General features: G+C 34.4%; 6 protein-coding genes across 6 annotated transcripts; 2 read left to right on the forward strand and 4 right to left on the reverse strand.

Annotated features, from left to right (window-relative positions):
• Positions 1–3811: 3811 nt before the first annotated feature.
• Positions 3812–8892, reverse strand: LOC108777294 (nardilysin). Its single transcript, XM_018544132.1, has 12 exons — positions 8795–8892; positions 8477–8576; positions 7710–7905; positions 7447–7655; positions 6648–6821; positions 6214–6347; positions 6034–6104; positions 5613–5910; positions 5314–5458; positions 5059–5192; positions 4475–4853; positions 3812–4387 (listed from the first exon to the last, which is right to left on the reverse strand). Exons 1-12 carry the CDS (start codon positions 8890–8892, stop codon positions 3812–3814), a joined length of 2514 nt encoding a protein of 837 aa, XP_018399634.1.
• A 5703-nt stretch (positions 8893–14595) lies between these two features.
• LOC108777295 (nardilysin) lies at positions 14596–18838 on the reverse strand. Its single transcript, XM_018544133.1, has 9 exons — positions 18759–18838; positions 18467–18530; positions 17723–17915; positions 16883–17112; positions 16597–16770; positions 16182–16308; positions 15207–15504; positions 14805–14955; positions 14596–14736 (listed from the first exon to the last, which is right to left on the reverse strand). Exons 1-9 carry the CDS (start codon positions 18836–18838, stop codon positions 14596–14598), a joined length of 1458 nt encoding a protein of 485 aa, XP_018399635.1.
• Positions 18839–21258: 2420 nt separating this feature from the next.
• Positions 21259–25548, forward strand: LOC108777453 (uncharacterized). The gene is made up of 2 exons (XM_018544363.1): positions 21259–21381; positions 24011–25548. The coding sequence occupies exons 1-2, from the start codon at positions 21259–21261 to the stop codon at positions 25523–25525; spliced, it is 1638 nt and encodes a 545-aa protein (XP_018399865.1). The 3' UTR covers positions 25526–25548.
• Positions 25549–27451: 1903 nt separating this feature from the next.
• LOC108777454 (centrosomal protein of 162 kDa) lies at positions 27452–33210 on the forward strand. Its single transcript, XM_018544364.1, has 6 exons — positions 27452–27565; positions 27707–27988; positions 28123–28222; positions 28513–32084; positions 32286–32447; positions 32519–33210. Exons 1-6 carry the CDS (start codon positions 27527–27529, stop codon positions 32741–32743), a joined length of 4380 nt encoding a protein of 1459 aa, XP_018399866.1. The 5' UTR covers positions 27452–27526; the 3' UTR covers positions 32744–33210.
• Positions 33211–34206: 996 nt separating this feature from the next.
• LOC108777449 (zinc finger CCCH domain-containing protein 13) lies at positions 34207–38367 on the reverse strand. The gene is made up of 4 exons (XM_018544358.1): positions 38287–38367; positions 37816–37983; positions 34651–37626; positions 34207–34455 (listed from the first exon to the last, which is right to left on the reverse strand). The coding sequence occupies exons 2-4, from the start codon at positions 37977–37979 to the stop codon at positions 34413–34415; spliced, it is 3183 nt and encodes a 1060-aa protein (XP_018399860.1). The 5' UTR covers positions 37980–37983; positions 38287–38367; the 3' UTR covers positions 34207–34412.
• A 2082-nt stretch (positions 38368–40449) lies between these two features.
• Positions 40450–59393, reverse strand: LOC108777450 (MOXD1 homolog 1). Its single transcript, XM_018544359.1, has 10 exons — positions 58404–59393; positions 45333–45482; positions 44011–44184; positions 43661–43744; positions 43024–43207; positions 42478–42743; positions 41982–42400; positions 41521–41705; positions 41286–41416; positions 40450–40890 (listed from the first exon to the last, which is right to left on the reverse strand). The coding sequence occupies exons 1-10, from the start codon at positions 59391–59393 to the stop codon at positions 40747–40749; spliced, it is 2727 nt and encodes a 908-aa protein (XP_018399861.1). The 3' UTR covers positions 40450–40746.
• Between the last annotated feature and the right edge of the window lie 4237 nt (positions 59394–63630).

Genomic DNA, 63630 nt, shown 5'->3' on the forward strand with positions numbered 1-63630 from the left:
AGAGAGAGAGAGAGAGAGAGAGAGAGTCGTAGACGACTTAAAATTTAATAATATTTTTAGAATTAATTAGTGAAGTTTTTTGCATTAGTGAAAGAAATTAAATTTTTTAAATTAAAAATTTAATGATACTATTAAATCTTGAAAAGATAAGAGTGTATACATTTGTTATGATTTCATAGACCTGTTTTTACTAATATTACAATTTTAATAATAAAGTAAATTCAACAAAATTGGCGTAAATTATATCCTAAAATGCATATTCTGTTTCATACCATTATTTCGTTGTTCTTATCTCGATCATGAGAATGTTTATCGGATATTAGCAAAACTTCTAAACCGTTTGATAATCGGATGGCTCTATAAATTTCAAAGACAAAACAAACAGTATTAATAAAATAAGAAAGTACACAGAGAGAAAGATTTCTATGGATTTAATAAAATGTATTGTATCCAAATAAATTTATTATTTGGAACAGTCCAAACAAATCAATATTTAAATCAATAAATAAGATTGTTTTAATTTGAAGCAATGTTATATTTTCGTCTTAAATATATTTTTATACTTAGCAATTTTTATTTTTAAAATTATTAATATGAATATATATTTATTTTATTGTATTAATTAAATATTTATTTTTAAATTAATAATTGTTTTATTTCAATAATCTATTTCTTTTTTTGAGCAATTGTATTTATTACCAAATAATAAATTATTAATATTTTCCAATTTTCCAATATATTTTGCTGTTTCCATATAAATAAATAATTTTTTCATTGTTTGTATTCATTGTAAGCAAATAATATATGATCGAAAGATATTATTTCAAATAATAATGTTATTTCTGTCAAACAATAGAGCTTTCTCTCACGAATAAAACAATCAAATTTTTATTTAAACAGGTAATGTTTCGTACAAACATATGTTGCTTTAATGAAACAATTTTCAGTCATAAATAAAGAGAAATACTAAATCTAAAGAAACCTTTTCCTCTATGTAATGAGAAATGTGTGCATATATGATTGTTTCAAAAAAATTAATCACGATTATTAATAAAAAAATTCATTGTAGCGTTTCTTCTAAAATTATATTTTCACACTATTTCTCTCACGTTTATTTTAATCGAAACAAGCACATGTATAATATTTTATAAGCACTGAGAATAATATTTTCTTTAACTTACCTATATTCTTTTTTGTCATTTTCCGATTTGATGGGTGTTTCCAGGTATTCGACTTGATATTTCCAATTCATATTGCCTCCAGTCGTATGCTTTATCTTTTGCATTATATCAAGACACGAGAAAATCAGAATGAAAATTATAAGGCGAACTTGTACATAGCAAATTTGTGAGATGTTTTACAAGCGACAGACGGTGTAAAACTGTGACTAACAGAAAATTCGACTGGCTTTTAAGCTGAAATCTCAAATCCTTTAATTTAGGGTCGTGTAGGTTGACAGTTTTTTCAAATAGTTCTGAGCATTTGTACGATTTTTCAGAGTCATGTAGATGGGACAGTCATTAAGTTTAAATTTTCTAGTCGTTGTAAGTTTGGATATTCTTTCTTTTTTGTCCTGAAACTACGTTTTACACAAAATCATAATAAATTTTGTAACTGCGTGTGTTAGCTGTTTTATTATTAAAATAATATAAACTGGATAAAAAATATGTTTTGGTTGTTGTGAAAAAAAGATAATAAAAAGTTAAATTAAGAAAAACGATATACTTGTTGTATTATTTACTAAAATTTATAAATATATATATAAATAAATTGTTAACAATCTTGCGACTTATTTTTAACATTGGAAATGACCTAATAGAGGTCGAAACGTATGTTTTTAATTTTTATTAAATTTTATATATATTTTTAACTAATGACTTTCTTTATTTACTAACATTTTTATATATTAACGAATTTTTGGCTCGTAGCCCTGTTTTGTAATTATTTCTAAAATTTATAGTTAAAAGATGATATTTACATATGTACAGTATGGAATGTTTATTTAAAGTGAAAACGACGTTTTTTCAACAATTTTTTTTGCACATTAAAATACAATTTGATAATTTTTTATTACTATAGGTGTATACATACATTATTAAAGAACACAAAAATATTTTTTTTTTTTTTTTTTGGTGTTTTGGTCGTTTGAAGTTTGGCGAGATTGTTGGTGGCGTGCATAATATCTCGACAACGCAGCATCTGAAAGCAAAAAATCTAATATTCTCTTAAAGAGGAGATCTGTGGCTATCGCGTGAACCTCCAACTTTTCATTCCGATTTAAAAAAACAAAATGGCGGACTTTTGAAAATTTTTCGCAATTTTTTTCTTACTAAATTGTTTAAAAATAGGGTTAAATATTAACGAAAAAATTCATCCGTGGTTCATGCGAAAGCTACATATGTGGGCAATAATCCCTGCAAATTTCAGCCCGATCGGTCGAATAGTTTTTTCAAAATCGTGCACGCCAAGTCAAAAAACGTGGTTTCGAGAAAATCGACTTTGAAGTTTTTTTCCGCCAAAAGCACATTAAACGTTGATAAAAATCTTCTTACCCTTACTCAGCGATGCCTGGCCCATACACAATGCGAAAACTGAAATGTGGTATAACCGAAAGTAAACAAAAGAAAAGACCCCGGCGCGGCGCCGCTGCGAGCGGTACGTTTCACTGCCAGGTATACGCAGTGCGCGCCGACACAGTTCTATTGTTATGCTATTTCCACCATGTTTTCGACCGTTCCGGCCTAAATACCGATATGTACCGTGTTTCTAAGAGTATATAGAGTACGAAAATAATATTTTCAGAAAAACGATTTTTTTTTTTTAAATTGACTAGAACTACCCCCTTATTCGAAACTTACTTATAATATGAATGATGTTTTCTTACGTTTGGTATGTTGAATTACGAAATTTTTTTGAAACAATTGAAAGCTGAGCTGTGAATAAAAAGCAGGAATATCTAAAAACTTTCTCCTTTTTTTTCAAGAGTACAATATGTGTCTTTTATCTAGTTATTTATCTAATTTTCAAATATTAAATTCTTACACAGTACGCATACGTCAAATATTTGTATCGTCCGTTTTCGAGTCTAGTTCAAATGCTATACAACCTTTGTATGACAATACGAGTTTTGAAATAAGTCAGGTAATAAAACCTTTGGTAAGATCATAGAACTTATAAGTTCTATGGGTAAGACAGAGGATAAGACGGAAAAAAAAGGAAAGAGAAAGATTGAGAGATATGATTTATTAGAAACATTTTGTCGTTTAGAATTCAAATAAGGAACAAAAATTTCATCCTGAGCAAGTACTTTAATTTTTAATCAGCATTTTCCTTTATTATATTACAGTACGTTTTCTATCTAATTATGACGCATTTTCTTATGATATTTTGTTATTTTTCCTGTTTGTATCTTTCTTGTAAAAAAAGTGTTAATATGAAACATTAGCAATTCTCATTTTAATAAGAAAATTTCATTTTATTAACTTCAAATGTTCTAGCTACGTTGTGCAAATATATAATGGCTATAGTATAGCTATTATAGCAGTAATTGTTACATTAATAGCTGTTATTATAAAAGCTTATTGGAAAGAACATTGAAGTATAATAAACGTTTAAATTTAATTTATATTAAAAGTTATCCTAATTTGTTTATTGTATAGTTACTATGCAAGAGGAGTACGAGATTAAATTTAATCATTCAATTAATTCAATACATAAATAAGAACTTCATTATCATATCGTAAAACAATTTTTATGATTCTATTTTTTTTATTGTTATGTAAAGTATCACTTATTCTGCACTCTGAGTCAATTAATTCTTAGTTTGTGTTGGATAGATGTAAAATTTTTCCTTGCAATCTTCTACATTTGAAATATGAGTACTTTGAATATACATATATTGATTACCGTCAATTATAGGTTCTAAAATAGAAGACTGCACTTTGGTGTCAGTTCCTATAACATGTACATTCAATTTTCTGACATAAATTTCGTTCAATATGTACTTTGCAAACCATTCTCTTAGTTTGTCAGTTTTTATTCTGAATAGTGCAAATAGTTCCCTCTCGAGTCTGTCAAACATGTATTGATTTGTTATAATCTCTTTCCAGTTTCTATCAACTTCTTCTGCCAGATTCATATCAGCATGTTGATTGGATATTCTCATTCTTTCTTTAATAACATCTAACTCATCTTCTGAGTATCGATCCAAATGTTCTCCAAACCATTCCAGAAATTCCTCGATCGATTGGTCAATATCCTTGGATGTGTATTTATTTGCGTGTACGTGAACGGTAATCGAAAATTCTATAATTTCATTGTATTCCGTATATTTGCTTGAAACGTCGTCATATTGCAGATTCAGTAATAATTGTTTTTTTATTATTTTCTGGAAACACGTGTAAATGAATAAGTAGAACTTGCGAATAAAATTATTCGCAATAATCGAAAAAACCATGTTCTATAAAATATTTACCATAATTAGATTCATTATCACTAATGACTCAATTGACGTGTCATCGATTTGGTAAGTATTTATTACAATGGAAGTTGAATCAATTTTATTGACATTTTTCACCTTGCAATAATTAGTACCCAAGGGCATCTGAGTGACTTTAATCAGATTTCTCAAATTAGAGTGTAAAGGTTTACATTTAATTATTTCAACACACCGTTGTATAGTTCTTATCGCATCATCTGGCGTGATATTGCCTTGCACGTACCACTGAATGTACAGATAATTGATAAAACGTTTTGTAAAATCTTGGAATTCTTCAATACTAATATTTTGTAGAGCATTGTGCTTATCAATGTGTGTGTGATGAAATGATCTTAATATCCGTAATGACACATCTCTATAAAAAAAATTAAAATTATATTATTGTTATCTAATTTAGATAACAATAATATAATTTAAAAAAAAAATAATATTTATTTTATAGTATATTTTACAAAACTAATTCTTTATATATATATTTATAATAATATTTTATTATTAGTTTCTCTTATGTAAGAATTTCATAATATTATTGCAATTATTTAACAATAAATAGCCAGTACTCAGCGAGACTTCCAGGTTTAGAAATTATGTTTTTATAGATATCAAGTTGATCATATCTAACTAATTCGTATAATTTCTTCGTAATCAAGTTTGGATAGTCCTTTATGCAATTCACTATAATTGACAACAATAACTGCAATATAAATAAACTTGCAATAGATATATAATAAATATAATGTGTATTTCATAATTATATTTATGTCTTTGACACATGTTTTTTTTAAGCATCAAATATAATTTGAACGTATATTTACCTGCGGTATAGGTCCGAATATTTTAATGATAATTCCTCTGTCACTAAGACTGATATTATAATAGTATCCAGCATTTGAAGTTGAACATAGATCTTTCACCACTAGTAGTTTTAATATTTCACAGTACAATGACATGAGAGCCGCACTGAAATATTAAAAAGGGAAGTTTCTTAAAAATAAGGTACATAAAAAGATTATGGAAATCGTACTAATCATTCCAATTTAATAATTACTTTTATTTGGTCAGTAACACAACAATGTAGTATATATTATTACATTAATCATGCTACGTTACTTACTTCTCCGATGACTTATGTCCTAGAGAGGAAACAAGATGGAAATACATGTAGCATTTTGGCAAACAAAATTTGAGATCAGGACAATACCAAATATCCGATATACTATCACTGTACAATTTTATAGGATATTTTGAAAATTTTGCTGGCATTGATATTAAAGTACATTCAATAGGAAGCCATTCATTTTTCAATGGTAAGTGAAAATCTGACAATGGTTCAATGGATTTCCAGCATTTGTACCATTTCTGTGGTATCTCGATGTCTATATACGATGTATTCCTTCCTGACTCGATTTTATCTAGTACCAAATAATCATAATCGAAAATCATAATATTTGCGGTTTCTGGCACCAAATAATTTAAAAATTTATTTATTTCTTTCGAATCATATTCAAAAAAAACATTTCCAGTTATATAATCACGCGGTGGATACAAGTGCATGTTGCCACATAAAATTGTTGCATTATTCAATGGACAATGGTCGTCGTTATATCTAAAAAAAATCTCAAAATATAAGTAGTGTTTCTCACAAATATTTTGTACGATTTCAATTATTATCCTTTATATTTATGTTTATGTGTGTGTGCTAAAAATTAGTTTACCTAAAAGAATATTCTACAGCCATATTAATCTCGTCGTAAATTCTTTTCTGCGGACCTTCTTTTTTTAGCAAATTGATATAGGAGTATATCGCATCTAGAATCTCTTTGGTGTAACATTTTCCTTCTCTAGAGAGCTGTACAGAAATTATGAATAAGCTGTACATGGAAGTATTTTTACATTTACAAAAAAATGCATTTTTCGAACACGTAACGTTCCACATTTTCTTGCGTAGGTAACTGATTAGGGAACCTTGACCTTCATGCGAAATAATTGTACTGATATATTCACAAGCTTTACTTTTATATAAATCATTTTGTGAAGGCAAGACCCACATTATCACCATCTGCAAAAGTCAAATTTTATTGTATATATTTATATTTTTACGTAATATAAATGTAAATTGTTTCGATCTGGTCAAATTTTAATTACATACTCGTCTAAAAAACAGATAATCATTCACTTTATACATTTTTCGGAAAGCAGCAGTATCAAAAGGATCATATTTACGTTTTATAGAATCATCGAGAGGCAATATGCCACTTGGTATATTAACAAAACGTGCAGAATGTGTGACGTATTTTTCTAATGTATTCAGCGATAAACTTGCCTATAAAAAGATGTATTTTATAAATTTTAATTTTATTTTTTAAATAAATAAACTATATATAGTTAAAATAATTAATTGTTAGTAATAATTTTAATATAATATTATGTACTTATCAAATATAAACTTGGAGAGAAAAGGACACTAGGAGTCGGGCGCAGATATAACTTTACGCAAATACTAATATATTATATAACGATACGTTCTTTATTTATTTTTGAGCCTTCTTTAGAGACAATAATGCAATAACATGAATAAAAATAAAAATTGGATCAAGGGATATTTAATCACAGCGAGCTCCTCCATAAACAAGAAATCAAATCTGATGTTAATTCCATCTGCAATATTAACATTAGATTTGATTTCTTGGTTGTGGGGGAGCTCGCTATGATTAAATATCTCTTGATACTATTTTTACTTTTATTCATATTATTGCATTGTCACTAAAGAAGGCTAAAAAATGAGCCGAAACATGTAAGCACATTTATTATAATGAAGAACATTTTATTTGTTATATACTAGCATTTTCGTAAAGTTATCTGCGCCTAACTCCTAGTACCCTTTTCTCTTCAAGTTTGTATTTGATTTATACAGGAGTTTTGTTAAAATTATTATATATTAGAATTACTTGTATAACCAGTTTTATTCTGTGAGCACTGTAATAGCATTTCATGAACTTTTGAAGCTCTTCATATAGTTTTGTGTAATCCAAATTTTCCTGCATTTTTATGAAATAATCCTCAGTATTTTTATTGATTGGATGGTCAGTACGCGCGATGGAAGAAACAAATGGTGCAATACTTCTGTTCTTGGCAAAATTTAAGGCTTCCTGAAATTCTATACAAACATGATATTTAAAATTGCGACAACAGTACTATGAATATAATATACCTTCTTTTATGGTTTTTCGATTGCTCATAAATGCAACTTTCTCCGATAAAGGGTTAGCGAAAAATTTAGCAAAGTGAATAAGAACTGATAAGAAATGCTTCCCTTGGATATTAAAAGAGAATGATAGATTTTCGTATCCAATTGACCATTTTAAATCACCTCCATGTTTGTTAATATATTCTTCTAAATTATATTTCTGCAATTAAGATGATCATATTTAAACAATTTAATATACAATAAATCATTTTTATCAAATTTATGTATTATATTTTATTACTTTGCAATATTTTTTGTGTTCGCTAAAAATCATATAATCGAAGAAAAATGATATGCCTGGAAAATCCGGTGGATCGTTGAAACTTGCTGTTTTCATATTTAAGCAACACGCTGTCTATATTTAAAAAATATATTTACATACACATCACAAATTATATGCTGAATGTTAAATGGAGAAGTAAATACATTTAATGTAATGAGTCATAAACGATTTAAAATTATGAATAACACATTTCAAAATTAATTAGTAAACTTTTTTTGCAATTAGTAAAAGTATCAAATTTTTTAAATTAAAACTTTAATGATGCTATTAAATCTTGAAAAGATAGAAATGTATTTTGTGATTTTCAAAGCCTGTTTTTAATATATCACAATTTTAATGAATGGAAAAGTAATTATAAAAAAGTAAATTATAAAAATTTACGTATATCCTAAAATGTGTGTGTGGGTGTGTGTGTGTGTACCTATATTAAATTATTCTACTTTCATACCTCTTCTTCATCTCTTAAACCTTGATGTTGAAAAGAGCATCTATTTGAATATTCATCGGATATTAATAAAACTTCTAAACCGTTTGGTAATCTGATAACTCTAAATTTAAAAGACAAAGCGAACAGCGTCAATAAAGTGAGAAGATAATGAGAATGTTATACTCATTGATTATTTTCAAATAATTTAATCTATCTGTATTTATCAATAAAAGATGCATTGTAACGGTTTTTTAAAATGATTATTATCACAGTATTTCTTGCACCCCCATCTCAATCAAAATCGAACAAACTGTTGAATGGTATTTTCTTTCGTCTTACTTGTATTCCTTCTTGTCGGTCTCCGATTTGATGGGCGTTTCCAGATATTCAACTTGACAGCTCTTATTGTCTTCTTTTATATGCTCTACCTTTTGCATTATATCAAGTCAGGAGAAAATTGGAATAGAAATTATATGACGTTTGATATAATACGATCAAAAAAGTTCCAATATAATTTGTGTTTCAAACTTTGTTTCTAGTAGACGTAGCACGATTTTAATCCACACTCTAACCGATCCGCTTTCTTTTTCCGTTATGGCACTTGCCTTCGAACAAAGGTCAATACACGATTAACTTAATTATTGTAAGTAAAGGTCATAGATATTTACTTATTTGTATTATTCTCAGTTTTCCAAATAGCCAATTTGTGTCGCCTGTTTTTACATTCAATATTGTTTAAATCAATCTTAATATATCATAAATATCAATTACTAATTATAATTCTTACTGTAGCGTTTTGTCGTATTTTTAAAAAATGGATTATTGTTTATACTGTAAATTCATTTAACTAAGAAGGCTCCTTAATAAATGGGGATAAACATTTATAAAATAAGAACATGAAAATATTTGAAAAAATTTTTCAGATGGATGTGCTAAATATACGTGTATTTTCGTTTAAACGATAAAAGCGATCTCTACTTTTAAAACACGTATATTCGGAAAAACGTTTTTATATAATAAATAGACAGGGTTGGCAACGTTACCTCATAAAAATAACTCGTTATCATTACCGTTCTTTCTTTTTTTCTAAAAAATAACTCGTTTCTGTTACTCGTTATTGATTTGCAAAAGTAACTCTTTATTATTACAGTTACTCAAAATATAACATTACTTTTTTTCTTGACATTAACAGAATATATATATTATGTGAAAATTTTTTTGATAAATGTAAATAAAGATATTAAAATTCTATTTTTTTGTAGAGGAGAATAGAGCTAAAAAATGTATATATATATATATATATGTATATATATATATATATATATAATGTGTGTATATACACATTTTTAGCTCAATTTTTTTAAATTATATACACACAAATATACATTATTATTAATTATATACATAAGGGAGAATGTCCTAAATCAAACCGTGTTCCAAATCGGACCTTTTAATTTAAATAAATACGGTTAAGCAGATTTGCGTGCTATTTATAATGTAAAGCCCTTATGAAACACCGAACATGTGATAACAATTTGGCAGTATTCTATCATAATGTTCATAGAATAGACACAAATATGTATTTTCGGTTATCATGCGAAAATTTTTTTAAAAAAGATAATCCTTGTAAATCATTATTTAAAAGATGTTAAAAATTTGAACGGTAATTGATTTAAGATAATTAAAGAGTGTAGAATTAAAAAATAAGAGTTTTATGATTACTTTTGCGGTTTATTGTAAAATTTGTTTCAATAGTTTAAAAGAATCCGTGTCCAAATCGGACCTGTACAAAAACACTAAAAAGACGATCAAGCTAATTCATCGAAGAAAGAAGGTTCGCTACAACCTGGTTGTAGTACTGGTGATCGACCGATCAGATCTGGTCTAAGGAACACTAAATCAGTAAAATATCATGTGTCATTAAACTCAGATTGATGGAATTCTTTATTGATTTTAATTCTAATAATGTATTTTTATCTTTGAGTCTTAAATTGCTCGTTTTTACTCAATACTACCAAAAATTAATTAAAATATTTTAAAATTCTATCTAAAAGTCCATAAAAATAGGAGAGGTCCGATTTATAACTCATGGTTCCAAATTGGATCGGAAAATGCATTTTTACATTTTCCATTATAGTTCGATACATGTAAGAGATACATCAAAATGGTCTAAAGCAAAAATGAAGGAAATTAAATGATCTTTCCAATGGCACCATTTTTTTTTATGATCGGACTTTATTTACGTCTTATAGAGAACAAAAACTGCAAATATAGGTCCGATTTAAACCACTCTCTCCTGCAATATATAATATTATATATATGTATATATATGTATATATATGTATACATATACATACATATAAACATAAATCTTTACGGTATATTTAATAAAAAATTACAAAAAATAGAGTATATGTATATATATATGTATATATAATGATATGTGATATGACAGCATCTATTAAATTCTTGTTTTAGTGTACGCAATTAAAATGAAAATTATAATTTTTGCTCGTCTATCTGATTTTACGACATTGAACAGAAACGTCCTCTTCTCTTTAAAGGATTAATAATTCAGCATATTTAATTAAATCTTTCACTGTAATATAACTTAATCAATCTGTTAAAAATAAATTTTAATAGTTAAATATCTTAAAACTTTTTATTTTTGTTGTCCAAAATATTAAAAAAAGATAAAATGATACATCATGCGCATAATGTATGAAACGGAACGCAGCCTATACGTGTGAACTGTGAACACAATGTGAAAAACGACGTCGTGATTACGTGATTAAGAAAGCTAATCAGATCTATCCTTTTAACGTCGCATCTCTGTTTTCCATAACTCTAGTTACGACTGAAACTTTTACGTAGAAATAAAGTAACGACAAAAAGTAACTAGTGAAATCATTACCATTACCCCAAAAATGTAACGTTACCATGAACTCCAAAGAAAATGTAACGTCGTTACCTATTCGTTACGGAAAATAGTAACTTCTAACGATAACGACATTATAAATAATGCGTTACTTGCCAATCCTATAAATAGATATGCTAATTGTACGTATAAACGTGTTTTCTTTTAAACGTATAATAGCTAATATTATTTAGCATATAGATCAGTTCAAAAATTAAGAACCCCCGAAAAATCTCCTTTTCGTCTTGGCGAAAAAATTTTTTTTGCAGTCACTCTTTATGATTAATATAAATGTTTAATAATATAATTACAAATTGGTACATCATTGAGAAAAGGAAAAAACAGAAAAATGTCATGTATAATATTTATTTATAAATAAAAAAATATAAACCAAAACTCTTAATAAATATTATATTGATTTAAAATATTTACATTAATATTTACGTATTACTTTTTAATAATCATTAAACTTTTTTAGGAGTAAGTTCTTTTTCTTTTTTCTTATATAAACTCGCCAGCTGTCGCTAGAGAGATCATAACAGAAAGCCAAGAAATTGACTTAAAAATAGCCGAATTTATAAATTTCCTTCTTTTTCGAGAGTATGATTTTTAATCTTTTATTTTTTTTAATGGAATTTCTATATAACACGCACATGCACAAACAAAAGTAAAATTTTTGTATAAGGAGAAATTCTCCCTTCAATTTATAAGAAAATCTTGTCAACTATTGTGCACTCTTCGTAAAAGTATATTAATTTTAAATCGAATCAATTATTAGAAAACTTTTGATACGAAAGGGAAGAGAAGGGAGAGAGAAAAAGAGAGAAAATGATAGAAAGACATGTGCTTTATTGAAAACATTTTGTCATACATTTAAAATAAAAAACATGTAAGAAATGATCGAAGAAATCACATTTTGAGCAAGCATTTTATTTCCTAATCAGTATCCTTCTTTATTATTACAGTAGATGTTTTTGTCTAATTATTACGCAATTACTTATGTTTTTCTATTATATCTCTTTATAATTTTCTTTAAAAAAAAAACTGTTATTATGTAAAATTAACAATTGTCATTTTAGTGAGAAAAAATTACATTTTATTATAACTTCGAATATTCTAGTTTTTATTGCAAAGTGCAAAATAGTTTTATATAGCTTTATAATAATACATAGTTATTATAATACAAGTTATTATTATATCAGCTTATCAGAAAGAATATACAAGTATAATAAATGTAATAATTTATTAAATTACATTAAAAGCTGCTCTCATTGGTTTATTGTATTGTTGCTATGAGAGAATAAAAAAAATTAATAAATAAATTATTTAACATATGAAAAGAAACTATTATTATAAAGCAATATAAATTATAATGTAATTTTTGTTGTTTTATTAAATTATTAATGTGTCTCTTATTTTGCGCCTTGAGATGATTACATGTTAATTATTGAGCCTAGGGAGAATTTTTTTCTGTAATTTTCTACTGTAGTAATATAATGATATTTTATTGGCTCATACTGCTCAACGTCCTTTATATATTCCAAATCAACGTATTGCGCTTTTTTAGGATCAGTTCCTATAACATGTACGCTCAATTTTCTAAAATTACTTCCGTTCATTGTCTGTTTTGCAAACCATTCCTTCAGCTTATTAACATTTATTTCCATTAGTGCAAGTATTTTCTTGTCGCGTCTGTCAAACATATATTTACGTTGCGTGATCTGTCTCCAGTTTTTGTCAACTTCTTCTTCAAGACTAATAGCATCGCGTAGTTCAGATCTTATAATCTTTTGCTTGTAGTCATCCAAATCGTTTTCTGTGAGACTTTCCAAACAATTGCATTTAAACTGTTCTAAAAAATCCTCGATTATCAAATCTGCATATTCGGTTTTGTATTCGTTTGCTAGAGTGCAAACCATAATGTTATATCCTAAAATTCCATTAACATCTATATAGGTGTTTGTGACACATTTAAATTTATCAACGAATAGCTTCTTGTTGCAAAACTCGTTGTAAATTATAAACTGAAAACAAATGAACATAATATAGAAGGTGTAAATAAAATAAATCGTAATAATTAAACACCTTATTCATATTTTATTTAGTTTTAAAAATAAATGAATGTATATTAAAGATTCCATATATGTATTCAAATATACAAAATAACATATGTTATTTAAGGAAAAAATCCTTGGCTGTATTACCGACTAAATGTAATATTTTTTGTATAACACTTTTTTCCTCTTTTACAGTTTAAAAAATTCTTTTTCAAAATTTATATATACGTATTAATTACGTATTTGTGAAATAGAGTTTATATATACCGAGAACAAAAAAGAAAATGGTTTAAACTAAAATCTTTTTTATTATTTCTTACTCCAATATGGTATTTAGAGCCATCAATAACAACATTTGCTTGATATAGAAGCTTTGCAATCTGTATTTTTATATGAAATTGTAGTTCACAGACTGGTAGTTTACATAACAAACAATCTGAAGTTCTTAGAATTAGATTTAGACGTCTAATTAAAACATCATTGTTTTACAAAAATTTATGTATATGTATATGCGTAAGATATTAGTGTATATAAAGTAGTACGTAAAGATGTACCAAATGTGTCACATTTTTTCGGTAAATAATGATGTCGGATTTTAAGCTTTACTTTAGGGTAATACTTACCATTAGCAATTTGATTAACATAAATGATTCAATAGACTTGATGCCGACTTGATAATGATTTAATACTAAGGAAGTTGCATCTAATTTGTTGACATTTTTAATCTTGTAATAGCTTGTACCTAAAGGTATCTGAATGCTTCTAAGATATTGTGTCGCACTAGAGTGTAAAGGCATAGGATTAATTGTTTTAATAAATTGTTGTACGAGGTTAAACGCATCAATTTGTATCACGTTTCCTTGCACGAGACATTGAATGTATAAATAATCGGTAAAAGATATCACAAATTCTTCAAAGTCTTTCAAAGTGATATTATGTAGAGCAGTAAGCATATCAACTTGTGAATAATGGACTAGCTTCAGTATCGATAATAACATGTCTCTGTAAGCAAGATTAAAGATATCATTGATTAATCAGCAGAAATGTAACATAATATAATATATTTTATAATTATATTAATTGTTATAATTAATATGTATTATTAATCATTTCTTTTAGTTATATGAGAATTTTATAATTGTTGTAATGCTTGACATAATAAACAGTCAATACTTGATGAGAATCTCAGGTTTCTTAATTCCGATGTTATATAGTTCAATTTGTTGAGTTTTAATACTCTGAAATAAGTCTTCCGTAATATATTCTGGAAGTTTCACCATATTCGATGCAAGAAGATTCAATAAGAGCTGCAATATAATAATACATCTTGAAATTGTATTTGCAACTCCAAAGCACACTTTGAACGTATACTTACTGGCATAGTTGGTCTAAAACCGCTTATTTGCAACGTAAAACCAATCTCACCGACATCGATATTATATTTAAACCCAGCCTGTTCAGCTGGATATAATTCTTCGGTTATTAGTTCTTTCAAAACGTCGCAGTACATACCCATGAGAACTCCACTGAAATGTTATTAATGTTCACGTCTTTTTTAATAAAATATAAATAATTATATAAAAATTATAATATTGGTTACTATAAGTTAAAAATTATATAGTGTATACATATAATGTCAAATACAGTAGTAACTGTAATATAGTATTGTTATATTTTCTGTGCTACTTACTTTTTTACTGACTGAAGTTTTAGAGGGGTAATAAAATGGAAGCATACATAACATTTCGGCGTTCGAAATTTAGAATCCGGACAATACCAAATCTCCGATACAGGATCACTGTATAATTTTATAGGATATTTCGGAACTTTCTTTGGTAGCGGTATTACAGAAAATTCTCTGGTAAGGAATATATTCGGTAACGGTAAAAATATTTCTGGTAGTGGCTCGATGACTTTCCAATGTTTGATCCATTTTTTTGGTATCTCAATATCTTTATATTCCGTCATCCAACAAGGATCAAATTGATCTAATTCAAGAAGATCAATATTTTTCGAAAAAATCATAATATTCGTCATTTCAGGCACCAAGTTATTCAAAGATTCTTGTATAAGTTCTGAATTAAAATCGAAGTGGAGCTCTCCAGTTAAATAAGACTCCGACGGATAGATATGCATATTCTTACACAATTTTTTTACATGAGAGATTGGTTCTTTTTTGTAATCTTTAAATCTAAAAAGATCTTCAAACATAAGGAATGTTCCACAAATAGTTTGCTGACTTTTCTCTTTCAAACCGAATGAGACAATGCCACAGCGGTTTAAGCTAGATCACGGGTGTTTCTAAATAATTGTGTGCGAATTTATATACTACGAATGTAATTCTTTGACTCCCGGCCGAGGTAATTAATATTTTTCGCAGTGAAAAATTAATTATTTACAGTTTTTAATAGGTTATTCAACATTAATAAGATCGATATAAGGTACATCAGTAATTGTTAAATTGTTAGTCAATTTAATTCATGATATTACTGCGGTAGTTAGTGTTGCGTTTCAAGTCTGAAAAAAATTTTCGGCGCTCTATCGAAGAATTACATTCGTAGTATATCAATTCATACACAATTATTTAGAAGCACCCGTGATCTAGCTTAGACCGCTGTGGCATTGTCTCATTCGATTTGAAATTTAGCAGTCTAATAAGAATTGATATTGTTTATTTATGTTTTCTATTTCAATCATCTTAAATACATCAATTTATTTCTAAAATTATTTTACCTAAAATAATTATGTTTACTTTGAAGAATGTCATTGTAAATTTCTTTCTGTGGGCCTTCTTTCTTTAATAAATTGATAAAAGAAAATATCGCATTTAGAACATCTTCTAGATGTTTTCGTCCTTCATGAGTGAGTTTCATGGTAAGCTGTATGGAGCTGTACAAAGAGTTACGTTCATAGTTACAATGAAACATATTATACGTAGGACACCACTTTTTTTTGCGTAGGTAATTAATTAAAGAACCTTTTCCTTTGTATTCAATAATCCACGAGATATATTGATCTGGTTTATATTTATAATAATTAAAATCATGTAACAAAGGCAAGGCCCATGTTATTTTTAACTGCAAAGGGAAGTTTTATTTTGTATATTTATTTGTATTTTTATGTTGTATAAAGATTCTTTTCGATCTGCTCAAATTTTAATTACATACTTGTGTCAAAGATTCCATAGAGTCATGAACTTTATACATTTTTCGGAAAGCGGGAGTATCAAACGGGAGAACGTCTTTAAATCTCATAAAATTTTCTGGATGTAACTTGTTAGTTGGTATATTAGCAAAGAACTTTATGACAAATTCTTCCAGTGCATCCAGTGATAGTCTCGACTATATAAAAACGTATCATGCTATGATTTTATTTTATAAACAAAAGCTGTAAACTCTATAAACCCTGTAAGTAATAAATAATATTCTCGCATCGTAATTTTAACGAAGTTACCTGTATTACTAGCTTCATTCTGTGAGCACTGTAATGGCGTTCTTTAAATTTAAGCAACACATTGTGCAAATTTTCGCTATCTAATTCATTGCGCATTTTTATTATATTATCTGAAGAAATTTTATGAACTGGATGACCAATTTGTGCGAAAGAGGAAAACAGCTGTTCGTATCTCAAATTACCATTAAATAAGGCCATCTGAAACTCTGTATAAGCATAGCAAGTCAAGGCTGCAAGTTGTGACAACATATATGTTAAGTACAATTTATATACCAAACAATTACAAAAATTAAGTAAAAACATAAAGGCTATTAAGAGTCAACGCGGTTAGCAGTGCGCAAAAAATATATAATCTTAAAATCTAAAACATATTAGATATTATGTCGAACGTTTCGATCCTTAGTTTCGGATCATCATCAGCGACAAATACAATATAAAATTAAAAATTACTCAGAGTTGCAAACAATGATGTTGTCCCGTGGTATGTAATACAACCAATCTGAGGTAAGACTATCACTTCTTCAGGTGAAAGTATGTACCTATGTGTACATTAGTTTGAATAATTGAGTATGTCTCAGTTGGTCGACAAAAGACATAAAATCAATTATATCACAGAAATCGCATTGATCAAATTTCATCGTCAATATGTCTGTATATGACGATGTACAACGATATAAGATATAGATTTTAAGATTATATATTTTTTGCGCACTGCTAACAGCGTTGACTCTTAATATAGCCTTTATGTTTTTACTTAATTTTTGTAATTGTTTGAAACATATAAGAGTCTATAATTCAATTATATTATTAATTTATTAAAATTTTTTATGATTTATATACCATTTCTGATCGTTTCTTGTTGCATCTCAAGTGAACTTTTCGTTATCATAGGTTTAATAAAAAATTGAGCAAAACAATCGAGAGCCCTAACCAAGGCTTTGTTATCAATTTCAAAGTAAAATGTTGTATGCTCGGAGTCTATTGAGACATCTTTAGTACCATTATTGCTACTGATAAAATCTTCCAAATTTATCTGAAAATAAAATAATACTTAAATATTATACATACCACACACACATACATAAACAAATAATTAAATTTTATATTAGATTTATTCATCACGTTTTTTTTAGTACATTATTTAGTATATGTTCATCGAGTTGACGAAAAAGCGAAGCCTCTAAAAAACGTGTTATGCCTGGACATATTTTTGGATCGCTTAATCTTCCTACGTTTATGCATAAGCCACATGCTGCCTGTTTAAAAAATGTAAGTGTATACATATTACACGAGCCTTACACGCAGTTAAATTGAATACAATCAACAGAATGACTAAACAGTTTGAAATATTGTATCATATGACATATATTTCAAAATCAACTTATGAAAATTTTTCTACAGTGCTGGAGATCAAATTTTTCAAATCTTAAAATTTCTGATAATACACTTAAATCTTATGAAGACAAATATTTCTTATGATTTTAAAGTCTATCGTTAATATTAATTTTACATATAAATTTTTAATAAGTTAAATAAAAAAAATGAATATGTTCTCAAATGTAAATTAAATTGTATTGTTTATACCTTTTGTTCGTCGCTCTTCAAAGTGCATGTTAAATTTTCATCGAATATTAGCAAAGCTTCTAAACTGTTTGATAATTTAATGAGTCTAAATTTAAAAGATAAAGCAGACAATAATCAAATGAGAAGTCAGTGTAAAAATATTGTATATTTTGTTAATTATTTTAAAAATCTAATCCTTCTTTGTAAAAAATATATTGCAACATTTTTTTCAAAAAATTACTTTAATATTATTTATCGCGTTTATTTTAATCGAAATTGTGCTTTTACTGCTAAATAATTGCTCTCGTTTTACCTATATTCCTTTTTGTCATTCTCCAATTTAGTGGGCGGATCCAAATATTTAGGTCGACATTTATCCCAATTCTTTGGCATTATATCAACGTTCAGAAAATTAAAATTAAAATTGTATCGATTTGTGAAATACGATTCGACGATCGAAAAGCCTAATGGTTTAAGTTCTTTTTAACTTCCTTTCCACACACACAGAGTAGACTTGGCACAATTATAATAAACAACACTTTAATCAAAAAGTCTTCTTTCTTTATGGCATTTATCCTCGAGCAAAGGTCAATATATATGGCTAATATCTAATGTATATATTATACGTAGAGAATTTAGAAGTTTATTTATTTGTATTATTCATACAGGAACCTATAGGTGACTGGTATTCTTAGTCCGTTTGTGTGTGTATATTTAAAATCATTTAAATATTAAATTGTCATAAAACGTTTATGCAACCTTAGCATTTTAGAATATTATTGATTAAAATAAAAATTATTAATTGAAATAAGAAACCGGCTATGAATATCGATCTAGTTTAACTTATTATTATTTACTTATTATTCGTGTAAAAGAGATTCCATGTGTGCGATTTGCTTTAATAATTTGAGTCAATTCGTCTAAACTGCATTCCGAGATAGAAAAGTGTGAGGTTTAGGATTAACCGATACTGTCTAACAATGGTCTTTTATAAATCCCCTGCTAGAATTTCCGACCTATTATAATGGATCACAATAGCATGCGATCTGACAATGGTCAGTCGTTATTGAAAGAAATAAGAGGCATAAAATTTTAAATATGATAAAATAGAGAGCATACAATGTTTAAAAATTCTCGCATGTTTTCTTATTGGTTCAAAAACAGTTAATATATTAACGGTGTATAAATTTAAATCAGATTCATGCGTTTTTTTATGCGTAAAAAAAATATAATAATCTATATCTACGTGTGTATTGGTGTGTACAATGTAGACTTTTATGTTTTAATTATTATCTATTTTTTATGTAAACAGAGTAATTTATGGATCATCAAATTAATTGTCGTTGCAGAGTAGACTAAAAAAATAGTACTAAAAAAAAGCTTTTTTCACATATTGTGTTCATATATCTTTATTTATCAATTTTAAAGACAGATGTCCACGTTATCGACTATTAGTATAAATTTACCGATCGTTAATACATAAATTACGTTATATATATTTTGTTAAATTAATAATTTTTTATTATACAAATGTTTTATAAATAAATAATATGCATACTCTTATAAAGTCTATAAATATTTTATGCAGTATTACTGTTAATTCTGTATCTATTGCAGTTATTACAGTCACTTCATGGACAAAGAAATACAAATATAGTACTATATAATATAATAATTATAAAAATGCAGTTGAAAAATAAAATTAAATATTAGTAAGTTATAAATATGTTTATATGTTATATAATTATATCTCAAAAATATTGATTAACAAATAAATTACAAAATTAATGTTATATTATAAATTACACATTGTTTAAATTTTAACAGCCATACGATTCTCATAAAATTATTGGTCAATTATCATAGATATATACATAATATTAGCAGTCTAGATCTCATATGCAGATCACAGAGGAAGAGAGAACTAGAGGAAGTGGTCATATTATCGGAAAAGGTCATATTAGAATATATAAATTAGAAAGAATAAGCTGTATTACCAAATCCAGGTAACGTCTACAATTTTGTGGTCCGTGCTGTGTTAAGTGTGAGTTCGACAAAGACGCGAACAATCAGACTTCGATTGTTCGTCTTTATCTAATCCATTTAATAAGCGTGGAACAGAACCACAAATAATCGTTAATATTACCTTACAAAAAATTTTGGTAAAATCTATATAAATCGCGGTGACACGGCCAAAGAGAAACCTGAAAGGTAGCTCGGATTATAATTATTGAGTATAGCGACGCCGATCGATCTCGCGCTCGCGTGCACGGATCAGATATTACCAGCGCTTAGTTCGCCTAGTTCCGTCCAGTCCGTGGGTCGATTACCGGCCGATCGACCCGCGTCTCGCAGCGTCATGTTATCAAGCTTTGTGCGATTTATCACGCACACCTCCACCGTCCTCCCTCTCTCGTCCTCTATACTCCCGTAGTCTCTCCCCCCCCCCTCCCCCACGTTTCCTTCTCTCTCGCTCCGATTCGCCCTGGATCCGCTCCTCTTCGCTTTTCGTGGACGCTTTTCTGGATTCTCGCGGGTAGGGCGCGGACGCGGATGGGTGCGTTTGCAGTGTTTACTGCGAACTGCAAAGCAAGGGCAGGGCGCGCACCGAGGACAACGGGAGTGAGGGCAGCGAGGCAACCAGCCGGATAAAACGAGAGCTGCGAAGCTGAGTGGAGGCGCGCGCGCGTGCGACGGTCGTCGTGGCGCGCGAGAGGGCTGTGTGCTGAGGCGACGCGCGCGCGAGAGAGTAACCGAAGCCGACGCACGGAGGAGTAGCGTGACTCTCGAGACATCGTGCGGCTAGTTGCGGCATGGAGACCCTCGAATCGAGCCGCGTATGCCGCCTTTGCGGCCAGCACTCCGGCATCTCGATCAACATCTTCGACACGAGCGAGAATCACGTTCGGAAAATCAACGCTGTGCTGCCGATCATGGTACGTCATTACGCTTTCTCCCTTCCCCCCTCCCACTCTCTCTCGCTCTTTCCCGTTTAAGCGCGAGCCTCATATACATCCTACTGAGAGATACATACATTTGCTCCTTCCTTCGCGCCCTCTCTCCGCCTCCTCTTCTCTGTTTCTTTCTCCCCTTTTACGATTCCCTTCTCCAATCGGAGGGTACGCGCCCGCGTGTGCCCTTCTCTCATGCACTCTCATCGTCCTTGCATAGCGTAATGCTCACCCTCTCTCTCCCTCGTATCTGCCACCTCGTTACGAAACGCGTGGTCCATTCTCTTTATCAGCCACACTCTAACGTGACTTTACGCGCGCTTTCTTTCGATCCTCCACCTTCGCCTTTTTCCTATTCGACGCTCCAATTCCTGGCCGGTACATCTGTTTCTGCGACGAAAAAAAAAAAAAGAACTTCCGCGTTTGCATGTCGAGTTGGCAAAGGAGGATATAATACCGCTATTTTTGTGGAGGGGCGAGAAGGGTCGACGGGGGGTACTCTTTGTATGCGAGCGGAGCACACATCATCGACCACGTGCGAAAGATATCGCGGTTCAGCGTGATTCGTTATGGGAACGAATTCTCAATTTTTTTTTTTTTTTTTTTATTTGCGAAAAGTGAGGTTATCATCGTTTTTACGCGCGAAATGAATGTAACTCTGAATGTCGAGAGCGCGGATTACGTTGCATAATTCGAAGCGCGGGAAAAGGACAGACTTGAAATGGATTTCATGAGTTCCTCGTGGTGATTTTTTGCCGCACAAATTTTTGCATCGATGATCTTTTGGATCATTTACGTTTAGCCGCATTTTGGAACATTCTTTTTACTGCGGTTTTCTATTATACTATTTTCTAAACGTGAATGCAATTCTTTTCTTTTTTTGATGTGTTAGGGGTGGTGACACACAAACCTTACAAAAATCATAGAATATTTGGAATATATATAATTAGTACATTTATCGTCTTATTTATCTCATGTAGAAATTTAATTCTGAAAGGTGATTATAATTATTAAACTCCAAATAATAGTTTAGTACTTAAAATGAGTAATTAAGTATTGTTTTTTAATATTAAATTAACCAATATTAAATTGGATTTTTGTAAGAGAAATGTAGATATAAATATAAAAAATATTAGCAAATTTTTGCAAAAATGCCTTATTATTTAACACTTTTAAAAATTAATCTTAAAGAATATTTTTTAAAAACTAATAATTTTAGAATGAATCATACATTAATTGTAATAAATATATGCACATGCAATAAGAAGAATAATAAGAATAGTAATTTTGATAATTGTCTGAAAATAATAAATATAGTAGTATGCTAAATGTGTGATGAAATACATAAAAGAATATTTATCTCAGGGATAAAATAACAAATCATTAATATATCATTTTTGAGACTTGTCTTTATTTAAACTCAGATTCAGCAAATCAATTTATTTTTAGTTTAAATAACATTAAATTTAGGTAATATTATTTTCTAAATTAATCGAAGAACGATCTTAAGATACGATATCTTCAAACAACCAATCTATTATAGTGTAAATGTTATCATATGTTTTATCATACGTATATGATAAAAAGGAATGATTAATTCGAAATTTCGATAAGAAGATGCAACTTAATATTATCATGTAATTAAAATTTGCCCTATTTTTTGCTTTATATTTATAGTATATTGTGTTTTTGTATATTTAAAGGGTGAAAAAAAATCATAACACTGAAAAAAAATCTCAATTAGAAATATTTCTCTGCTCGTATTCAAAAAAATTATTTTTTTGGTTCAATGAAAATTTCTTTTGAAATTAAGGTTGTTTTTCTTGTAGAATCTAGAAATCTATTTTCCAATTAATCGTAAACTACGAATTTTCTAATTAAATTTGTGACTCGTTCGTAATTATACGAAACTATTCTGAAGCAATTAGCAAGGGTAACCGGTGGTTGCGATAATGTTAATGAACGGAAGTTTCCTTGTATGGCATGTCACTCGTCATACCCACATCTACCTCGGGCAATAACGCACACTCATTTATTTCTCTTTCTCTCCGTACGACAATTCAATGTCACAGGTATTCGGTATTTTGCCTTTTATCAATAATTACGTAATAATCGAAGTGTTCAGTTCCGATAACATATATAACCACGAAAAATCATTTTGTACTATCAGATAAAATCGTTTATTTTACCAAATGACAAAAATGATTTGTAATCAGATGAAATTGTATGAAATCAAATGAAATTATATAATTTGTGGAGCACAATATTTTAATTAGCGTTACCTCTTTGGTGATTTTTTTCATTTCTTTATTTGTTAACAACTTCGAAAAACATAAGTCTCCAACATTTTTTTTAATCGACTCAAATTTAGATTATTGTTCTCTGATTAATTTCTTGACAAAAGATCGTAAAAAATTGAGTTAAATGAACCTTAAGATACAATATTCCTAGAATGTTATGTGAATATTAAAAAAGGTGAATAATATTATTCATATAACATTATAGGAATATTGTATGCTTATAAGAATCGAATAATTTAATCAGACGGTTGATCCTTCGAGAATTCGTAGCTTGCAGGTTTTTTTGATTCTGTATTTTGTTATGCGTTTCTCAGGTGCACGAGATGGATTTATTGCCGAAGCAAATGTGCCACCGGTGCAGCTACAAGTTGGAGGAATTCCACAAATTCTACATGAACTGCCTGAAGACGGATGCGGCGCTCAAAAGTCAACTATCGTGGATGCGGAAGGGTGGCGTTAGGGAGAAAGTTGGAGTACCGATGGTGCATATCGAGAACATGAAGGAGATCAAAGCAGAGCCGCTCGACTATGACGTGTACGAGTTGGAGCCGTTGGTGGAGAACATCGACTATATTAACTCGATGAACTCGGTGACGTTCCCGGCCGACAGCATTCACAACGGATTGACATACACGACGTTCTCTCGATGTTGCTGTGATAAGAAAGATCAGAGCAGATCGAGAAGAACATCGGAGCTCTGTCAGAATTATCAAGGACAAATGCCTAGATGTGGCAGAATCGCAAATGTCTCGCAGAAGAAGACTTTCGAAGACGCTGCACAATTAAAATCGATTAAGAGAAATCTTTTTACACAGTCGGTATTCCCAGATTGCCCTCAGAATCGTCTGCAGCATGTCGAGAACGTTGTCGAGAACACCGTTGAAAATGTACGAGATTGTCTTGTTACAGTAACGAGTACCAAAGATGCCACTCCGGAAACGCGAAACCATTGTCATGGTAAACTCGGAACGCTTCTTAAGAATCAGCCGGTAACCAGGAACACAATAGTGCGGAACCTGAGACCCAGAAAAAATCTGAATTATGCGCAGGTCAAGCACAAAAAAACCAGATCGAGTATTAATCCGAGGCCATCTACATTGACCAAGTCAAATGTTTCTGAGGCGATATCCTATCCAAACGTTGAGCTGATGCGGCATATCAAGGTTGAGTTAATAGAAGAGTCTAAAGGACGCAACTTAAGGCCAAGAAGGAATGTTGTGGATTATCAGGAATCAAAGATAAAGAAGGTTTCAGATTATCGCTCAAAGAAACGCAAATTGGACGAGGAAAGCTCGAAATTATGCTCGAAAAACGACAGTACATCGAATGCTTTGGATTTTAAGATAAAGCAAGAGACTCTATATAGAGATTTGGAGAATACAATGCTTAGTGAAACAACCAACACGACGCCACAATTACCGAGCAAGTTCTTACCCGCAAAGATTGAAGCAATGACGAGCCACAATAGTATCAGTCTGCAAGATGACTATCTCAAGTCGCAATTTCGGGTTCAATTGACCGAACAAAAATCATTTTCCAACATCGTGAGGAATAGGTTAGCTAAGGCAAAGAAGGTTCTCAGAGTAAATTATTCGCCAAAGTACTTGAGAAGTCAGGACATTTATCTGAGGAATGGTAAGATAAGAAATAACACGGAGTGGTCAGTGAAGAAACTGCAGACGAGAAAATTGACGAACACGGTCAACAAAAACACGAAAAAATCACCGATGCTGAAGTTATCCGAAAATATTAAACATTATTGCGAATCGTGCAACGTCAGATTTATAAATAAAGAATTATTCAGACTACATGCATGTTACTACGATTGATCTTTCGCCACAAGCACAAAATCTACGAGCTGTCTGAGAATCGTTCGAAGGATTATAATGCCTTCTAGATATTTCTGTTAATGTTTGAAAAAGATTAAGACATTTCGCGATAAAGTGTAAAGGTATATAAATGGTTAGAAGAAATATTTGCAAGATTGTATGATAATCTGTATTTATATATGATGTATATGTGTGTGTGTACATATATGTACGTATACTTCAATTCGCTTCTAATCTTTTTCTTTCGTATATTTCGCTCATAAAATGGAAGATGCTTTTGTTTTAGACATCCTATAAGGATGACGAGTCGATAAAACGTGCCTATCCTTAACAATTTCATCAAATTTTTTGTAATATTGATGTTATCTATCTAATTATATTAACTTTCTTTTTCTTAATGGAATAGATTATGTTAAGATTATCAAGTGCAAGAGTAAATATAGATAATTCTGTATGTACATAATGCACTTCATTTAAATTTAATATTACGCGTTATTGTATTTTTGTTGTATCATTTTGCGTAAGCGATATATATCTATATATAATATATATTATATAATATTATGTATTATATATATAATATAACAAGATCTAAATATACATATGGATATACATACATATATCCATGTATATTCTTAGATCTTGTTTACTGGCTTAAGTCAGTTGAATTATGACAATTGTTACAATATACGCTTAAAACTTTAAGTAAAAATTCACAAGTCGCCTTCAAAGATTAAGAAACAATTGGACGAATATAGAGATAGAGTAGATATATATTTTATGAGAGACACACACACACAAAAGATATATATATATTATACTATATGTCGATATTCTCGATGAAATCATGTGATATATGTATGAAAATAATGACCGATCTTTTAAAGAACTCCATATTATGTAAGATATAATAATCGAAAATTGATCTTTCTACTGTTACATCAGAATTTTATATATTAATATTTACAATCTCCTATACTTACATGTTTTGATGATTGTTCCAAATTACATTACGCTGCGTAAAAAAGACTTATAGATATATATATATGTATATTTACTAGCGGTACACATTCAAATTATTTGTATCCGAGTATAATAATCTGTATTAGGCATACGCAGTGAATATAACGGATTTATTAAATAATTAATTACAACTCTATTTTTCTAGCGTTGTTATCATTGTCATTATTGACAATTAAATTGAATAATATGTTATGTTAAGTCTTATTCATCATAGTTATCGATATTAACTGCATAGGTTTATGCAATCGTTTATTGTTGCAAAGTGTTTCTCTGAATTATCGATACATAAATAAAAAAATAGTTACTGTTAATGGGTAGATACATCTTTATCATATCATTTAACAGATTAATAAATGTTATATAATTATATATATATACACATGTAAATGATTAAGTTATGCAATAATTATAAAATCACCGTCCTACTGATCCCGTCGTTTTTCTCTTCTTAAAACTCTATATGTAATATTTAATATTAAACAATACTGACAGTGTTATATAAAATGGACACGGTAACTGAAACAGTAATAAAATGTTTTAAAAAATTAATCATTTCTAATTTTCTAATTATGTTTCGTAACAATTGTAATTTTATAATTTTTACTAGAGAGATAAAATATTTTATCTATATAATCCTTTTTTTTTTTTAAATAATTTCTAGTTTCGTAACAATTGCGACTTTATAATTTTTACTAAAGAAATAAAATATTTTGTAGAGTATAACATCCTTTTTCTTAAATAGTAGTAGAGAGAAACCTCTCTCTCTCTGTTAGTAGACATGTAAAATCTCTCAAAGGGAATTATTCCCCCCTTCCATCTCGTCGTTGTGCGATCGCAGCGGACGCAGCATTGTGGCAACCGAACGAATTACTGCTAACAAACAAACAAAAAGTATGGCAGGTGTCAAGCGGTTCGTAAGGAATGACCGGTTGTACACGGCGGATTGACTTTGTTTAATTACGGCCGAGAGAAGGCGAGATGTCTTCAGACGCCCGAAAATCGCCGCGAATCGAAGACGTAAGTTTCACGCGCTGTTATACACCCGCAAGTCGCGCGCTTAACCTAAACTCATCTCTTAATTGTTGATCGTTCTATGAGATTTCAAACGTATAACTTATCTTTTCGCGAAATGAAGAGTTTTGTATCTGCTTCTTTCAGTTAATTTCCACGGAGGATGACACTTTGGGATCTTCCATAAGTCTAAGCATTGGAGAGAACTCAGTTCGTATTAAAGAGAAACCTAAAATTATCAAGGAAGCCGAACAATTGTCGACTGATAAAAAAAATACACCGGATAAGTGGTGGTTGAAGAGACCTGAGACACGTCTGGGTGTCCTGAATACCAAGAATGTAGATGCGAAATCAAAGCAGTCTCCTATTCCTTTGTCGGACGTCAGCTCCTCTATGAAAGAGTTTCTCGAGAAAGAGAGGATGTGCAAGGTAATTATTCAAAACAAGTAGTATTGATGCCACAACAAAGCATTTTTTGTTAAATGTGATATTTTTAATTGATTTTATTTTCTATCATTATATGTTGGTTTAAATAATTTTATTAACGTTTTTAAATCTCTTAGACAACATCCAAAAGCGAAGGAGAAGCAAAAGACAAGGATGATACATTATGCGATATACTCGCATCTGCAGCTTTTGATAAATATCCATCAGATTTTGAAAGTAAGTTTTTATAATATAAAGAGTATGGTTCAATAAAATAAAAATAAAGAATATAATAGGGCTACGATCCAAATTATATATTTTATAATAAAAAATAAAACAATTATAAACAATAGAACAGACGTTTTGACCTCGCTTGTGTCATTTTCAATGTTACAACATATAAAATTCATAAATTAATGATATAACAAAAGTAGACACTATATGAGAAAAGTACAGTAAGTTTTTATGTGAAGCCAGAGCTTTATAAATTATGATGTTTGCATTTGATTAATTATTGTTTTATGCAGATGCCACTGATGAAGATATCGGCAGTTTTTTGGAAGAAATGAGCAAGATTGCTGGAGCATTAAGTCCTAATTCTTGTCCTGAACGTACAAAGTCTGGTGGTTCTAATAAGAATCCTACAGAAGAAGAGAAGTCTGTGGAAGAATTATTAGAAGAAGCTGAGAAGTTGGTCAGAAAAAATTGTAACACTCTGTCAAAAAGTATATCGAAATCCGATACTCTAGTGCCAGAAAATGAAGACGAAAGTTTGAGCAGAGTGAGGCAATTAGAAGCTGACATTTTTCAATTAATAGAGGAAGAAGTGCATAAAGAAACAGAAAAAATAAAAAGGAGTCCAAGAAACGAGAGAAAACGGGAGAACAGTCCCGGATTCGAGATTGTTTATGAAAATCTGAATAATTTGAAACCACCGAAAACGCTGGAACTTCAAAGAAAAAAGTTCGAGGAACAAAAAGTAGAAATATCAAGTAGTTCCGATTTGGACGATCCGATTGAGAGACATTCCAAGTCCGAAGAACTAAAGAGCGCAAAAAAAATTGAAATGGAGAAAGAGAATCTACAAAAAGAGATCACAGATGTGGATAAGGACTTTTTCGAGGATTTACTGAGAAGATCTAAAGAGAAGGCGGAGGGCGGAATGTCCGCAAGTTCCAGTTTCGGACAAGAAGATTTCTCGCATTTCTTGAAGCTGCTTCAAGGACAAAATACAGACAAAACAGAGCTGGAATCAAAAGAACCTAATGCGATGTACGATCTCTTTTTAAAATCTACTAATGGCGAAGTGATATTGACTAAGGAAAGTCAATTAGCAAGTGGCAAGACACCAGAATTCCCAGAAAGAGAATTTTCCGAAATATTAGAAAAAGAATTACCGGCCATTAACAGTGCACACATGGATCATGAAATTAATGAGAGCGATTCCAGTATGAGCGAAGGACAACATAAAGGATCACAAAATTCTCAGTCAAGTGGGAAAACATTAAAGCAATCTAAGAATGAGTCTAAAAAGACTGCATCGAAAGTCATGGAGAGAGAGAGCAATAAAAATATAACAGAAACCAATAAAAAGGCAGTTAATTCTGAAAGTGAATTATATACAGTAGGATTGACGCCGCGATTGGAATTATTTGCGGATGCAATACCCAAACTTATGGCTGAAAAGTTGAGTGAAAGTATTGTGAAGGAGAACACAGAGAAAGCTGATTCGGCGTACAAGGAATCTACTTGTTCAGAAACGAAGGTTGATACGAAAGCGGAAAATTCATATACCGTTAATGTATCAAAGACTTCGAAGATGCATTATCAAGAAGTACCTGATCATGGCGTTTCGAGTAAAGCAATAGATATACCTAAAACTGACCGCATTGTTAGTGCACCAAGCAATAAGCAATCGAAAAAAGAAATAAGATTTTGCAAGTCTAAAAGCTATGATCTCTTATGCCAACCTCCTTTAAGATCATCTCTCGAAAATGTCAGGGTGAACAAAGCATTGGATGTGTCTAAGAAACCTATAAACGCAGTTTCCAAAAAGTTATCGGCAAAGCCGAAAGTGCAATCCCGATCAATTCCTAAAGTCGCGCTGAAACCTAACTCATCCTCAAGATCAAAACTGGATTCCGTTAAAGTTGGATCCACATCTAGCTTACCAACTGCATGTAAAGGATCTCAAATAAAATCGCCTGATAATTATAGAAAAAATTTTATGGCCGCCGGAGATTCAAAACAGATTCCAATAAAACGTGATTGGGAGATGTTATGTCGCGAGGAGAGACACAAGAACGCACTATTGAAACAACAGTTGGAGACAGAGGCAAAAATGTACAAGAGTCAAATTGAGAATATGCGTACGTCTTTTGAGGGAGAACTGTTTGCCTTAAAGAAACAAAATATAATCTTAAAGGCAAGAGTTGATGAGCTCTCTCTAAGTGAAAGGCGTGTCGAAATTCCTGTCAAGAACGACATGAAGATTACTCTTCTAGAACAGGAATTGGAAAAGCAGGAAAGCCTGATCCACGCTTACGAGACCGAGAACAAGAAACTGATGCAAGATACGAAACGAATGCAAGAGGAATTGAAAAATTTACAGTCTAAGCAGAAGAGCACGATATCGAAAACAAACGACATGCAACAGCTTACTGATCGGGTGAAGGATCTCCAGGAGGAGACATTGAAGTTGAATCTCGAGGTATCGGAGCTGAAGGAGAAGAATGCCGATTTCTTGCTGAAGAATGATGATTTAATTCAACAGAACAGTTTACTCACGGATGAATTGGATATGTTTAAAGAACAGCTGAAAGCGAAAAGCAACTTTATTACGGATCGGTTGCAAGTGATGACCACCACAGAGTTAGAATTTAAAAAACAGATAGAGGATTTAAGCATCAAATTGAGTTCTAAATCAGAGCAGTTGCGCGTGACTAAACGGGAGCTAGAGAAGTTTCAGCAAGATATATCACCGTTGGAGAAGGAACTGTTGGAGTTCAGAGTCAGAGAAGGAAATATGCAAGAGAAATTACGGATAAGCAAAAGTCATGTCGAGCGTGAGAAGCAGCTGACTCAGAGACTCAAGGATCAGGTTATTCTAGACAACAAGAAAGTTATGGATCTGAACAGACAAGTACGTGAGTTAGAGCGTATACTCAAGAGGAAGAATCCCGACTCAGTTTCGGCTCTTATACTGACCGCCAACTCGGAACAGGATAAGATCGGTTCCGAAAAGGTAAAGCTTCTGGAGGAGAGAATAGCAAGTCTCGAAAACGAGATTAAAAATAAAGAGGATATCGCGCAGCAAAATTTGGTTGACTTGCAGAAAAAGTTTTCCGATATGAAGGAGAAATATGCAACCCAGGTGATGGAGTTAGAAGCAAAACTGCTAGAAGCAACTGTGAAAGAACACAAATTATACAATGACATGTTTACGCAAACGACAGTGAAATACGTCGAGAACAAGAACGTAGAGAATAACAAGAAAGACGACAAAGCTTCCACCATGGAAGATAAAAAGGATCAGAAAACGATAAAGGCTGGGCCGAAATCTCAAAATCCGAAGGAAGACGCGTATCTCATTGCTACTATAAGAGGCCTGAAGGTGGAAATTGCGAACAAGGACAAAACGGTTTCGAAGATAACCAAGGAATATCAGGAGCTTCAGAAGACGAATCGTCGATTGCAAAAAGAGCGGGAGAAATTGTTGAACGATCGTAGGAGCTTCAGGAGTATGGATTTCGATAAGGTGTTCCGAGGAATGAAGAATGGTGAAGGAAATGATCAGAATTCGAATGTTTATCAGAACGGGCATGTTTCCGACACGCAGAGGTTGTCGTCGTCAACGCCAAAGTTATACGATCCGGTGCAGTACACGGAGAATGGCAAGAACGGAGTTATCAAGAAATTGACAAATGAAAATGATATTTTGAAGGAGGAGCTGAGCAAAATAAACAAGGATTTCATGGCGCTGAAGAGCAAGCGGCTGCACGATTTGAATCTCTTGCAAGAGGAACATGAGCGAGAAATGGCCACTCTTGTGAAAGAATACAGTGTTAAAATTGGAGATTCTAAAGCGGTAAAGTTGCAGGTTTGTAACGCTTAGCGAGCACTTGGCCTGTTCCTTATTTTATTTATTATCTAGTCGCACAAGAAAAACCTTATAGTTTTTAAGTAGAATAAATCTTTACTTCGTTTATTTGAATACAAGTCTGCTTTGCTTATGTCTTAATATATTTAGATTTGCCATGGCTAGGAATTTTTACTATTTTATAACTTTTATTATTAATAGGGTCAAATTAATACTCAGGGAGCAATTATATCGCACTTAAAAGAACAGGTCGAAAAATTTAGAGATTACAAGGAGCAGGTGATCATATTGAAAACCGAAAGAGAGCATTTGGAGAATAAAGTGAAGTCACTGACCGAGAAAGTCAAATACTTATCAACGCCGGTATGTGAAAAATAGTCGATTAAGGTAGTTTCTTTAAAACAGCTATGACATTGATGATATTTCTGTTTCAGGGAACAGAACAGTTGCAATTGTTACAAGACAAGATAACAATCCTCCAGCAACGGCATGAAAGCAGAGAGATGACTTTGCAGACGTTAATTCGCGATTTACTAAGGAATCGAACGCAGTGCAAAGACTGCAAAAACGAAAAGGGTAAAAATCGGCAGCTCTGCTATTTCCGGCAAGAGCTCGATCATATATTAGGAATGCTACAAGAGATCACTAACGTTCATTGATCTCACTGAATCGAAAAGTCGTCTCGCAGCGAAAAAAATAGTCATGCAGCGCATTTGATGGTTATCGATTTATCATCGAATATTGTGATAATTTTTACAAGAATAAGATTCGCGATATAGTTTAAATAATTCGAAAGAGGCATTAAATACTTTAGGTATCGAAGTATAGGTTACATAAACGCGTTCGTTCGCGACACTCAGCCAAAATCTTTGGTCGATACTTTTATCGACCAAATTCTCTTCCATAATTAATGAGAACTATACACAATCTTCTTTTTTGCGTCCGTGATACCGTTAATATCTTTTCTGCGAAAAGTTGTCCATCAGTACATACAGAGCTCGCAAAGGATTCGGTAGGCTCGGATCACTGCCAAAGAGAAAAACTCTACTGTATAACATTATCGTTAATATCTATAATAACGAACGAACGTACGATTAAATTACAAACTTTTTCGATCTCTTTCCGTCGCCAATTTTCTTGCCACTCGCGTGCAATGTCTGGGAACACTGCCCGCTATTAGCATAATCTATTTTATTGAATCAAAATAATTTTTAGACTAAGTCATATATTTTTAGGAGTAGATATTTTTTTATTAATTTATTTTTATTTATTGATTCCGAATAAAATGGCATGGCTGTTTGCAACATTTCTCCAAATTGATGTTGCTACAGCTTGTTTTCTTATAATAAAATGTATAGCATGACAATTGGACAGAAGAAAAAGAAAAAAATAGAGATATATAGAAACATCTTCGTAAGGATTTCTTCCAAAGTTGAATAATATCTAGTTTTTTACGGATAATTTTTTCGAAACTTTGCTGTACATATAGGCGTTATAAGAGATAAATCGCTATATTTATTCCGGATAATACTCTACGTCGGTTTATTCGCGATCAACGAAGTCGAATTGTCCGACTATATCATGTATATCGTATCGTAAGTACTCTAGTTTATTACTGTTGCCAAGCCTAGCTGATAATTTCGTGAAATGTAGCCTTGTTTGTATGCGTTTAGACGCAAGCACACCGCACAATTGATGCAACCGAGACTTAAGGATGAGTAATCAGCAACATAGAACATGCCTATCTTTCGTATTTTCAACACAAAATCAGCAAAATCTTGAAGACAATTATCTTCCTAAGACCCGGTTACATTGAAGTACACAATCACATTCTTTTTCTAAATAGATTTAAACTTATCACACGCAATGTACAAAATTTAAAATTATAACTTTAATAAATTTAATCTTTTCGCCGAATCTTTTCGTCGTTCAATATTTTCGTCGTTTCAATACCTGGTAACATAACGCAGTTAATATTTTCCGTTGAGTAAATTAAAATCTAAAATATAAGGTATACGTGTATGTATGTTATTTTTTTTAATAGTAAAAAATATTGAAAGGTTTTTTGAAAAATGTTTTCAAAGTTTAACTACTACTGCAACTATTTTATTTTCGCACAAAATATATCTTTTTAGATATACACGTTTCTACAGGACATATATGAGCTGTACATTAATCTACATTAATCTACATTCTGATTATTCTTAGGAACATTACACACATATTGCAACGTAATATCTTAATTCATAAAATAATGATCGACACAAGCAGAGATCCAGAGAATAGCGATTTTCAATGCCGTTGTTCAGTAGCCGATTATATCTTATTTTACCAAATCATGAAACGCTGGATATGCTGGATTATGTTGTTGCTGCAAGAACAATACAACATATGTTAAGAATTCTATTTTATTCATGTCATTTTTAAAATTACTTTTTTATTATTGATAATTTATTTTGAGAATTATAGTTTTTTTATTTAGCATAAGCTAAATCATAATAAAATCATAACATTTTATTATTTATAGTTTGCGTTCTAAGGAATTCCAGTAATTTTAATAGCTTACCCAAGAGAAGACTTTTTTCCATTATAGAGGGAAAATCCATAAACAGTACATAATGCCACGATGAAAGCTTGCCTCATAATATCGTAAGCCATAGGATATTTGAAAAATTCATAGTCCTTCATCAAGTTCGGAACGATTTTTGCTCCGATTTCCATATTTCTTTCAATGCGTACGTTCTGCAAGTTTTGTTCCCGTTTTGCGGATAATCGTTCATTGTCTACGGTTCTAGTAAATGTCCTCTCAGCAGACAATCTTCGTTGTTCGCGATTTTGTTCAGGTACACGGGTGACTCGGCGAAGAGAAGAAAGTCGCGATGAGTCCTCGATGTTCCTCGCCGATCTCTGACGCAAGTGTCTGATGGACTCTCTTTCACGAAACTCGACGGGTCGATTCTCGACTGATTGAGCCATTCGGAGCTTTGAGAGACGTCTGATCTCGCGTCGCGTTTCTGATGAACGTAGAGCCTGGTTCTCGAGAGATGCTGTTTTAGAATTTGCTTTGCGCTGCATTGAAAGCATCAAATTTCGCGATTCGGAGTTTCGTTCCACGCGTCGTTCCTGTATCTTTGATTTTTCACGCAATCTTGAGCTGTCACCATTCCTTCGTTCTGAAGACCTTTGAGCATCGAGAATAGATCGCTTTTCCAGGATTCTTCCGTGAGAAACTCGCGATTCTAAACTTTGTTCCGAACGTTGGTCTGCTAGCCTGGATTCTTCACGTAATTTCAAATTATCGTCGATCCTTCGTTCTAAAGATCTTTGAGAGTCGACAGTAGATTGTCTTTCTAAGATTCTTCCGCGAGAAATTCGCGATTCCAGATTTCGTTCCGAACGTCGGTCCGCTAGTCTGAATTCTTCGCGCGATTTAGAATTGTCATTGACCCTTCGTTCTAAAGATCTTCGAGAGTCGACAGTAGATCGTTCTTCTAGGATTCTTCCGCGAGAAATTCCTATTTTCGGGCTTCGTTCTAAACGTCGATCTGCTAGTCTGAATCCTTCGCGTGATCTCAAATTGTTGATCCTTCGTTCTGAAGATCTTCGAGAATCAAGAGTAGATCGCCTTTCTAGGATTTTTCCGCGAGAAACTCGTGTTTCTGGAATTGGTTCTGAACTTCTTTCTGCTAATCTGAATTCTTCGCGCGATTTAGAATTGTCATTGATCCTTCGTTCCGAAGATCTTCGAGAATTAGGAATAGATCGTTTTTCTAGGATTCTTCCGCGAGAAATTCGTGTTTCCGGACTTCGTTCCAAACGGTCTACCAATCTGGATCCTTCACGCGATATCAAGCTATCATCGATCCTTCGTTCCGACGATCTTCGCGAATCGAGACGTGCTGAATTCAAAGTGATTCGTCGCTCCAAAACTCGCCTTTCCGGAACTCTTCGTTCGGATGTACGTCGGTCGGTTTCACGTGATTTCTGAGAGACAATCCTTTGTTCTTCGCGTAATTGATTCATCCTTTCTCGTCCTTCCTGAGTCGAACCTCGTCGTTCTGCTGCAGAATCGCGCGATTTATGATTGTAATCTCTGGAGTCTCTGATTTTCGCGATTTCTCGACGATCTACCGAACTACGATCAACTGAACGAGAGGATCGTGCGAATCTCTCTCTAATTCGTTCTCGATTTACGGTTTCTTCGACATTATAACGTGATCGTGCTATTTTATAATTCTCCCTAACAGCTGTATTTTCACGTGTGTCACGACGGCTTGTGGTCCTTCGTGAGCGATTGATCCTTTCTCGACGCAAATCCTCGGATGAAGCTCGGATAGACCGCGACATTCGATCAACGGATTTTCGATCGCCAAAACGATTCTCAGCTTTCCGGTGTTCCACGTGATCTATTTCGTGACGTTCCACGGATTGGTCCAATGATCTACGTTCGAAGGACGATCTGCGTTCCCCGGTTCTCCCGGTGTTGAATTCAACTGATCGAACACGTCTGCTAAGAGTTTCGCGATTGATATTGTCGACACCTGAGCGTTCCATCGATCGAGACAACGTTTGACGATCGTCAGATTTAACAAGATCTCCACGAGAATTTCTAGTAGCGACCGATAATCGCGATCTATGTTCTTTATTAGCAACGCGATCGAGAAGAGTTCGGCGATTTTCCAGAGACCGTTCGCGGTTTCGGCGATCCATATTATTGTTGCGATCAATATCTCCTCGTGCGAATCTTGCTGATTTCGGAAGATTTTTGTGATCCTCCCGACGATCCGATCGTTCCACATCTCGATGTTCGATTGACATGCGACGCTCGACAGATCTACGTTCGCGTATCTCAGATCGATAATTCGGAATACGATTTCGCGTCAGATCTCGATGTTCACCAACTAAGATTTTGCGAAATTCTTGCCGATTGATTCGTCGCTCTGGGAGTGATTGATGGTCGTGATAATCGCTTGTACGACGTTGAAGGTTTAAAGAATCTCGCCGATCCATTGATCGATCAACGCGGTTTTGTCGTCGCGCGATTTCGTTAAACTCCCGCCGTTCCGTGGATCGCGATCGACGATTTTCAAGTCGGGAATTTGTAGGACCGTTTAGACGTCGCTCGAAATTTTGCTCGGTAAAACGATGATCGGTTGCTCGGTTAGACAAATCCCGCGATCGAGAGAGTCGAGTGACGAGATCGACCGAGTTCCTGGCGTCGCGGGATTGTGCGATTGTCCTGAATCGGGATTCTCGAACACGGTTGACAGATTCGTCGTTAGATACGCGACTCGTCGATCTTGAAAGTCTCTCGACTGTCCTCAGATCTCGGTTTCTAGAAAGTCGCTCTCTGGTTTCCTGTAAATCACTCCTAGACAAGCGATTCAGACTCAATGATCGAGGAAGTACGGATTTTCGAGACATAGATGCTCTGAATTCAGGTACTTTCATTTCATGATTATTATTCGTCGGTTTTGTAACTTTTTCCGGTTCGGCAATCGGGCTTTTGAAGAAGGGATTCAAGTTCGGACAGGCGTCCACTCTAAAAATAATGTTCTTCTATAATCTTTGAAACAATAAGTAATTTCTAAAAAGATTTATAAGTGCACAAAGTTCTTAGGACATTTAAGAATATCATAATAAAAAAGCATTTAGAAATTTAAGACACAATGTGTAATTCAAGAAACATTTATGATTTTAAACAAAAAAATAATAATAATTAATTTCATACTCGTGAGGAGCTCGATGCGTGAGTTCAGGACCTGCGAGACTGCCAGAATGTCCTTCTCTATCTCTGGATACCAACCCTAACGTTAGACACGCCAGCGATACTATCAGAAGTCCAATGTACTGCCAGGATCGTACAGGTAGCATTACGTGGCGCGTACGCCGCATCTTGCTGCAAAATATCGTAATTCATTTTTAATTAATTAGGATAGAAAGTAATACTACTCCATTCATATCAAGTTAAGTGAATCGAATATTAAATAATTAAAAACAAAAAAATGAATAATACAGTATTAGTTTTCGGAAAGTAAATTAAAACTATTTTTTATATATATAATATACTTAACATTATCTTTTCCGTAGTTTTTTGTTGAACAATATCTCTAATTGAAATTTAGAGTGAAACTTTTTGCGACGGATTTTATCAATAACTCAAGGACATCGCGGTATCTCGCAACAATAAGAAGTATCATACCTGAGGAACTAAGAGCTGTCGCGACCAAGCTTTGTGAGGTATCTCGAAAGGCTCTTCAAGTCTTCCCGTGAGAAGTGCTTCTCGTTGGTGCTCCAGAAAGCTGCTGACGCCGGACGTCCCGAGGGAGTGGCTTTTATACTCGCAGGAGTCGCCTCGTAATTTGATAAAAGCGCAATTCGCCGCTTATCAGCGACGACCACATGGTGCCCCCATACGCCAACGTGACAAGATCAGCGTGAACAAAGCACAGACGGGCAATGTTGCGAACGAAAAGATTGGAAAACCGCAATGCATTCGGTTTAACCAGGTGGAAAATTACGAATCGGGTTGTCTATGGGGTGGAGGTCGTGCGTGGGTGTCCTTTAACACGTTGAAGCTTAATTCCAAAGGATCGAAATCACACTCGGATAAAATCATTAAGCAAAATCTATTTCAGTCCAATAAATCCAATATTTGAGAGTTGTTAAATTCGTACAAACGGTACGAAAATTTATGATAGTTAAATAATTAGTTATACCGGTTTTAAAGTTTCGTATTAAATCTGCTACAGTTTGTAAAATTTCTATAATTAAATTTTTCTGTAAATCTTGTAATTCGTTGTTTGTATAGCAATTAATGTGTATAATGTGTATAATTAATGTCATAAATTTGAATAATTTTATCAATATTTAATTCATTATATTAAAGATTTTGATCTGTCTAAAAATAATAAAAAAAATAGTAAATTAATGTTTAGAAAGTATAATATAGAAGAAAATGAAATTCTAAAAAGTAAATTTTAAATCAAAATCTAAATTTAAAAAATTACCTAATCTTAATAAAAATTTATTTGTTTGTGATAAATGCATTTTGACAATATACTACAATTATGTTCTATTTTCTATATAAAAGTTAATTTAGGAATCTAATATTTCTGAAAGGAACTTTTAAAAATTTTTCTGGACCAAAAATGAAACAGAAAAAAAATGTTTTTTTTCTCAATTCGAGGATTTGAAGAGTTTTTTCTAAATTTTCTCTGATATCTGGAAATATATAGGGTAAAGTGGTTTAAATCGGACCTATTTACAGTTTTTATTTTCTATAAGGTGTAAATAAAGTTTGATTATAAAACCAATGGTGCCGTTCAAAATATCATTTAATTTCCTTCATTTTTGCTTCAGACCATTTTATCTCTTACATGTGTCGTACTACAATGGAAAATGTAAAAATGCATTTTCCGATCCAATTTGAAATGAATTCTAAATCGGACCTCTCCTATTTTTAGATAGAATTTTAAAATATTTTAACTAATTTTTGTTAGTATGGAGTAAAAACGAGCAATTTTTAAGACTCAAAGATAAAAATACATTATTAGAATTAAAATCAATAAAAAATTCCATCAATCTGAGTCTGATGACACATGGACATTTTACTGATTTAGTGTTTCTTAGACCAGATCTGATTGGTCGATCACCAGTACTACAACCAGGTTGTGACGAACCTTCTTTCTTCGATGAATTAGCTGGCTTACTCGTCTTTTTAGTGTTTTTGTACAGGTTCGATTTGGACACGGATTCTTTTAAACTATTGAAACAAATTTTACAATAAACCGCAAAAGTAATCATAAATCTCTTATTTTTTAATTCTACACTCTTTAATCATCTTAAATCAATTACCGTTAAAATTTTTAACATCTTTTAAATAATGATTTACAAAGATTATCTGTTTTAAAAAAATTTTCGCATGATAACCGAAAATACATATTTGCGTCTATTCTATGAAAGTTATGATAGAGTATTGCCAAACTGTTGTCACATGTTCGGTGTCTCATAAGGACTTTACATTATAAATAGCACGCAAATCTGCTTAACCGTATTTATTTAAATTAAAAGGTCCGATTTGGAACACGGTCAATTTAGGACATTCTCGTCTATATTGTATATATTTACTCTATCTGAAATATTAGATGGAAGGAAAATCAGATAAAAATGTATCAGCAAGAATATGTTTGGAGACAATATTTACAAACGTTTATTTTTACACAACACACGTATTACAAAATAGTAAAACGCCTTATAAATATGCATAATTAATAATTACGTATTTACACATTATATTATTATATTATATACCTTTATATTTATATCTATTTATACATACATATATGTATACTTAGTGCGTCGACAAAAACTATTTGAAAATTTTGTCGTCTCCTTTCCAGGAGAAATTGACCAGTCACCTAATACTTTAGGAATATTTCGACTTGTTTTAAGCGGTCGATGCTCGTTCGAGAAAATCGCTCGCCTTACACAAGATAAAATTACTTAAATTAATAAGTTAATCAGGCTTGTCTTGCAAATTTGAAAATATACAAGAGACATTCGTGACAGAAACCCTGTATTATACTCGCGTAATTAACAGTGCGAAATATTTATCGCGCCGCCTTTGACTGTCATACGTTGACTATTCACTTGAGGCTTCTTATAATATAGCGATCAATGCTACCATTGTAATGACCAGGTTTATCCAATGGATGTAGGAAATTTTGGAAGAGCCAGACTTAATCTTGCAAGTGTTTATTTCCTGTAACGCCGTGTAATTTGGGAAGTTCAGAATATCTGGCCGCTTAAAGAGATAATAAAAAGAATTAATATAAATTTATGATAAATAATATAATAATACTGACAAAATTAATAAATTTAATCTATATATCATCAAAATCATCCGGTAACTAAAAAAATAGTTTTGTAGTTTCAAGGATAAATCAAATAAAAGTAAAATGCTTACATGAGTCTTCACAATTGTTTGTGCGTAAATAATATATTCATAAGTTCATTCCAATTATTCGCGAATTATATTTTATCGCCCCTTATAAGTACATAATTTACGTACTAACTCGAAGGCTGAATGAATATTTTATTTACTCATTATTTGATTTATCCGATAACGTTTTCTAGCATCTATTACTCTTTTTGAAAAGTTTAATTAAGAATATATCATTATACATTGAGAGATTTTACCAGTACTAATTGGTCGTCTCTCTTTCTGCAGAATATCATATGTTCACCGTGATATAAATTATATTCTACAGGTTTTGCTAACAAATCATCCTTCCACTGCATTAGCATCATATGTTCAGCAAAAGTACGACCTGAAAATTTAAGAAAATATTAGGGGGAAATGTGTTTGAAATATTCTCTTTAATGAAGTAAAAGATTTTATATTTATCAACGCGCGCGTTTCAGTTATATATACCTCGAAATTCTATAGGATCCTCAATGATGAGTCGCGTGAAAATGTTATCATCTTCACTCTCTTCTATGTGATCTTTCATCGCTATTAATGCAGACTTAGCTTCTTTAATGATAGTCTCATCGATCTCGTCGGTTGATTTCGAATGACTAGGAAGTTGTTTGGTTGAAGGCGAAATCAATTCAGATCTAGAATTTTTTATGAACAAAATATTTAAACCAGACAAGATCATTCTACATTTTTAATTTGAAATTTTTTAAATTCACCTTTCTTTTCCCTTTTCTCAGTTAAAGAAGATAAAAATTAATATTTCATAAACTGGAAAGATATTTCATGAAGGAATTGAAACAGACAACGCATGAATTAAATTAAAGGATTTTCGTGACAATTGATTATCATATAGGTATAACCATTTTATAAGAATCGTGAATATCCTATAAATTATTTCGCGTGAAAAAACTCACCCATTCGTTAGGAACAGTTTTTCCAAGTAATCCATTGTCATTCCCCGGAAGTTTGTTACAGCCATAATCTTGAAAAGATGTTTAACGGGCGTCATACTATAACAGCCGGCAAGAGGTGTTCTGGGGTAATACACAACAAATGCTAGACACATTTCCTGGGTAACTGCGTAGCCTCCAAAAGTCGGTTTCTTTCTGTCCAGAGTACCGTAAACGCATTCCGCGGCTAACTCATCACCAGGTAACACCTTCACTTCTTTTTCCAGCGTATAGGATTGCTGATAGTCGAAGTCGTAATGATTGTCCTGGGCTATCCTCGGCAGCTCTTTACCTTCTCGAATGTGCTTCAGGCTTAGACGTCGACCAGCCAAGTGCGAATGCAAGACAACCGATACAATGTTGATACCGTCTTCAGGAAACATCTGAAACAACATTTGAGATCAGTTTTATTTCGTCTATACTCTCCTTTATATTTGTGCTACATGCGAATAATTCTTACTGTCTGAGTGCACTGTGAAGTACAATATCCAACGGTGGCGTACTCTTTTCGCTGTGGAGGTATTAGATGAAGAGGGCTCACTGCCACGCCGGTCACGAGAATGCCCGCTTCCTGAGGACGAAGGTTCTCAGTCAAATAAAGTCTTACGCCGCTGCTATCGTTCACATTCTTCAACATCGGATTATTGTAGTGGACTTCCAGCATATAATACGAATTCTCGCTTTGTTCCGCTATAGGTACACCGACGTGTTCTGGCATCCATTCCCCTATACAACAGTAGACGATTCTATTACACTGCTTGTATTGTAAAAAATTAAAGGAAATCTTTAAGTATATGATATCGCTCTTTGTATGTACATTATTCAGAAATTTTCTTTAATATGAATTTAAATCGATTTCGTCGACCTTATTTTATAAGCTTTGTATTTTTTAGAATTAGAAACTTTGTACAAATTTTACTTTGCCGAAGAGATTTTGCGAAAGAATCTATTATTATACTGTAACTAAATTAACAATTATCTATGTCTGCTTGTAAATAATTTATACCTTTACTGCCACGAGCCCAAGCGAGGATAGGTTGCAAACACGAGTTCCATTCCTTTGGCATCGCCGAAATGTAACAATGATTGCCGGCCATTCTGGTGTATATGCCGAGCATTGGCGATGTGCACTCGTACAAAATTATGTGATGAACCAGATCCTCGTTGCTTTTCTCTATGAGTGGTGTATACTGAAACGTATAAATAATGTATGAATGCAAGACGCTTAAAATCGCTCTGCCTTGGATTACCAGGCAAACTTTGCGTGACATATATCTCGGATCTTTAGTTTGGGAAGATTATGTTCGTAGATACTTGGGACACTATTGACATAAAAGATCTGGGACCATCATAGGTGGGATTTTACGATGGGGCCCTGGGAACGATTGTGATCATTTTTCCCGCGATCATTCTTCCATTGATAGTCGACGAACGTTTCGGTGTGCGCAGTGACATCATTCCGGGTCTCTTTTTTTATTCTAACGACGCGCGCCTACCCCGTGCAACGTCCGGCATGAATGACCGTGATTCGTGAAGCACATACGAATAAGGCCCAGCCTTTGCATTCCATCACAGCGTTGAGACTTAGCGTCTCGAGTTCGCGTCTACTCGAAAAATTTAAATTTGCATCACTGTCTACTTACCCCTATCATGTGATGTTTCTTGTTCAGAGAGGGCTTGAAAATCTTGCACCAGTAGACAGTATTCGTGGTATTGGTTACTTCGAACTGTTAGACAGAAATATCATTTAAGTCTCAATTCATCGAAATGCGCGCAGAATAAAGAAAACAAGAGACAGTTCAGATTCAAACCTAAAGATTTTACTGATAAAATAAAACTATTGATCCGTAATTTATCTATGCTTTGTTAATACGAAGGATATTGGCTCCTTAGTTTTTTAGATAATGAACAGATTATCTAACCGCAGTAATTATCTCAACTTGCTAAATGAGAATAAAAATATTGAGAGAAAAGGGTGTCTTATTTTTTTTACCCGAGTTAATTTCACATCCCAGTGTCGTATATCACTAATCTCTTGCGGTGGCGAATGTGCCGCAGCTGTCTTCAGCCTCATAGTCTTTCCACCCCTTCTCTGCCCATGCCACACCGCCGTGTTTAATATGGGATCTTCTTTGTGCAGGGCCCACAATACTTTGACGGTGTCGCTCTAAAATCGCACGAATTTTTCTAATTAAAACGTCTAATAAAACTATCGCTATTGCATTGCAAAAATATTCTCGAGTTACGACTTTCTGCATTGCACATTCAAATGTGTAAAAAATGACTTTTATTTAATATATGTGTGATTAGTTTCCCGTATAAAAATAACAATATTGTACTGCATACAAATATAAATATATACATTTAAAAGTGTAGTATAATATAAATTTTACATGCAGAAAACTAAATAACATACGTATTAAAGTCACTTTTTAAATTTTTACACACTTTTATTTGCAGTGTATTTTTTATCCATTTCAATTTTATATTACTTTAGTGAACAATATATATATATATCTTTCTCAAAAAATATTATAGTGACGTGATTACAATTAAAATTGAATACGTTGACCGTCGGAAGATTGTGCTACAGCGCGAGCAAAGGGACAGACGGCATGCTAAAACGCCTAAATACCACCGCGGGAATTCGAAACTACGGGGCCCTACGGCCTCTTAAAGCCGCGGGGCCCCTGCTTCCCCAAAGCATAAATCGAAAGAAGGTTCTCCGCGAATTCTACGCAGCCGTGACGGTTATACAGTAAATCTTTCGGACGACGCTTGTTCTCTCTCTCTCTTTCTCTCTATCTTTCTCAGTTCCTTTTAAAAGGCCCCCGTTTGGCCGACGAGATATGCACGGCAAGATTTGTTTTCTTTGCACGCATTTTAATTACAGAGTAGCGGATTAGAGGTCGGAAGATAATTTTGGTGTTAGAGAAGGTGCGATAAATTCCTGCATGGCCCTCGCTGCGTTAATGCACGCTTGGCATTTAAGAATGACTCCTTTCAATTATGTGCAATATTTGAGACCCCCGCAGACCGCAGAGTTTATAAGATTTATTTGAAGTCTGAAGAGAGTGACGTTCAAAATGCACCTTTTATGGCAGTCGCTTATGACGGATCTTAATTTTAAGCTGTTGACCCAATCATCTATTCCTATAATTAAAATTCTGCTTATTTTCAGTTTGCAACAATTGTTCAACATAAAATTATGCTTTAATTAACATGTTGTTCATAACTAAAGAAATAAAAGGTCAGTTAAATTCGCGTAGCAAGAATGTTAATACAATTATAAAATAATATCTCCTTCTCACTTACTGTAAGTTCAAGATCCTGATGGTCGCACGTCTTCCACTTCCTGGCAAACGTTACGGTGGTACGGTTGCCGTTTTGCGTGCCGCTGATCACTTCGATGTCCTGAGATACGTCAATAATCGGCGCAGCATTCTTCTCGACACCGTGCAAGTCCTGGAGGACGAAAAAGGAGAGACGTTAGAATTGTTGATGGAGGTTCAACGTACTCGTTGAAACGAGAGCCCAGTGGGCCCCGAAACTCGCTCGCTCCCTGGCTATTGGACGAGAGATCGAGAGCTTTATCGGGTCAGGTAAGCGCCAGGTGTTCGCATCAACAGCAAACTGGGACTTTAGGTCCTTCTACCCAACATAATTCGTCTCTCCATCTTTACCTACTTTCTCTTTTACTTTTGCTTAAGTAAAGTACGATGAACTTTCGTTATTCTTTGTTATGACGGCTTTCATTCACAATTTAATGTCCGCCAACGTATCCAGACGCATCTTTGTCGTTAGAATAGAGAGAGGATGCGTGTTGATGCTTTTCATATTTCAATTAATTACGCCGCGATTATACGCGGAATTTACCCTTTACGAATTCTTTAACAAACTTGAAATCGATAATTTCGCAGTTAATGAAATCGAGTTGAAGCTTCAACGGTCCAGAATTAAAAATTATATATGTACCAATAAAAAGTTAATTTCAAAAATGTAAATTGAAGTCTTCGTTTTAAATGTCGGTTTCAAAAGAAATTTAAAAAAAAGGTATTTAATGGCTGTTGCATTTAAGAAATTTCAGGTCGACGATGAATTATCGATGAATTATTTCGTTAGACTTTTGTAGAGGCAAAGTTGGAAGATCGTCAAAGATCCTGATGGACTGTGAGATTGCGCGGTAGGTCCATCTTGCACCCCATTGTAGCTTTATGAAGAATGCGTGTTAAATCACGGGCCGATATTTCAGTGCCCGACGATAAAGAGTTGCATTTTGAAAAAAAAGGAGAGAACGATTTCCCAGCTGTCGTGTGGTAGCGCACGCGAGTAGGGGCGGCTGGTCGGCCGCAGGCGTTTGGGTCCGTTGGGCCCCGGTTACGGTGGAGTGCCCCGCTGACGTTCGTACGTGCGGGGCGTACAGTGAGGTTCCCGAAGGGAAGTTCCCTTCCTGCACGTAATGAATCCGAATAATTGCCAGAGAACGTCGTCATGCCCGGTGGAGTACTACGCGCCTCGTAACGAGCACGTGCAGAAAGGAAACGATAATAGGCGCGTCTCTCTTCCTTTCTCTCTCTCTTCAAAAACGTTGCGAGAAACCGGTGGAAAATGCGACGAGGGAGGGCAGACACTCGTTAACGCGTAAAACGATTCATAAAGTGTTCATATACAAAAGCCCGTTTCAAAATTACACACTTCAAAAATCACCCCACTGCAGAATTGCCCTCTTGTCGCTCATATTATATTTTCGCGTCGTGTTTTTGCGATAATTTCAATTGTTTAATTCTCTCAGTTTAATTTGCAGATATCATCAGAATACGCATGTCTGATAATAAATAAATGAAACTACAATCAATAAATGTAATTTAAAAATAAATTTCAATATTGAAAAAAATTTAGCAGTTTTTATTCACATATGTTGTTTATTATAATTTCATGTATTTAGGTACAAAAAAGTAAAATTATATTTTAATTAATAATGAAAGTTTACGTATAAAAATCTAATAGATTGTTAACGAAATAATTCTTTTGTTTCATAAAAATTGAAATCTTCTGAAGACTTTACGTGCAGTGTTAACAGACAATTTTTGATCTTCGAATGAAGATAAGCGGGATTTAATTACAATCAGTTCGCAAGGAACAATCCGACCGGTCGGGTATCATAATGATACGTGCGCATAAATCTTCCCGGAAAGCTGCGAGAATCTTTTTTTATCTCGATCGGAGCAGTATAGAGTCGCGTCGCTATTTCGTGGGGTTCAAGTACGTTCTCACGAAGTTCGCAAGACGGTTTTTCTCATGACGTCCGGATATTCTCATCGCCATCGGGTTAATTAGTACGGCCCTGGTGTTGTTTGGCAATTAAGAAGATCTGAGAGCGTCTTAAGAATGCTGCTAATTTATTCCATCGTTATCCAAAATTTGATATTCCAGAACGAAACCTTCGTCTAGTGAGTCTCTCGCGTTAATTATAATTCGTTTTTATTTACTATTTACTTTGCAAGATTTTATAGTATAGCAGTTAAAGATTCAATTTATAATATAACAATAGCAAACTATTAACAATTATTCAAATCGAAATTGAAATAGACTATATCAATCAGGATATAATATGTTGACTACATTAGTCAGAAAAATTTATACCGAAAATTTAAATTTAATGATGTACTGATGAGATGATTTAAAAAAAGGAAACAAAACGCGCGTTTATGAATATTATTAAAACTACGATTACTGTTATGATTATTATTTGACTAATTATCACACACATTGATAAATTTAGAATTTAATAAACTCGTATACACATACAGTGCACTATAAAAAGTGCAGTATTTAAAATATATGTTTAAAATATTTTTGCAAAACAAATGTCTAATAATAAAAATATTTCAAACGTTTAATTTTAAACGTTTTAGGGCCGGTTGTTCCATCTTGAGATAAACTAGTAGTAATTTACCAGTTAAATTAATAAAAGCGCAAAAGAGTAAAAGCATAAAAGAGTAAGAAAGTAATTAAGACAGTAAGCAAAAATTTACCGAAAGGTAAAACGACCCAGCTTTAGTATTTTAAATCTCACGCATAGTGTTTTTTGTTTATTGAAAAAGTATAAAATAGTGTTTAAAAAATAGAGGCAAGAATTGAGTATGTCAGTTTTTTATTAATATTATGTATTTGATTTAATTTACAGTATTCTTATTGTGTTTTATTGTATAGTTGGTAGTGAATATTGACTCTTTATCATATGCTTGCCTTATCGGATCTTCCAACGTCGCGTGAATAACCTATATCGCCTTAAGATTAAAGACAACATACGTTCCATCCGCGTGTCATTTCGCCAATTTATCGGGACCAATTCGAAACGCGTGGTCGCACGAAGTTCGTGCGACTATTTGAGCGTCGCGACTGGGAAAAGCGATATGATAAAAGAGAAAGAGCAGAAAACGCTCTTGATTCCCACGCCAGATTATCACGACTTTATCGGGGTAAAAAGTACCACAAAGATGGCTCGATCGTTAGACGAAAGTATTATGCAAATTATCCGGTTAGGAGCTATGAGCTTTGCTCTCGCAGACACCTGATTTTCTACGACTGTGAGTCACGAAGACGTACAACAAGGAAGTCGCCTCCCGCGTTCTCAATTTAGAAACTGGTTTCCTTGGCGCGGGATAACGAATGAGTCGTTGACGGTGTCGTTATTGTAATCTTGACGCGAATAATTGTGCATGATACTCGAAGGGTGGATATTTAAAGATCATTAGCTCCTTCGAATCGGCGACTCATCGACGAAACGAAAGGAAAGAAAAAGAGAGATTGCAGTTTAAATGGTCAAGATTTAAGTTATCGAGCCATCGAGAGGCGCTTTCGATCTACCGGAAAGGAGGCACACACGCTTGAAAGGCAGAAAATTAATTTGGCGGATGTGACGTCACGAATTGGCGACCACTTCCTACGACGGTCTCTTGAGAGGCTTCTCCGTTCACGTCACCCACGTATTCTTTTCGTGAGACGTTTCTTGGGATAAGAGGAAAGATAGATGTGGATTCTTGAGCGATAACACGATAATCTCTTCTTCAAAAGAGACATTCCCTGAGAAATGTCTCAGAGTCAGGATTCTTTCTCATCGCGTAAACACGCACATTTAATCGATATTTTTTATTTATTGCAATGAGAGATTAAAAGTTGTTTCTGTGAGTGCAATGCAAAGAGATAAAAAACGCTCTTAAATGCGCCTGAAAAATCATTGTCCTAAAAGAACTTCTAAATTACAAAAAAAATACATCTAGATTGGTACGGCCTATTGGATTTATGTTATTTATGTCCGGATTAAGATCAGAATTAAGATTGGTCGTCACAAGATCTCGAATGACGTTCGAACGAGGGATGAAAACCGGATGTTATCGAATGCTTTCCTCCTGCGGTTGCACACTTTCAAAGGTCTCTCTCTCTCTCTCTCTCTCTCTCTCTCTCTCTCTCTCTTTTATTGTAATTTTCAATTTCACAAAGATAATATCATACATATTATTTTAACCAAAGTTTTGTAACGATTGACTATCTAAAGACTAATCATATATTATACTTTCTTATCGTTACAAATTAATCATAATTTTCTTATAATTTTTATTCTGGATATATTAAGCAATTTCCTTGTTTTACATTCAAGTATGTGACACATACTCTTTGACTAATGATGTTCTGCATTTTCCAAGTTAAAATTTTGAAAACTTTACAATTTTTTGTTAATATAACACTCATTGAGAAAATGGCGTCTGAATAGAAGTAATTTATTAAAACATACACGTTCTTTATTGCATCTTGTTGTTTTTTATACTTTTATCTCGCAAAATGCGCGCCTCAGAGAAATGCCAGGACACGCTGTGTCCCAAAATCCCGATTCCAAACATTTCACGAAATAGATTTTTCCGTAGCAGATAGATGCAACTGGATGCGCGTTCACATAAAAGGGAAACGCCGCTTTGTGTCCACGTTGCAAAAGTGGTTCCCATGGTTCCCGTGGTCCTGGAGAGAAAAAGGAAGGAATTTCTCCGAAGAGGCGCCACTAGGAGAAGGATGCTTGCCAGGTGTTTTGGTGGTAGCCTCTTTTTCGCTCTTCTCTCTCCCTTCCCTCCTCTTATACTTATATGTATGTTGTATGTACTACGTATGCATATGTGTGTACGTGTATGTGTTCATTTTGGGTCGCCTTCTCCTAGTCTCTCTCTCTCTCTCTCTCTCTCTCACACACACACACACACACACACACACACGCGCGCGCGCGCGCGCGCGCACACACACACAAAACCACTATCCTCTTTCGCTTGGCTCTCTCGTCTCTACATCTTCCTTTCTCTCTCTTCTTCGCTCTCGACCCCTCGGTGAAACCAACCGCACTTTCCGTTTCTCTCTCCCTTTCTCTCCTTCGTATAAATTCAGTATTTTTCTCTTTTCTTCTTATGACCAAATCTCCTTTTTACCACCTGGCAGAACAGCAGCTGTAGCGACGACCAGCTCCTCCTTAGGTACGAATAAAAGAATTCTGTGTGTCCTTCAGGAACCTTACGAGGAATCGTCGCGACAAATTTTGCTTGAAACACTCACAGATTTATTGTGGTGGACTACAACTTGATTCCACAACTTCGTAAAAATAAAATTAAAAAATCTGTTCTATTTTTTTTTTTAAATAAAAAATATATATTTGTGTCATGAAAATAATTAATTTATCTAGGTGAAAGAAAATGTTAGTTTCTTGTTATATTATACATTTTAGTATTTTAGTATTAATTTAATCTTTTCCTTAATGGCCTAATATACATCCATGTACATGAGCAAAGTTAAGCGAGAGCAAAAAATCTGCAATAGTTCCGAAGAAATAGAAATTTTCAATTTAAAAAATTACATATCTTTTATAATATGTATATAAAGAAACTCTATAATATTTATATACTTCATATATATATTTTGTTATTTAAAATGTCGTTACTTCTTTTTTCGAGAGAATCAATTCTTTCTTTTTCAACGCCTCGACGTTCTGAATTGGTCTACTCCTTTTTTTTTCAGGAAAACATACATTATTATTAATTATTATTACAGAGCTTTTAGTCACGATTCGGTTCTCACGTGTCGCGATCTCAGTGTCGGAGGCGCTCGCACGCGGTTACGCACAATTACGAGCGGTGAGTCGTTAAGGTTCATCGTGGTCGGTTTTATGAGCGGTTACACGGAATAATAATCAACGAATTAAAATGCGGTGGAACCTCTCCCGCTTTCGTCGACGGGGGCGCCCGCCCTGCCGAGGGTGCATGCGTCCCCCTCAATTTACTCGACGGTCGCTTAACGATTCCAGCGTTTAATACTTTAATCGCACATAGAATTTTTGCCCTTATCCATCATACGATGTAAAATTGTGTAAAGGACTTCCGATCGAGGCTTGCTATAATATTAACGGCTGAATAAAAGTTTCACGTTTAGAATTATAGGTTCCTTATTTTCGACGATTTTACAAGTCAAGTTGACGCATCGCGTTAAAGATGAAAATTAGAAAAGAAGAAAATTGAAAAATAATTAGTGTTTTTATATATCAAAACATTTAATAAAATTCTAATTTTGTTAAAGGATGTTGGTTCATTTTTATACGAAGCACTGTTTGGATTTTTAGAAATCGAGGCGCTCTCAATTTTTCAAAAACAACATAGAATTCGTAAGCTGTGGTCTTCCGAGACCTCAAAACATTCGCTCGTCAGAACTAGACGAGTCTCGTTGGCATACGTGAGTGCTTCTGCGAACCAGTTTCGCGGTGGTTCGGCCGCTAACAGCGCTAATTTGCCCTTCTTTTCTGAGCTGAGTTGTTTTTGGGCCTGGCGGGCAAGTCAGGACACGAAAAAGGGGAGCCCGGTAACTCTCATCGCGCCGCTACATATTACGGATAACTGGTACGGTCGAAAAACCGTGGTAGAAAGTAAAGAGAGAGACCAGGGAGAGGCTTCTGTACTTATATAGAACATTGACTTCAGAGTCATTCAGTTTTAAACTATTATTTCTTGTAGTTCTTATAATTTGTGTAAGAGAAACGAAGCGTTCATTTTTTTCTTATCAGTTTTTCTTTTTCCTGTCAGTTTTTGTTAGTTGGACATATCCAATGGAAAGACGGAGATCTCGGAGTATCATGAAGATTATCGTTCCATTGCGTGAGAATTTTAAACCTGAGGAATTCAACAGACTTACATCAATCCTCGGCAACCGAATTTACAAGGGAAGTGACTCAAGTTATCCTCCTTTGATTTTAATGAGCTCTTAATATGTTGTTTCGTAGACGAAAATAAGAGATATGTATTTTTTGATACGTTATTTCCTCTATTTTTATCAAAACATATTAAAAGTTCATCAAAATTGAAGAGGGAACTTGCGTCTTCTCTCGAAGGGGAGCTTGTTAGGCTTATTGATTATAATTTGTTACAATCTGATAATCTTAAATAACCTGCAATCAGTAAATGTCACTGCGCATCACGTCGACGTTATAATTACAAGTCTCTTTTTATTAATACATGGATATCGTTGAGGAGTCCATGGATTCCTCAAGGGATTCATCAATAGCCGATCGTTACGGCTGCTGTAAAGTTAACTGAGCCCTCGCGAAAAACCAAGGTCTTGAATTACGAAAGGAGAGAAACAGAATGGTGATCGCGCGGATTCCTCGCGCCAGTAAGAAACGAACGACGATTCAGGTACGTAGCCGAAGGGTGGTTCACCAAGACTGGACAAATGGCGCGTAGCGGACAGTATTTCATTTGACCGGGGTGGACCGGTTCCGCGACGCGGGAACCGTAAATCATACGCTGGATTACGTCGGCTCCGACGCCGAGAATGCTAATGAGCGCCTCATTCTTCGTTTATCAATAATGCAGAAATCTCTTCGGGTATCCACTTGGACTGACTTCATAATCGATATATGTATAGTCGATACTCCCGTTCGATGTGCCCTTTCTGGGCCTCCCTTTTTCATTTTTGAGCTAAGGTGTAGATGAGTTCGGTGCGATTAAATTTTTCCCCCTTTTTTACAACAAACTAAAAATTCTCCTGTCCTCTTTAAAAAGGATATGATTAATTCTGTGTGTGGATATTTACAAAATCTTCGAAAATACGAGTGTTATAAAGGATAAATTTGAAAGAGCTTATTATATTATACGAGAACAATGACCCACTAAGCTCTTTACACCGAGTACGAGATGAAACTTAAATCCATGAAATATTCTCCCAGTCGACTGAAATCCCTTTCCATCTCTTTCTCGTCGCAAGCAGTAATATGGTGTAATGCGTGGAATGAGATAAAACCGCATGAGCCGAAGCAACGACGACGGACGACGACGACGACGAAGAAATGAGAAAAGAGGGAGCGATGATTAGCGCGAAGACGAAGAAGATAGACAAATTTTCTGGCGAATTCCTGGTCTCCTCTTCGCTCGGGAGAAGATAAACCGTATCGTGTACCGGTCGCAGGCGTATAAACGACACCTCGTTGACGCTTTAGCCGCACCGGCTCGGCAAACGCGATAAAGTCGAGCAGCTGCCTGACCCACCTTCAGGGCATTCGGAGATATATAAATTGCACAGCCGTTTCACTACCTACACCTTCTTCCGCACATCCCCACCTTCCCGCGCTGCTAATCGCGCTATTAATACACGCTACCGGCGCGACGGATTTTTATTGCACCTTCGGGCCGAGCTACTACATGCGTATATGATTGTCTCTGACTATATGGTTAAAAATGGTTTCTCAACCTTTTTGCCTCGTTTAGTTCCTTTCCGGATTAATTCGAGGCGATATATTAACATTTTTTATCTTTGCATAATGACGCTAATTAACAACGATCAATTGCAAGAGTTGCTTTGTATTAGCGGCGGCAACTTCTTCACTTTCTTTATTTCTACGTAATCATCCTTAAACGCAACGCGATAACCATTGATCACTGGCTATCCGGCTATCATCCAAGATGCATTAAGGATTTTATTCTTGCGTTTCTTCGGCATGTACGCTGCGCTTTGTCAGGAGATAGCGGCCGAGTATCTCTACTGCGGGAAGGGGAACGACGAGGCGAAGTGGGATTGGAAAAGGACGAAAACGTGTTAGCCGGTGGTAGAAAACGAAGAAGAGGGATCGTCCAGGATAATGAGAAAAAAATCGCAACAAAATCGGGTAGGTGGAGGAAATGGATAAGGTGGACGATGAAGAGGAAGAGGAGGAGGCCCTCATCCATGCACCGTTGCGCTCGACTGTCCGACTGTCCGTCCTGTACGTCCTGGACAGACCCGTCGGCCCCTGGGACCAAAGGGATGGACGGATCGCAGATTACGTGCATTTCAGATTCACTCGTGTGCGGTGCGCAGCGACTCGTATTTCCCGGCGCGGTAATAAATTACGATCGCAATCGTCGTATACGCGCACGCATTGTCGGTCACGCTGGACGACGAGACGGCCGCGAGCAGACGTCTTTAAAGCCTTTCTCTGTCGCTGCCGATCAGGAAGCCTCCATTCATTCTTCCTGGTCCAGTCGCGGCAGGGCTCCGCTTCGCGTCGTCACAAATTAATGGTGATTAATTAATTATATTTCGAGTTATATATGTGCACTCTGATTTTTTAATATTTTCTGATTTATGTATAAATAATTGATTCAATTTAATGTATCTCTTTTCTGTCTTTCTTAATCAAAACGTGTACTTTCTTTCGCTTTTAATCAGCAGAGTCAATTAAGAGTACTTCAAGTAATATACGTTTGGGATCTTCGAGGCTCGAGGTATTACATATGATACGTATATAATATTGCTGACTCCTTCATTGGGCTCAGGACCATCGTTTCGTCCTTCTCTGCAGCGATGTTCAAAGATTCGCACACAGCCCCCCCGCCGACGATGTCTGGAGGCCTTGACTGGGCCCCACGGACCTAACTCCAAGCCTGGCGTACCCAGCGGGCCCTCCCCTCGCCCTCTCCCCGCCGATCTTCACACACGATCACCACACTCGGCCACGCGAATTCACGTACGCAACCCTTATATCCACACACCGCGTGTGTATCTTTCGCCGCCGGCACATCCAGCCACCTTCGGGACGTCTGAATCCGAATGCATGTAAGTGCATCACTCGTCAGTGCAACAGGTACGCACGTACAGCGATATTTGTCAAACGCGGTTATAGGGCATCTCATGTGTGCTGTACGTATATGTATATGTATATGCATTGGCAAATAACAAATTGTCGCCTCCACAGGGGGTCGCTTCGTGATTACGACTCGCGATTAAAAATCTTTTTCGAAAATGCTGTTTCTTGTGTGCAAGCAGATATTGACTTACGATTATTACATAAAGCTATTTTTTAACTGCAATAATTTTTTATCCGTAATAAATTGTAAATTATCATATATTGTAAATTTGTAAATTGCATGTAATTATTCTCGAGTTAAAGATCACATCTAAAAATAGCATGTAGAATAGCTTCTTAGAATTAAATTTAGTGGAAATCAATACTCTCTACTATTAGTTACAAAATTTGCTAGGAGCATAGAGAACTTGATAGTAATATATGTGTTTGCTGTATGTTTCTGTTAATTTACATGGAGACGAATTATCCCCACAGCTTGCAACATCCCCGTTGATGAGGTACCTAGATCGAGTCTGGATCCGTTGCATCGAGAGATTTACAATTCATCAAGGTAAGAAGGGCACGAGGGCACAAAATCGATCGTATATGCTGAAGGAACGCGCGGTGAGAGTCCGCTGGTCGGACGTAAATTTATCACAACGTTATCCGTTGTGAAACCGTGTTCGTTAATTTTATCCCAACGTTTCTCTCTCTTTCTCTCTCTCCCTTTCAGATTCTCCTCCTCCTACTCTACCCTCCCTCATTCTTCCTCAATGCTTCTTCTGTTCACCCTTATCCAACCCCCTTGTCAGGACGAGGTTCAGGTAAACCGCGCTTGAAAACCTAAAATCGATGGAAGTGTAGTTTTCACTCATCGATACGGAACTTTACTGTTGGAAGAGATTTAAAACTTGCAGGGATATCGCGTGACTCGCGTTTTAATCTTCCTCGTTGAGTGAAACGAGAGACGAGGCGCGAATTAAATCCGGAAGAAGGGATACCTGCAAAAAAAATCTTCGTCGCTTTGCAATCTGGACAATCGATAGGCCCTAAAGTAAGCAGAATCAATTCGTCTTGCGGCGTAGAAAAAAAAGACTGGAAAGAAAATGTTGTTATGAAGTCGAAGTCGAAGTACAAGAAGCCGCGGTGCCGAGTAAATTCCGCATTTTCAGCCTCCGTGTTAAACGGAGGGGACGTGCCCTGCTCTCGGGAGAAATTCCTCGCGCGATATAGCGCGGCCGAGCGTCGTCAGGCGTAATGGATATAAATTTAATTAAGATTAGGATTTCGGGGAAGAGCAGGGTCTGGGCCGAAGAGCAGGTTCTGGGGCCTGGAACTCCGTCGTTCGGTCCTTCGCCGGCTTTCTAGTACCTGATCGTCAATTAAAACATCTCTTGCTGCTGTTCAGAAATTTTAATTGTCGAGTCAATTATTACTTTGCGCTATATAATAATAATATATATATTATACGTTTTTTACCGATCAGCTTTATTACTTAAGAGCGACCCTATAATTTTTTCTCGTCGCGAGTCTTCCGTCATACACAGTTCATGTATACAAGAGAATGTTAAAGGGTCCTGGCGTGTCCGGTGCACCTGGACGAAAATGAAAATGGCTTCATTGGCTGCGACGTCACGTTAATTAACGCTTCTCATTAATACAGATCATTTATACGAGCGGACTTCCCCTTCGAAAGTAATTCCGTCGTTCGAGCGGAGAAATGTGGGGGTGGCGGGGGATATTAGCGATAGTCCTTTTGTTCTCTCTTTCTCTCTTTCTCTTCTTCGCTGGAGTTCTTTTCTTTTCTAAAGCCTCTCGCAGGTCCTTCAAGATGCTGCCTCGATCTCCCTTTCTGTTGCAACCGCCTTCTTAATCTTCCTTTAATTCCCCGGCTTTTGCGTTTCTTTAGCTCCTTTTTCCACCTTTCGTTTCCTTCGTTTCATCTCTTCGTCGCGCCTCTCCTCCTCCTCCTCTCCATCTTCCTCTTTCTCTCCTCGTCCTCCCCTTTGTTGTCGCCCCCTTTTTGTACCATCTCCAGCGGTCTTTCGCCAGCTCCCTTCGTTGAACAGAGATACGCGCCGACAGGTTTCGAACTGTCTCGGATCCCTCGTGAGAGGCTGCTTCGGCGCGAAATCGAGCCGAGGAGTCAGTTTCTTCGTCGTGTGCTTTTCCTCACGCTTGAACATTTCATGAGTCGACAAACGTAGAGAGAAACTCGGAGAAACTGAGACCACGTATTTTCTCACCCAATGTTTAATTTTACATCTAATTATTCATTAAAATCATTCATTCAAAGTTTCAGAAAATTTTTAGTGTAGCTAAGCAAGTTCATTATCATATCTTTCATTAATAATTTATCCTTGCAATTACGTGTCAAGAATTTATTTAAATCTTTTTAAATCTTTGCTAATTCCAGAAGATCTTGAAATACCTACAGATTTTTTGTACTTTTATCTCACTGTCTATCTTTGTAACGACCCTGAAAGCTATGCTTTCATTCTATCATAGAAGTGACTCACAGAGAGAACTGGCTGTTTCGCGAAAATAAAATGCACCGAGTAAGAAGCTGCGTTGATTGCGCGCGATCGTACGCACCGATCGTATATACGTAATCGATAGACGAGATAAGAAGAAAACGAGTTCTTCCCACACAACTGAACGACGGCGGCGAGTCCGTCTACTTAAATCCACGATCGCTTTATTAATCCTTGCCCGCGTTCTCATGCCCATGCAAATCTCTTTTTGCGCTACGACCGCATTAATTTTACCACTTCGCGGACGTGTGAAAATAATTTACCGCTAGTGACGTGTGAATAATCATAGAGAGGAAAATCGCTTTGTAGAGATTTCCAAACTAATACATTCTTAAGTTAATTACCGAAACGACTATTGTGTCTCGAAGAAATCAATTACCGAGAGAAACCGTTTTAAACGATCTGAATAATGCTGATGTAGATAAATTAATGATGTTGAAATCACAAATCTGTTTCGTTATCTAATATTAAGATAATGATTATATAAGAAACCGCTGCAAAGGCTCGACAATAAAGATGGAAAAAGTACAATAGATAGAGACGTATAGTTCGAATTGGCCAGCGGATCGAAGTTATGCAGCCTCGATACTTTTTTGTATAGGAACCATCCCGAACACCTTTTCAGGCATCGAGATTTATCGATTAGATCGCGCACGACTGCCTTCCTATAGATCAACGACTATCGAGGACATTGGGACAGAATCTGATTATAAGAAACTGACTTACTAATACATAGGTGAGGTTAGTCGCATCATCTATCCAAATGAGCAGGATGTCGGCGCCTTCCATGCTGATCTTCTCGTTAAAACCAATGCCGATGTAACCCCTAGTTTCGCCGGTGACCCTAAAGATAATCTTCTCCTCGTCTGAAGGATCCCATTCGAGGATTACGGTACCATTTTCGTCCATCTGTTCGTATCTGGTGAAATTCCACTTTCCTTCATTAGACATATCATTTGCATTTCTCTTAAACCTCGCCGCTGCCTCGTCCTTGACGTAGTTCTTCGCCTTTTGTGCATCCTTCGCCAACTTTTCCGGAAAATACTTCTTCGGCACCCGGCTACTCCACGGAGTTCTCTTAAAGCTCGGACCGACAAAAAACTTTGGATTGATCTGCTCATTCTCGTTAATTATCTCGAACTGCGAATTATCTTCATCCTCCATTTCTTCCGGAAATTCTTCCTCGAATTCCAGAGCCTTGACGGTCATTTCTTCATCGCTCTGATTCTCTTCGATTGTCAGACCAACTACTGATGCTGTCTCTCGTTCCTCAGTTACTGGAACCTGCGAAATATTCAATTGCAAATTTTCAACAGCGTCTTTGGAAACTGTCGACGTGCTTTCGGAGTATTTTGAATTCAATGTTGGGAATATTTCGTGCTGATCAGAATTCACGTTCTTTTCCAGCTTGTTTGGATTGTCCAAAATATCGTGTTTATAAGGGACAATCTTATTCTTAGCTTTCCACTGCTTTACCCAATTTTCGTCGACGTCCAACCGTTGCTTTTTAAAGTAATTAAACCTGAACAGCGGCTTGTCCTCTTCAAGACTCCTCTTTATTCTCCTAGAAACAGGATCCATGGGATGTCGCTTATTTCTGTATAACGTCGTCCTCATAGTCTCATCCATGTGCTGAACATAGAGATCTAACAGATCACACTTAACGATCCAGCACGCGACCAGCGTCACAATCACCCTGAGAAGCAACATCTTCATCTACTTCCTTTCTACCTTCTTCACCATCAATAACTGGGCCATGAATTTGTTCCTTTTTAATTTATCTTATCGATTATAGTTGGATATACAGCCGAAGTTAATCTATCATTATTATTCTTTTTTTACCACACTGCACTAATTGAATATAACTGTTATCTCCCTCAAACTCTTAATTATTAATTCCAGGTACTGTTTGCAAATTTAAAAGAGAAATATTATTATAATTTCTTATCACGCGGATGTTTTTCATTGATCCTATCTAGCTTAAGACATAAAATTAATTTCGACGGTAATATCAAAGTGGATCGATTGTATCAGCGTATCCAATAAAAATGCAGATAATTCGAAACGAATTAAAACTTAGTTTCTTTCACAATTTTTCGTTAATCCAATTTTCAATACACCAGACTCGAGAACGGTCTTCCATGCATGCTGCGCGCACGACAGTTGTGCCGGGACTAATTTAAACACGCGGCTGCCGCACTGCCCCTACAGATGCTCGCAGCTGCTTACCTGCGGTCCCCTTCTTTCAGGGCCCTGATACAGGGACGTACTGACTATTTCGGGATGTACTGACTGTTCCGCAGCAATCATTAAAGTCTAAAAAGTACTTCTACGCATCACAAATGCTTCCACTCGGGCACTCGCAACATTACATCCGCAAAATACTACCGTAATTTTTTCTATTATTATTAATGCTATTCTTATTATCGGATTGACATTCAATTGAGTTGACGATGCAATTCCAATTTTTAATTTTTACATTTTTATACATTGATGATATTTATAAAAAAAAACATTAAACATCAATCGATATGCGTGTTTTAACTTAATCCTATCTTATATAATTGTATGTATATTTATTTTTAATTGTAATTTTTTGTGACTCTCTCGATTATCGTATTAAGGTGACATCTTATTACAGTTCAAAATTTTTGCAAAATTAATTTTATAACAATTAGGTCAAAATTTTTAGCAAGTAAAACTAGTTTGGCTTATTTATTAAAATTCCTTTTTTGAATATAAGATCTTTTCCTATAAGGAGATATAGAAACCATTGTTTACTTAGTCTCTCTTAGTATTTCAAAGAAAAGAAATACACGGAACACAAATGGTCTAATCAGGTATACTAATTGTGTAAGTATAATTAAATTAATATTTCATCTTTAAAGTAGCGAAAAACAAACAACAGCGGGAATTGTAAATTATGGCTTTGTTCCGGAGTGAATTATTTAGCTAAATAACTCTCTCATCACATTTTTCCTTTCAATTTCTCATTTACCGCTAATATCTCATTTGCCGCATCTAGTTTTTACTATGTTCGTCAAGGATCAATACGTGTTTTTGCACCCAACTTAGTTACTTGCGGCTAATAAGTAACCGCAGCGTTCACTTAGCCGCGACTCGCGTAATTCGCCGAGAATACATACTGCGGTTGTAACACATGGATTCTAGGGGAGCAAATTATTGGCAATACGAAATCATAGTGATCGCGTCGTAAGGTAAAAAAAAAAAACCATCCTCCATGTCTCTACGCGGGCTCGCTGGCTCTGATCCTTCGTGCGCAACGATTGCATATGACTCGCATATGCGATTATCCATCGCTGCGGTTCGCCCGCGCGTTCACGAGAACGTTAGATGAGGGACGAAAGAGGGAACCTTGTAGTGCTTCCTGCGGAAACGTCCCTCCCTTTTTCTTTTCTTTTTTTTTCTGTAACTAGAGACTCACACACATGAGACGACGATGCTGATGGTGTGGCAGCCTTCCCTTTCCAAAAAGGGAGACACGTAGGGATGTAAAACCAACTGCGGCAGATGTGAACCCTTGGCACGCGCCCTTCTGCTCGCTAGTGGTTCTCATGCTGACCCTCAGCCTTCCGGTGGAGCAGTGATGCTTCAACATCAATATTGTATAAACAAACTGCTATTTCCTTATTTAATTGATAAATCATATATTCAAGTATTTTTTTCACTTTATAATAAATCATCGTTGAGTTTAATCGTTCGTGAAATGTGTTGCATCCATTTGTCAAGGTACATTATATTGAATCAATATACTTGGTTCATACCAATATTGTCGATATCGTCGGAGTCGATCTAGCGCCTAATCGTGCGAATCCCATCCGGTCGGCGACCAATATATTCCTCTTAAGCATCATCCGCACGTGTTCCAGAAGCCAACTGTATCGAGTTACTTCCTGTGGCTGACATTGAAACGCTATACTTCACGTGAGAGTAGTGGTTACCGATCCTTATTCTTTACGAACGGGATTGAATATCGATCGATACGAAAATGACTAAAACGAGGAATGACACGCGAAACTTTCTTGAATTAGTATAAATCAACGAAACGTGTGTTTAATATAAAACGGATTATAAACTTAAATTTTTAATACACTTAATGCTGTTTAGTAAAATACGTATTTTATAATACGAAATATTTGCATTTTAGTTTTATAGTTACAAGGAGAGGTCGCAGTGAACTCAGTATAAAATACTCAATCGTGATACAATTTATTCTCAATGGTTTCGATATAAATTTACCATATTAAAGGAAATAAAAATGAGAGAGTCCTATGTGTCCTCTTTTTGTCAGATTAGATCAACTACTTTATATGCATCAATGCATATACTATCACTAGTACGGTCAATCAAATATTAGCTATAAGAAAAAGTTTGATAAAGATTCAAAATATAAAATTGCATTTTATCTCCGAGATAAAACTCGATACTGCCGTTTGATATAATTTCTGAAAGTTCAATGGTAAACGTTCGTTCAGAATTCGATAAAAATGCGATAAAATGATCTTAGACTGTCAGGCAATTTGTGCATTTGAACCCATTTTTTAAGTTATATCTGTTGACTTCATTTTATGATCGAGATCGATGCGTCCATCGTCAGTCGAGTCAATTCCCACCGACGAAATTAATTGGCTCCTCCGAAACTAGTTTGGCCGGAAGGGTCGCCGAGTGCGAAGAAAAGGGATTCGCGCTTTATAGCCTGCCGGTTTTATGACACTGTGTGGCGCGATTTGCAGTCGCCGACATAAAGGAGCATCGTTCCTTGGGAACAAATCGGAAAAATCATTTGATTACTTTTCGGGACAGGTGTGCGTGTCGGGGAAAGACGTGACTCCGAACTTCTGCTTCTGTTTCCTTTTTCCCTCTTTGTGGTCTCACGGTCGCTCGTAAGTGGTATTCTCATCATGAGGAGTATACATGTATACTCGCCGAGGGACGCGCGACGCTGATCGTAGAGGTGCGACGTATACGATCGTTTCAGTATTCATCTGGCGAAATTATTCATTGTTCCCTCCCACCGCGCCGGATCTTATTTACGAGGAAGAAGAGGTATCGGTTCGGAAACGCGTCGTCCTGGGAAATACCGATGAAGCGACGCACCATGCGCGCGGAGCATGAGAAGTGATTAATTCCCATCGACCGCACGTGCACACGCGTGAACGAACGATCGATCGCGTATTCCGCACGCGTGTTCCTGACCGGCGTCGATGCCCGAAATAAATCGTCCTTAGATTTTTTACGTGCAAACAAAATCCCTGATAATAAAATCCAAGAGACACATAAAAATCAACAAAAAGTCAAAATGACTTTATTTAGATTTTTAATGTCAAAATTTATAACCGAAAATCATTTTTTAACTTTTATGATATGAAAATAAAATTCAATCATTTCGATTTTTTTTAATTTAGTATGTTCCTTGAGGGGGATGGGGATCAACTCGATATCGATCACATTTGAATATTAAACGCATTGAAATTAAATCAAATTCAGATTTTAAGTCTATTGAGATATGTGGATTACAGCTTTGTTTAGTATCTATAAGAGCTCGATCTAATATGAGTGTATATTGTGTCTTTTGCTGGAAAACAAGCACTATATATATATATATATATATGTTGAGTGCGAAATTATTACATAGATTTTATATATTACTTTTTAATTACTGTCGACTGGGATTCTTCTGTTTTTTCACCGTAGCTTTTCAAAAATTCGATGACGATCTTGTATAGAAGTACATAAGTAAAATTAAAGCCTCTTGCACTTCACCTGTCGCGCGCGCTCGGCAATATACACCTGCTACGTAATCGTGTGCTTCTTCCCAACACCATCTGCTTCTCCAAGGTTTCAATATTCGATTGGCAGATGTGGATTAAAATGCGGTAATCGAAAGTCATGCGTATTTATGATATATATATATATATATATTTATTTATTT

The sequence above is a fragment of the Cyphomyrmex costatus genome, unplaced genomic scaffold, assembly GCF_001594065.2.
Source record: "Cyphomyrmex costatus isolate MS0001 unplaced genomic scaffold, Ccosl1.0 scaffold43, whole genome shotgun sequence".
Classification (NCBI taxonomy): Eukaryota; Metazoa; Arthropoda; class Insecta; order Hymenoptera; family Formicidae; genus Cyphomyrmex; species Cyphomyrmex costatus.

Excerpts from the sequence above, each read along its gene's own strand:
- LOC108777454 (XM_018544364.1), top strand. The coding sequence starts at position 27,527 with ATGTCTTCAGACGCCCGAAAATCGCCGCGAATCGAAGAC. Across the intron at positions 28,223-28,512 it reads ATATCCATCAGATTTTGAAA|ATGCCACTGATGAAGATATC; the intron begins GTAAGTTTTTAT and ends TGTTTTATGCAG. Across the intron at positions 32,085-32,285 it reads CTAAAGCGGTAAAGTTGCAG|GGTCAAATTAATACTCAGGG; the intron begins GTTTGTAACGCT and ends TATTATTAATAG.
- LOC108777453 (XM_018544363.1), top strand. The coding sequence starts at position 21,259 with ATGGAGACCCTCGAATCGAGCCGCGTATGCCGCCTTTGCGGCCAGCAC. Across the intron at positions 21,382-24,010 it reads ACGCTGTGCTGCCGATCATG|GTGCACGAGATGGATTTATT; the intron begins GTACGTCATTAC and ends TGCGTTTCTCAG.
- LOC108777295 (XM_018544133.1), bottom strand. The coding sequence starts at position 18,838 with ATGCCAAAGAATTGGGATAAATGTCGACCTAAATATTTGGATCCGCCC. Across the intron at positions 17,113-17,722 it reads ACAAGAAACGATCAGAAATG|CCTTGACTTGCTATGCTTAT; the intron begins GTATATAAATCA and ends CACAACTTGCAG. Across the intron at positions 14,956-15,206 it reads GATCCTGTATCGGAGATTTG|TGGAGTTCTCATGGGTATGT; the intron begins GTATTGTCCGGA and ends ATAACATTTCAG.
- LOC108777449 (XM_018544358.1), bottom strand. The coding sequence starts at position 37,979 with ATGCGGCGTACGCGCCACGTAATGCTACCTGTACGATCCTGGCAGTAC. Across the intron at positions 37,627-37,815 it reads ACGCATCGAGCTCCTCACGA|AGTGGACGCCTGTCCGAACT; the intron begins GTATGAAATTAA and ends CATTATTTTTAG. Across the intron at positions 34,456-34,650 it reads GGAAAAAAGTCTTCTCTTGG|CAACAACATAATCCAGCATA; the intron begins GTAAGCTATTAA and ends TTGTTCTTGCAG.
- LOC108777294 (XM_018544132.1), bottom strand. The coding sequence starts at position 8,892 with ATGCAAAAGGTAGAGCATATAAAAGAAGACAATAAGAGCTGTCAAGTT. Across the intron at positions 5,911-6,033 it reads CATGCACTTGTATCCACCGC|ATAAAATCGAGTCAGGAAGG; the intron begins GTGATTATATAA and ends ATTTGGTACTAG. Across the intron at positions 5,193-5,313 it reads TATTCGGACCTATACCGCAG|TTATTGTTGTCAATTATAGT; the intron begins GTAAATATACGT and ends TTTATATTGCAG.
- LOC108777450 (XM_018544359.1), bottom strand. The coding sequence starts at position 59,393 with ATGAAGATGTTGCTTCTCAGGGTGATTGTGACGCTGGTCGCGTGCTGG. Across the intron at positions 43,745-44,010 it reads GGGATGTGAAATTAACTCGG|TTCGAAGTAACCAATACCAC; the intron begins GTAAAAAAAATA and ends TCTGTCTAACAG. Across the intron at positions 42,744-43,023 it reads TTGGGCTCGTGGCAGTAAAG|GGGAATGGATGCCAGAACAC; the intron begins GTATAAATTATT and ends ACTGTTGTATAG.